Below are 61,871 nucleotides of genomic sequence, written 5' to 3' on the forward strand. Positions count from 1 at the left end.
GGCCCTCAACCTCACATGCTTGCTGCTCCCACATCTGAACCAATTACAGACCATTGTTGCTGTCATTCTTTCATCTTACTTTCATATGGTTTTTTTTTTTTCCAACCATTTGTTTTATTTTATTTTATTTTTTTCGTTGGTTTTTTTTTTTTTTTTTTGTGGGTTCATTTTTGGCCGGGTTTCGAAGCCTTCAGTAAATCATAAAAAAATTTTCAGCGGCGAGCCGGGGTGAAAACGCGGAGCGTAGAACAATTCGCCGTCGAAGAGCCGAAGGAAGGCGGCGTCGTGATTTGCATTTTCTTTTTGTTTCTGAGCGTGAACCGCTGTGTAATCTGCCGGGCTTATGGACACAGCTGAACAATGAAGAAAAAGATGAAGGGAGGACGGAGGAGGGAGGGAGAAAGGGAGAAAGAGGACAGAGATGTTAATCCTGGCTGAAGAACCCTTCCGTGATATTCTCCTTTTCAAGCTTTTATTTGCCTGGGAAAGATTTTCTTCCCAGTTCTTTCCACGGCATTCATTGTAGGCGTTTTCATTTGTGTTCATTACGAGGTGTGTGTGTGTGTGTGCGTGTGTGCGTGTGTGTGCATGTGTGTGTGAATGTGTGTGCCTGTGTTAGCGTGCCTGCTGTCCAGTATAGACTGTAGTCCTCTAATTCTCTCCTGCTGCCCCTCAATCTCCTCTTTTGTGGACTAGGCCTGTAATTAGGACGTGAGAGAAAGATGCGGGTGGTAGGGGGTATAATCTGGGAAGGGAAGGAAAGAGAGATGTAGGGAGAGATGCTATGAGCCTCTCCCCCCCCCCTTCCTTCCCCCATGTTCCAGCTTTTTATCTTCTTCTTCCTCACATCTTGCCTGTCTCTATACCTCCGTTCCAATATTCCTCTCTTTTGGGCATGGAGTGTCAATTAACATTCCTGCGCCCGCCCTGTCACGGCCCTATAAATCTCCCGCGCCTCTCCGTCATACTCCCCCTCTCCCTGCTGTGACCAAAGAACAGAGGAGAGGAGCGACGTGTCTCTGAGGGTCTCAGGCTTCTCCTTTTGAACTTGCTCTCGGGCGCATTTTCTCTTCAGCCAACCTCAGTGTCCTCTCTCGCCTGCATCCAAAGAGAATTCTCTCTCTGTCCCTCTCTCTCTTTCTCACTGGCAGTCTTCCTCTCTCTCTCTCTCTCTCTCACTGGCAGTCTTCCTTTATGTCTCTCTCCCTCTTTCCATCTCTCTCTCTCCCTCTCTCCCTCTCTCGATCTCTCCATCTGTTTTTCTCCAAATGTTCCTACATCCTTGCCCTCATGTTTGGACTCAAATGACATGCTTTCAGGGTGGTGACTAACAATGCAGCACAATGCACCATGTTTGTTTGACACCAAGATATATTTCTAAAGAATAAAAAAAAAAAAAAAAACGTTTGAGTTGAGAGAGACTATGGAAGACTTGCCGGGGATAACCCACTCCCACTCCCACTCCATCTTCTGCTAAACCACTGAGCTTAAAGACATTTGTGAGACGCTCGCACGTAATAACGCAGGGGGAAAAAAAGCTTAAAATCAGGGATAGCCGATGCTGTAATAAGAACAATAAGCCCTTGAACTTGCCGTTGCCTGCAACGGAGTCTAAGAGGATTACTGGAGGAATAGCGAAGCACTCTGTGAGGCTTTTTAATGGAATGTTGCGTCGCCTGATCAGACCCTCTCCGGGGGAGTGGACACGCACAGAGAGCCGCCGTGCGACGAATGAACGGACAGGCAGATGACACCGGCAACCTTTCTCAGACCACCGCTGAGAAAAACAGCATCGTCTTCTGAACGCTTCCCAGGCCGCTCACAGCAGCGTCCTGTGGACACAAACGCCAAAGGCTTCCATTAGAATTCTTTCGGGGGTGGAGGTGCGGGGTGGGGGGTAGGGGGGCAGATGGGGATCTCTGATGCGTGCTCAAATTTACAGCATCGCTTTTCAGGGGGCAGGTTTCAGGTGTCTCGAACCGAGTTCCGCACGGTTGGGCATAAAGCTCTTGAGGCTTTTCTCCCACGTTCCATCAGACGTCAACACTGACCTCAACCCAGAAACCTCAGGGAGGGTCCGGTTCGTTTCAGCTCACTGGCCCAGTATTAGATCAGTCACGGTGTACGTCCACTGGTCATCATTACGGTTTAATTCCTTAATTCTGTGATGAAAACAGCGGCGAATGGCAGTTCTGGTAGTGACACCTACAGCCCTGGATGTCTGATGACTGATCCGTGTTGATGGGCACTGCTTCAGCAGAATAACAAGGACATCCCCACACAAACACTGTTGACTTCTCAGGCTTCCCATTATGCTCTTTGTCCTGCAGACTTTGATGGATGAGCGAATGCCACGCAGCTTAGATTGAATGCGGTTAGACTAAATTGCTGCCGCAGACTCGCAAACATGCACTCACAAGCTAAAGACATAAAGGCAAATACATGCCCTTCACACACAGGTATGCCACACACCCATACGCGGATGTATGCAAACCACCTTTGACTAAGGTAATCCCTCCTCCCCTTTTGTGTAGAGTCTGTTACCCTTACGCTGTCCTGTTCCACGCTACTCTGTCTGACCAACATCAAATGCCGTCACCCTTGGAAGAGTAGGTCTTTTGGAATGTTTCAAAATTCTAATTCACTGTTCCGGAAATCCATTGTTTTTCATTACCGGTAGTGATTGTTACGTGATAGTGGTCATAAAACATCTTAAAAGGTTAAGCAGAGAATTCTCATTCACTTCACCCAATGACATGTGCCACCGCCATCCTTCAAATCAGATCATGATCAGCTCAGTCCATCTGAGGATGAGAATGCACTGATATTTAAAGATACAACAGCAATCCAGATTTATAGGAGTGAGAAGTGCTATAAATCTGGATTGCTGTTGTATCTTTAAATATCAGTGCATTGCCCTCCTCAGATAGAGGGCTCCAAAGTAGGGCTGATTCTGTCTACTGTAGACTAGATTTAATTCAATTTCTTTGTGTAATATAGTGTGTGTGTGTGCGCGCTCAAATACAAATTGACAATAACAATATGTTTATAAATAGATAAATATACAACACAAATCCTGAAAATGTTTTTTTTATTTTATTTTATTTTTTAATCAGCCTAGAGGAATTGCCACTGTACTGACATCTGCTTCTTCAGCAGTTCACGCTTTAAAGGGCCAGTGATCTTTTGGTGTAATTCACAGCAGTCTGTGGGCCTGCCTTTTTCTCACTTGAGTCTTTTTGATTGCCATCTTATGTTGGCTCCCTGAAATGACACAAAGGTGAAAGAAACTAAAACCTGACCCAAACTGTCACGGACAAAACCTGATGGAAAGGTTAGATTAACTCAAAATCCACTGATTTAACAAGACACCAAGTGAACCAGAAAATAGGACGTTGATAGTCATGTATAGGCTGGAATTTATCATAGTTCGTTAAAAAAAACGTATTACCTGCCCGGAAGTGTTCATCAGCAAGCTTTTTCCACCAGAAAGGCAAGTCTAAAATGCTTCTCATATTTGTGAATTTGTGCTGCCTTCTGGTGGTTCAAAAGGGTATAACTGTCTAGTCGAAGCATAGTTTCTCATCAAGAAAATAACTGCCACAAATAAATTGGCATGTTCTAAACAAGAAACTGATGAGAAGAAACAGTATTTATTATTTTTGATGAATCTGAAAGATTTTCAGTTATTTAAAAATGAACAAACAAACAAATGCAGCACAGAGAAATACTGCAAGCAGTTGTGCAAAAATCACATTTTGTGCTTTGCGTGGGATCAAAACCTGTGAAAAGCACTCTTGTTGCATTGGGTAATGTGAATATGTGAAAAATGTGATATGAGATACGTTTCACAAATCTAGGACTACAGCAAACAAGTGTGCCAGATCTGCATAAAATCTGGCAGCGCTATCGCGAGTTACGCAAAACTCTACGATATTCAAATAGAAAAGAGCCTTTTGTTTACCAGGTCCAAGGCCGGGGTACGACTGAACTGCCTCAAAACAACATGAAAAAAACACAACATGAAAAAGGCTAACACTCGTCTGTCTGCAGCACAATCGCTGCCTTCGTGGCAGTCGCTTTGGGCAGCGGTCAGCCGGCTATCTATTCACATCGGCAAACATCCCTTGGAGTCCTGCGAAGTGTTCGAAAGCAGTTTAGAGTCAAGCGTTCAAAGCACAGCACAGCAAGGAAGACTCCCGAGAAAAACGAATGAATGACTTGGCATTGCAGACATGGCTGCAGGGTTTTTATTTTAAATGGGGCTCGGCTGCATGGAGTTTCAGGACTGATTGCATGTCTGCCGGTTAATGGCCAAGCAGGTGAAGAAACCCATCCAGCCGGCATCAGTACCTGTGTACTTGAGAATGGAAAAGCCCCCTTAGCCAGTGTAAGCCGGGACGTAGTGAAGTTTAATTGTCTGCCCAGTGGAAGAGTGGACCTTATAATGGTGCATGGCTGAACTGACATCCCTGGCTAATTATTTTCAAAATCATTTTTGCTTTTATAGGAGGAAAGGGGCTCATAGGGTTGATAAAATCCTGTAAGGTCCATTTAGTGCTGCATGTGACTTCCTGTGAGGGAGTTAAAATCGTAGGCACGCCTGTCGGAGGGGAAGCCCAAGTGCTGTGTCATGGTCTTGGTATATGTACATCTGATGGCTTAATTCTGGCTTAATTTTTGAGGAAAACATGCAGTAAGCGGTCCCTCTGGAGGGATGCTGATACGTAATAAGCTACAGAGTATACGTAAGGCTGAGAAACCAAGGGACACTGCAGAAGCGTAAAGCTGTCGCTGGATGCATTAACGTGGACGCTGCGCGGACCATGAGCTGCTTTGCCGAGCCCAATTCTCACGGACTGAAAAGTGAGTCACACAACGCCAGAGGCAAAAAACACCTCATGTGATTTTTCTGTAAAGCAGGTTGAGTGAGCCAATAGCTCAACAAAAAAAAAGCAAATTCTTAGTGCAAACCTGACTTAACCCCTCATTTCCAAAACCATGGCTGTAAAATGATGGGTATATATTAGAGTAATGCATCAATTGAGCTACATAGAGAGAACAAAAATGATGTGGAAGTGCCCCAGCAGTGATGGATTCTGGTAATCCGGTAATTTAATGGGGTGTATTTTCCTGGCACGGTTTGGGTGCACTCAAACACCGAGTGAGTCACCACATGCTGAAGTGTTCCTTTCCTGCAGAACAGTGTCTTTCAAGGAATCACCCTCATGTCCTATTTTTTTAAGGAGACAGACACAATCCATTTCTAGTGAGCTTCTGGCTCTCCATGTATCAGCGTAATTAAACATTTCATTTATTGCCTGAGATGCAGCAAATTCCTCTTCAACTAATGGTGAGTTGATTAACAGTTTATTGAGAGTTGTGTAGTATTTCTTCTGCAGAATCTAGTAGACTCTATGCCATGGCACATATAAGCCATGCCAGCCACATTAAGTGGACATACCAGTCACATTACCCTAAGTGTCTTTGCACAGGCGTGGTTCAATACCTTGTACAATATGTACTACAGAAATACAACAGAGCGGGTGCCAACTCACTTGCCAACTGTTCTGCAGTAATACTTCAGTACAGCTACCAAGCTACTGGACTACACAGTGCTTTGCAGTGGAATAACACTATAGAGCAGTTACCTATTGAACTTCTGTAATACCGTATCATAGGCTGGGCCTGGAAACAACAAGGTAGCCTGCCAACAATGTTTATCATACATATGAACAAAAGCCTATGGATTTCATTTGCCTTCAAGCTTGTCACTTAACTCCAAGACTGAGGAGGTGGCATGAGAATGCACTGATCAAATCTGCCTCAAGGCATAAAATAATCCACTGAGTTAATGCACAAGAATGCTGGAAGAAATGAACACCATTTCACACCCCAAGGAAGTCACATTTCAAACCCAATATGCAGGTCAAACCAACTTCTAAGCACATCTTCCAACTGCCATCACCTGCAAGTTAAACTGCATGATTTGCTGAAGGCAACTTCCATAGCTTACATTTTTTTAAACACAAAGATAGATGCATATGAGGTCAAGTAGCATGCTTAAGGGTACAACAGCTGTGTCCCACATATGATCTGAAAATGCAGTCAGACCAGCAATGTTTCCTTAACCAATGCGTTGTGCTGGTTTTACCTTCTCATACTACAAAAAGATAATGTTGTTGATGAAATATTGAACCCATTTGAATTAGCCAAACCTGTCCAGCACCATTAATAGAGAGCTGGTCCACCCTTTGCTGCTATAACTCCACTCTTCTAGGAAGGCTTTATGATAAATGTTGGAGCGTTGTTGCAGGGATTTGCTTCCATTCAGCCGGAAGAGCATTAGTGAGGTCGGGCACAGATTGGGCGATTAGGCCTGGCTCACAGTTGGCTTTCCAGATGATCCCAAATGTGTTGGATGGGGTTGAGGTCAGGGCTCTGCGCAGGCCAGTCATATTTTTCCACAAAACTGTTTCTATATGGACCTCACGGTGTGCCCGAGGTCTTAGTCATGCTGAAACGGGCCTTCCCAAACTGCTGGGGAAGCACAGAATCGACTAGAATATGGTTGTATGCTGTAGCATATTTTGCCATCACTGGAACTAAGGGGCCTAACCCAAACCATGAAAAACAGCCAGAGACCAAGGGGTGTCCAGATAGTGGTAATTTAATGTAAATGCAGCTGGGCTTGGTCAGGGTTTGAACAGGGGATCTCCTGAGGAAAAGCAGCATTCTGCTGGAAATGACCAGCAGGGGGCACTCTTACTTCTGGGAACGGGTAGAAAACCAATGCTTGGTCACTCAGGCCATAGGTGCACTAACCCCAAAGTCCTTGTAAAATGGATTCAGTCTTGCTAGTCAATATACCCCTTCAGATTTTAAGTTATTCAGTCAGTTACATTCCCAACTCAATGAGTTACATTGATGGCATTTAACAGATGCTCTTATCCAGGATAACTTGCTCAAATTCAGCATTTTAACGTAGCTACAGCTGGATATATACTAAAGCAATTCAGATTAAGTGCAATGCGTAAAGGTACAACAGCAGTGTTCTACCTGGGAATCAACCTTCAACCTTTAGCCTCAGTGGCCCTCTATGGTTGGACATAAATAAAGCTAGGCATTTTGGATCAACTCTTCATAGACACGAAAAGGTACTGAACTCCAGTGATGCGGTAACGACAGTAGGCTCAATCAATGAAGGGTTAAGCTTCAGCGGATTTATGGGATGAGACCATTTAACACACTGTACACCTCTTCTACACTACATGTACATTTACACCTAAATCCTAAACAAACGTGGCGATTAATTATTCAAACGATGACGATTTATGTAAATCAACATGAATTTATTTTACACACATCGTAAAGTTGCCTCATAGAGGTACAGTAACAAACACATAAAAATTATACATCAGGGTGAGACAGCTCAAAAAGAAAAGGTGGGTTTTTACGGTTTTCTCTCATTTGCTTTCCGTTACTTGTTTTTGAGTATCAAAATTGTAAGTGCCTTCAACATGACCATGAGAGCTGTCGACCAGCAGTCGTACAAATATTTACACCACAAAAGTGAGAAACAGGATTAGCTTTGCGTTTTAGATTACACCTGGTTGGTTTTTTCTGCCTTTTTTTCATCTGTTTTTCTAAATGACTACTATGGAAAAAAAGAAAGTATAATCCAAATGAACAAAATGTCCAAAAATATTATATACAACATTGTTCAAGGTCACGGTCTCACACTACAGTGAGGTAAAGCGGTCACTAAGACGACATTCCTTTTTGAGATTTGGGTTGACACACATTGATTTCAAAAAGAAAATGAAAGACAAGCAGGGAAGAGGGCTCAGCAATATGGAGTGAAGCGCCAAGTTTTTTTTTTTGTTTTTTTTTGGGACCGAAAAACAAATCTTTCATAAATTAACTTCCAAAAACTTCAAATCTCTCAAAATTGAAAGAAAATTACAAGACGAGCCCAAGATGCAATAAAGGGTGAGAAATCAGGCAAAAAGTGGAGTATGAAAATATTTTTTTACATACCATTTTAGTTTTGTTTGTTCATTTTTTTCCTCCGAAAGGCGGTTTTGGCACAATTTTTTAAAAACACTTTGTGAACACGTGAAAAATGCGCCGGTTTGCCTTGCAATTGCGTTTTGCCAGTTAAGTCAAGTCTGTTGTAAGGTTTGGAAGGTTTTCCAACTTCCAGGTGTACATCTTAAATATTTATAATATTTACAGAGTTCTGCTTACTCAAACCTATTCATACGGACAAGGGGAAAACATCCAAAAAAAATGAGTGATCTGCTGCAGAAGCATCAAGTATAAACTGCAACTCCAAAAGCCCCCTGCCGTGTCCTCAACACAGGACTGGGCAGCACAAGTCAAAGTAGAATGACAGAACCAGTAGAAGTAACAATGATTGATTAGGCTGACATGATTTTCTCTTCAAAACTCAGAAAATATTTTTCCTACCAATGTAGTCTCTTCCACTGTACAACTGAGGTTGGTGAGTAAAAGCTGTACACATCACTGACAATTTTCACTATTTGCAGTTTTAGTCCATGGTTCTTTTTTCTTTTCTTTTTTTCTTGTTTTTTTGTTTGCTGTCCCCAACATAGTGCAATAATTGTTTCAGGTTCACTTTGTTAGAAAATTAAAAGATAAATTACAATCATTTTGAAAACAAGTCCCAAATAAAAGGCCACCCAAGTATGACTGTCCTCGTTTATCACCAAGCCCCTGTTAGATCCACCCACACCCCCCACAAAAAAATCCCTACATAAAAAAAAAAATCCCTAAAAAAAGTAAAAAGTTATCAGAGAAACAATCATAAAACAGACCACTGTAAGTCTAGTTCAACCTTTCCCAGTCTTCACAGGGAACAGATAGCATATGGAGGGCTAGTCTGAGACTAGTGAGTGAATGCAAGATTGTAAATGTTCAAATATAAACAATCCTTCAAACTGTGACCCCCCCCCCCCCCCAATGGTTTCTTCGTATCCCGATTAAAGTCACTTCCGGGTGTCAGAAGGCAGGAAGATGGGGTGTGCCAGCCGGGGGTGAAGAGAAGGGGGGACGTTCGCCAGAGGTCTCAAACCGAGGCAATGACGATCATGAGGTGGGGCGAGATGCTGGAGATGCTGTTGAGGAGATCCGGGGCGAGCCGGGACAGGTGGCTCTCCGAAAATTCACACGGCGGAAAAATATGCAACACGTAGGCAGGCTAAGGCACGGGGAGGGAGACAGGGACACAGAGGAGAAAATGCATTCATTAGGGGTATCGTCTGTCACTTGATTTCACGTCTCACTTGCGTATCATTTTCCGTACATTCGGAGACATAATTACAGGTTGCAGTTTCAAGGTTAGTCAAGAGCACCTGCATCCCTCTCAGTTGTGTGTGTGTGTGTGTGTGTGTGTGCGTCTGAGTGCGAGTGCACGCATGTTTGTGTGTGTGTGAGTGCTTGCACGATTGTGTTTGTGTGTGCACGCGTTTGTGTGTGCGTGCGTGTTTGCCTTTGTGTGTGTGTGTGTGTGTGTGAGAAAGCGTGCGAGTGTGTCTGTGTTGAATTTTGTACTTCTTCGAGAGGACACTGACATGCTGGGCACTGTCAGGATAGGTAATGTCGCGCATAGGCAATGCATACCTGGTTGGAGCCAGGGTTGGGGACGTTTATTATGCCTGCAGCTAGCTTGGCCTGCAGATAGGTTATGAAACCACCTGTTAGGGCGTGGGTCTGGCTCAGAACGTCCTCCTGGTCACGCCCGCAAGGCAAAGCCAACAAGAGGCAGTAGTCACTCTCCACCTAAGGAAAAAAAAATCGCAAAAGCTGGATATTGCTCTGATTCAGGCCGCTTTGCTTCAATGTGGCAATTGCAAATCTGTTTTTATTGACATTATAAACTGAGCAAGAAGGCTAAAATGCAGAATGAAAGGATTACAGAAATAAATCTCTGTGCTTAATATCAAAAATTTAAAAAATGGCTTTGCTGAAGATATGCTGCTTGTGACAAATATCCACTAGCATTGTTTCAGTAAAATACCTAGTCGTATAAACAGATTGTATGTTAAGAACTGTTACCTATGTAAGTTGTAGTGGATAATAACATCTGCTTATGGCCGAACTGTAAATGACCTCCTTTCCATTCGGGAGATTAATAAGAAAGCGCATCCATCTTGACTAACGTCTCTTAGGCGTTGCCATATTTAAGTCTTTTTCTCTGCTGATCTGATGAAAAGACATCGGAGGAAAGGAAGATGGGATTGGCTACTCACGGTCATCCTGCGTGCCACGCCCTCCAGCTGTGACCCCTCCAGCCTCATCCTCTGCGCAATGCGGAGCAAGGGCCCCCCCTCGGGCGGCGGCAGCGAGCGATGCGCCAGCACATTGTTGCCCGAGACCAAATGCAGCTGGACGGCAGCCGTGTCGTTCTTCAGTGCCAGATGGCCTTGCCACACGATGGGATACTTCTGCTCGAAAAAAGAACACGGACGAACCAATTACACAAGAGCACAGGCCAGGAAAATGAACAACACCCACAGGTTTTTTTTCCACTAGCCCTCCCCCTGTCCAATGCTCAGTCTGCATCCTCTGCCTGGTCTCTCCACACTGCTCTGACCCTCTCTGCACTCGTTCTCTCCCTCACTCAGTTTCCTTCCCTCGTTCACTTTCTCACCAGAAGAAGCTGCACCATGTCAAGCGGCCGGTGTCCGGTGTGTTCGGCTTTGCCGTCCATCCGGACTTGCGACGGGCCAGAGGCGGAGGGCAGCGGGCTGGACAGGAACGAGGGCGAGCCCTTCTGTCCTGCCGCTGACGGACCCAGCTCCAGCTTGTGGGACACGGCCGTGGGAGACGTGTATGTGGGTGAGCTCGTCTCCCTCGCCAGCCGGGGCAGATGGGGCAGGTCCACGGATCCGGGCTGACCATGAATCAGGCTTTCTGATGGTTTGGCTTCACCCCGCTCTGCTGCAGCCCCCGAAGAAGACAAGGGCGTTTTGCTCCGGTGCCCATGATCCCCGTCCTGAAGACCCTGATAGACAGTAAGGGGTAAAAGTACAGGAAAGAGGGGAGAGAGAGAGAAACCATGAATACACCACTTAGAACAAAGCAGTAACAAAAAAAACAATAAACAGCAGCTAGATTTGTTGTGCATCTGAACACTGGACATCACAAAATTACTGTGCAGAGAAAGTAAAATTACTAGTCACAATACATATCTAAAGCAAACATTTCATGATAAATTACTCATACATTTCTTTAGCTTATGAAGGAGCTGGTTTCAACTCACCTGTGAGGGGGTGATGCTGCGACTAGCCAAGTTTATCCCTAATGGGGAGTGGCCAGGGAACTGGTGGTGGAAGCCCCGCATATCCCGGTACACTGAAGAGTATTCAGAGAAGGAACCTGCAGCCCCTGTCTGCATCATCTGAACCCCCTGAGGAGACACCATGACGGGCACTGAAGGGTGAACTCCCATAATCCTGCTCTCACCATGAGGAGATGATGGCATCTTGGCTTCCAGTGCTTTTGGGGGGTCCCTCCCCAACACTCCTTTCCCAGCTGGAGGGGTTTTGGAAGAGGATGAAGGAATGCCACTGGAGGAGGACGACAAGGGGGCGGCCTCCGGGGTACGAGTCTGTCGGGATTCAGGAGCTGGGTGCTCACCCAGCTGGTGGCGCATAAGGATCCTGGGGGGGAGCCCATATTGTTCCAGCCGCATACCACCGTGATGTAGTGCACGGTAGTCTGGCTGCATCACCATTACTTCCGGCTGCAGCTGTGGCACAGAAGGCCTGCACAGGGACTGGTGATAATGTCTGCTTTCATCATCCCCTGAAACAGAGCTTCCGCTGCCTCCGACCGACCCAGCAGAACCAGGGAGCGACTGCAGGACAAGGTCCCGAATGCCAGCTGGCTGGGGCGTAGTGGAACGCTGCTGAGGCCCGGGGCGCGGGGACGCCAGAGGCTCAGGACGAATCCCATAGCCCATTGCAGAGAGTGGAGGGGTGTTCATGCGCACCTCGCCTTGAGAGAGGTGCCCCATGGCAACGGTCTGGTTGACACTGTGCGGAGGCATAATGACCGACTGCTCCTGGTGATGCACACCAGAGGTGTACTGGGACATACTAGGCTTACCAGGGCCCAGGACCACAGAGGTCCCGACAGGGGAAGTAGAGGTGTTAGGTGGGCATGTTTTGGAAAATGGAGACGGCGAGTGACCTGATGTGCGAGGAGAGTGTGGTTCCTGCTTTATGCCACTTGGGTGTGGGATCGGTCTATCAATTGGGGTGCCAGGGCTGGAACTGACATAATTACCAGCTAGGGAAGGGTGGTGAGGACTCAAACCAGGACTGACGTTAGAGGGCTGAGACGGCTTATTCACATCACCTTTCAATGGCAAGGACTCCGTTCCCATCGCTTTCTTTCCATGCTGCTGTATCATTGCCTGGCTGTAGACTAGGACCTGAGGATTGCTTCCAGCCTGCTGGTTAATTTTCCCCTGAGGCCCAGGGTGGTACTGCATGTCTGTCTTATCTGAACCTGGGCTCTCCTGCTTGATGGAGGAAATGACATGCTGTGTATTATAGGCCTGACTGAGGATTCCCCCAGGGTGCCCATATCCAGTGGGAGTTTGGGAGCCTTTGGGGGTGGTTGGCTGGGAAGGGGTGAATGGCTCCTGCTTAATTTGGGATTTGGACACGGACTGCTGGAACTCTATGTCAACTGCACTAGCTGGTGGGATCTGGCTGATTTTGGCAATTACCCGCTGGGGCCCCTCGGTCTTCTGTCCCGAGCAACTCAGGACAACCACACCCTGTGAAGTATTAACTCTCAGACGTGGGCTGGAGCCAGTGCTATAAGCTGCGCTCTCAACCCCAGGACGTCCCACAGCAGCACCCTCCTCACCCATAGCTAGCCCATGGTACCGGTTAGTCTCATTTCCACTCGGTCGGTATTTCTGCTTCGGCAGCTGCATGCCTGCATTGCGGTCGCTCAACGAGATGCGTGGCGCCTCTTCTGAGTCAAAGGGTACAGGGATGCGGCTGATAACAGAAGTTACAGTGGAGGCAATGACAGAGTTCACCATCTTCTCACTAAAGGTTTGTTGCATCTCAGGAGGAGGCAGAGGTGGTTGCTGGACAGTAGGTTGAGGTGTCGCAGGCGATGGTCTGTCTTCAGGTGGAGAGGGTCTGGCAATCACTGTGTCAGACTGAGTCTTGTTGTCTGACACACGTGGGTCACCGAGGGAGGTAGTGAGCAGTGTGCTGGACAATGAGCTGCTGCCTGAGGCAGGTACATATTGAGGCTCCATGAGGATCTTGCGCAACGTGCTAGAACTAGGATCAACATCAGAGGCTTTGGTGTCCGGGGGCAAGGCGGGGTTTCCTGAAGGAGCTGCCACTGCATTGGCTGCTGCTGCTGCCCCTATAGGTGGTGAGGGCATGCTTGCTTGTGACACAGGGGCAGCGAGCGTTCCACTGTCATTTGATCTATTAATCCAATCAGGCGAAGATGCTGGTTTGCCAGAACCTGATGCCATGGTGTTTAGCCGAGTTGGAGATAATGAGAGGGGAGGGGCTGCAAGTTCAGAGAGTGGCTGTTGTAGTCTGAGGTGAGAGGGACTCTTGCTACCCAAATGAAAGGCAGATTCTTGAGCTGCAGGCTGCTCCACAGGGGGTTGCTCTGCTTCATTGGGGGTGTCCATGGACCCCACGATCACATGCCCCACTTCTTGTTTGAGGGAGGCAGTAGAAGAAGCAACAGCTGTTGCTGCCGTCAAGGAGCCAGCTGCATTGGGCTTTAGTGACGGTATCTCTTCAGGAACAGATTCTGGCATTTTTACAGGGGTAGGTTCAGGTTCAGACACACTCTCTTCTGAGGTCTCCCCCTTTCTGCTGGCACCGCCCTTCCGGGTCCCTAACTTCTTTTGAGCTTTTGATCTAACTTTACTTCCTTTCTTAGGCATCTCCGGTGGGGAAGACTCCTCTTGGGCCAAAGATGAGCTGCCACGAGCTGATTCTGCAGCCTTGGAATCAGGACTTAGAGGCTGCATTTCGGTGTCAACATCCATGATGTTGCTGATAGCCAGGTTCGTCTCTGGCTCCATCGCCTCGCTGGCAGAAGGCAGGACCAGAGGCTCTGCAGTGGGAATAACTGAAGTGTAGGTAGGAGGAGCGGCAAAGCTATCAGCATCAGCAGAAATATCCTCAGCTGTGATAGAGTCGATAGCAGCAGCTAATTCAGTCTCACTTGCAGGATTAGCTGGCTTTTCTTCCTCAATTTCACACGGTGGTTCCTCTACAACAGGAGGCAGCAATACAGGGGGCTCTGCAGGGGCTTCTTTGTAAGGTGGCAGGGTGGGATGTTCAGTCATTTTAGCAATATTCTTCACAGCCAGATCCAGTTCCATCTGCTGGGCAAGCAGAGTGGCAACTGGATCTGCAGGAGGCTCAGTGTCAGACAGTTCGTCCTTAGCCTCAGGGCTGAGCTCAGCTACCTCCTTTTCAAGAGTAGGAGATGACTCATCGTTGATTGACATACTTGGCGACTTTGTCTTCAAAGCAGGCTCATGAGGCTCACATGCTTCCTCACCAGAATGCAGTGCACCTTTCATTTCATCTGCACTCAGGCGGTTCTTCAGGTTTTTCACACTACGAGATTTGTCTTCTTCAGTAGGTTTGGTGTTGCGTGTCAACCTTGGTGCCTTCACTTTCCCACACTTATCCAATGACGGCTTTTTCTCCACCATCAGTGCCGTTTTCTCACTTTTGTCCTCACTAACTTTCCCCTCTGCTGATTCCATTGTTTCCTTCTCTTTCTCAGGTTCTGTCTGACAGGTAAAGTTGTCAAGCTGCTTAGCATCAACCTCTTTTGGCTTCTCACCTTCCTCTAGGGGTTCATCTTTCGGCTTAACAGCTGGATCCTGGGCTGCTGTGGCATCTCCTCCAACGAGCTCCATCTGCTGAGTCATGCTCTGAAGTACTTTCCCTGCTTTCCCCCCTTTCTTATTCTGAGCAGAAGGTGGGGACCCTTGATTTTGCTGTACTTTCTGTGTACGAGGTGAACGCCACCCTTCTACCACCTTGACGACTTCTTCGCTCGAGCCCGCATCTTTGCCGTCAACCTCCTCTGCTTCTGCCGTTTTTGCTGGGTCACCTTTCACAGGAGATGCATCCTCCCCTCGCCGAGTACGAGTCTTGGGGGGGCGTCCTCTCCGCGTGGTGGTTGGGGCGGCCGGGGTATCCTGCTGAGACTGCGGCTGCTGAGTTGTCTCTCTGTCCCCAGCGCGCTTTCGTGTAGAACGGGGTGACTCCACCACATCCTTGCCAGGGTGCTGAGGGGTCTCGTCGCGTAGACTGTCTAGATGCGGAGTGGCGTAGACTGATCGCACATTTCGGCGGCGTGTCCTGCTGGGGGGCAAGCTTTGTTCTGAGCTTTGGTCCGACTCAGAGGCGTGGATGGGTGATTTACTTGTTGCTCTAGAATCTGAGACAGCCTTGGAGTCTCCTCGAGGAGAGGACACCCTCTTTGACTTCTCTCTGTCGATGCGTTCACTCTTGCGGATGGCCTGCTTTTCTGAATTGGCTGTTTGGACCACATCAGACTGTGGTGCTGGTGGAGTCAGCTTGGTCCTCTTGCTCTTAAGCTTCCTAGATGGTAACACCGGCTCTGCCTCCATATCATCACAGGTCTGCATCTGCACCCCAGGGGGGCATTCAGGTTTCTCTGCCTCCTCGCCGTCCTGAGATTTTGCCTTAGCTGGTGGGACTTCCTCTTCCTTTACTGTCAGGGCTTCCTCTTCCCTAACATGCTCCATTGCCTCCTCAGGCTTAGGAGAGACAGAAGAATGAAACTCAGGGGGCTCTGGGTCAGGTTCAAGCGCATGTTCTGATTCTGAACTGATCAGTGAGGCTCCAGGAGTGGGAGGCTTTACATCAAGATCGGAGTGCTCAATATTCAAAGCATTCTCAGCAAGCATCCTGACCTCAGCCACCTCCTCCTTCAGCTCCATTTTCATTTCTGTAGCAGTGGGCTCAGGGGGGGTTATGCAAATAGAGGCAAGAGGTTGGTCCTGTACCAGAGGCAAGGACAGTGATGGGGACACCTTCTCAGCTTCTAAGTGGTCTTCCTTCATCGGCAAGTCTGAATGATCTGGGGACACTGTCTGGACAGCATATTTTCCGTGTGGAGGAGAAACCTCGAAGGGCACTGGGGGAGAAACGACATCTGGAACAACAGGATTAGGGCTGGTTCGTTTCAGGTCAGGCTCAAGAGCCGCCTTTGGATTGCTGGACAACGGCTGCTGTGGCTGCTGTTCTCCTTCATGCTGCTTCTCTCCGACATTTCCATACGCGCTGCTTGCTTTCTCCGTCTCCCGTAAACGCTGTTCCCTCTCCTTCTGTTGTTGCCCTATCACCTCCAGGAAGAGTTCGTGGAAGAGCACCACTGGCTCCTGCTGTAGGTCACCTGCACCCAGACCAGGCTGCCCTTCCATTGTTCCTAGCTTGCCGGACTGGTGGCCGAAGCCCAGCTCAATGTCTTCATCCTTTCGTTCCAGGTGCTGGAGGCGCCTCGAGTCCTGCTCAAAGATCGAGCTGTGAAGAAAACGGGAGGCAAATAACTCCTGTCGCTCGTGTTCCTCTGGTTTTGGCTCTTCTTTCTTATCTTCCAGCTTTCCCTCCGAGTCGGTGCGGATCTTCTTCTTTTTCATGTACCAGGAGGGAATTGGCCGTGGCGTAGACTCCACCTTGTCCTTATCCTTGCTGCTGCGGAAGCTGGAAACGTGCGAATCTCGGTTGAGGATGGGCCAGTTGTCTTCACGGGAGGAGGAAAGTGACTTAGCTCTCTCTAGCAAGGCCTTTGTATCTGGAGTGATAGTCTGTTCTTGTGCAAACGAGTAAAACTTGTTCTTTTCCAGGGAAGTGGGCAGTCTGAGGTCTGAAAACCTCCGGTCCCGGAGAAAATAGCTGAGGGAGGTGGAGGGCTTTGGGGAGTGGTTCTTGCGCTCTCCATCCTCTTCAGAGTCAGACGGCACCTCCCCGGGCTCCAAATCAATCAAGAGACGATGGCGAAGACTCTCGCGTTTCAGTAGGCTGCCAGGGAAGCTCATGTCTGGGAGACGCGGGTCCTGCTTCGCTCGGCTCTCCCAGCGCTGTTGCAATTCCTCTTCACAACCCAGGGATGCTGCCTTCAGCTTAGGCAGCTCTTGATGTGAGGTCCGAGCCTTGCTAATTGTTGAGTCTAAACTGTACTTTAAGAGATCCAAGTGTGGGTAGACTTTATCTTCCATCTTTGGCGATTCTTTAGTTTCCTTAGCTGCACCCTCCTCCTCATGGTAGGCAAAGGGCCGCAGCCCTGGTGGGGAAGCCATATTGCGCTCGGAATCTTCACTCACTTGCCGGGAACTTCGGTAGTTACGTTCTCGCTTGGTGGTCAGATCGTAGTCAAAGGCCTCCACCTTTTTGCGTTTGCTAGGCGGGGAGTCATCTGTGACATCCTGAGGAGGCTTGCCTACCTCATGCACCAGGCTTCGGTGCTCAAAGTCCTCTGTATCGGTACCTCTAGGGCTGCCAGGTTTGTCCGGCTTGTCAGACTGTAGCTGCTGCCGGAGCTTCCGACTCTGCTCCATCTGTTTGCGGTAGCTCTGAGAGTGGTCAATGTCCAGGGACGCGTGCTCCTGCCCCACCCCTGTGCTTTTCTCTTCTACTAAGGCTTGTTCACAGAGCTCTACATAGCTTTGTTGCTCTGGCTGCCTCGTGTCATTATGGTCTAAGCTCCCTTCTTCTGAGAACATCAGCGCAGTATTGGGATGAGATTGGGACTTCGCTACTGTACCAGAAATGTCTGAGAGGTCTGTGGCCTCCTCTGTGGGTTCTCCTAGTCGAGCCTTAAGGTCCATACTCAGCTGTCTTTCTTTGGGACTGCAGACAGTAACCAGCCTTTCTGTTTTAGGCTTCTGGGGTCCCTTTTTATGTGCCTCTTTCCGCACTACTTTCCTGTCAACTTCATTTTCTTTTGCCACTGCATTACTGGCCCCAATGTCTGAAAGTTTCTTAAGCCCAAACCTCCCCTCCTCTTCCTCTTGGCTGATTCTCTTAGGCCGATCAGACTTCCCGCTCGCCTCTCCAAAACGCCGCTTTCTTGCAGCCAGCTTGTCAATATCCAAGGAGGAGTTACTGCTATCAGTTCCAGGTTCAGATTTTAGGTGCTTCTTTAGTTTTGTCTTGCCTTCCTTGTCCACGACCTCCACTTGGCTTGCTACAGCCTTTTCCTTGGCAACCTTCCCCTGCTTTAGGGGCTCCCCTTTTGGGAGCTCCAGCCGGGACAGCACAGCTTTTGAATCAGTTGAGGCAGGCAGGGGCAGCGGCTGGGAACGGGCGCTGTCATTTTCACCTTTCTGTCTCAGCTTCTCTGGGCCAGGCTGATCCAGGAGTTTCCCCTCTTTCTCCTTTACACGTGTGAGCTGCACCACACAAGGAGGCAAATCAAGACGACCCTTGCTAGAGCCGTCCTTGTCCTTAGCTAAAAGCTTGCCACTTTTGGATTGTGCAAGTGCATCTGGGCTTGCCTCCCGGTCTGGTTCAGGATCTGTGTCAGAAGAGGGGATGCTGGGAGATGGCACCTTCACCTTCCTTAACTTGGCTTTCTCCCCTTTCTCCTTGTCAGTCTTCTCCTTGCGGCCAGTTCGTTTGTCCTTCTCACCCGCACTGCCGCGTTCCACTTCAAACAGCGGTCGATCTTTCTCAGGCTTCTCACCCTTGCCATAGCGGTCTGGCCTCATCTTGTCGGACTTCTCGTAACGTGGCGGCGAGACAGAGCTGCAGCTGCCGCTTCCCTCAGAGGAGCGGCTGTAGATGCGCCGGTCTGAGTCGCTGGGCATGCGCTCGGACGGGGACGGGGAGGCAGTGGGCGTGGCCGGGTGTCGAGGGTGAGAGGGGCTCTGGCTCCTTTCAATGGTGCGCCGACCATGTTCACGGTCCGTCTCGAACCGCTCTCTCTCCCTCTCCCGTTCCCGCTGCAGGTAAAATTTGCGGATGTCCTGCTCATAAGGGTCTCGGTAGTCCCTGTATTCCCGTGGGTCATCAAAATAGCGCGGATCATAGTAGTCGCCTTGATAGGGGTCCCATTCTGGATAAAATTCCCTACTGCGGGCAACATACTCGCGCCGAGGATCTTCCACATAGGTGCCCTGCGCCCGCATATTCTCGTAGTATGCTCGATCTGCTGAATAATCATGATATGGTGGTCTGCGTTCATCTCTGCCAAGAAGAAAGGAGAGAAGAAGCAATCACTAACAGACACTGGCAGATCTGACAGAATTTAGTCACGTGACAAACATTAACCTTCAGAAAAGTTAACATTAGAAACACCACTGTCTCCTCGCTGTGCTACTCCTAACCCAGAGGAGGTCCCCATGGGTCCACACATTTCTCTGGCATTTGTCCTCAAGAAATCCGTCCTCACACATCATTCCTTAGTTTCAAGGTTCTGTGCACATCTCATGCACATAGTATGAATACTTATCAAAAGATTCATTCGTAATAAAAAAACTATTAATTCATAATTTATCATTTTCATGTGTTCGTTCATTAAATCTGGAAAAGAACTGTACAAACTATCCTCAACCCCCAGGTAAGTAAGTGAAATGTGAACCTTCGCTCAGGTGGGATTTCATAGAACTCTCTGCCGATGTCCTGCCCAGATGCTTGCATTGAGCGATAGAATGCGACCTGACTCTCCTGGTTGGCAAAGTCCACCTGGAGACAGAAAACAGGTACTTGAAAGCTGCTCCTACTGCCAGGAGACATATTAACAACAGAAAAGGTCATTACAGCAGTTTAAATACACTGTGCAGTTGAACGCAAAAACTAAATTTAAAAAGGAAACGTAACAAATACATTTTCCAGTACTGAAGAACCATACAGAGATAGATGATGGCAGCCAGACAGGATAAGAACAACAACTTTCACGGAAAGTCTTTGTTTAATAATGCCTTCTCACCTTGATTTTGTTGCCCCCAATCTTCCAGCCCTTGGTCTCCTTCACAGCAGCCTGTGCATACTCTATGTTGTTGTACAGGATGAGGGCCATCCCTTTCAGTCTGTCAAAGACAACCTGGGAGGAAGACGACAGAGGGTAGGCAGTGGGAGAACACAGTTTTATCAGTCTTCAGTTTCAGGGTGCAGTGATAGTTTTTCTGTGAAGACACTGAGTGTGTGTGTGTGTGTGTTTTTGTGTGTGAGAGAGAAAGAGAGAGAGAGAGATTTTACGCATGATTCTACCTTTAACACGTGCCCATATCGACAGAAGTGACGAGTGAGGTATTGCTCAGTGATGTTGGAGGCCAAGCCATCAAGCCAAACGCATGTGGTGGGCATGCTCTTTCCAAACCCCAGCTGCAGAGGGAATCACAACCACATCATGTCCTACCAGCGCTACACTGCATTTCCCTCAGAAAACTAAACTGACAACGTTGTCAATGTGGACATTGTGTTCATTGGATGGCGAATTCCGTACCTTTAGCCTATTGTTACCCAGGTACTCCCCATCCATCTTCTTGATGGCCTTGCAGACACTGGCGATGTCGCAGTACTGGAGGAAAGCATACTGAGGGGCCCCATTTACTTTTTTAATGTCAATGTCCTGGAAAGAAGCGGAAAAAGTAATGAGCAGAAAATGGATGGATGACCAAAGTATGCGTTTATATTTCCATAGTGAACAAGCAAAAAAAAATTTCCATAGTAACAGGACATCCTATTTCACAGATCTTAGTTTCACACTCCGGTATTGATCTTAAGAGACCTTTCTTTACCAAGACCAAAAACCAAGCTGCCAGGTATTGGTAACTGCGCCTTCTGTATGAAAACATGCAGAAATCTGCAGTAAATTTTTACTTTCACATCATGGTTGCATATTTTATTCTCAGGTAGCGTCGTTTGCAGTTTACTTTAAAAGCACGCACGTTTACAAAGCCTACTCTTACACAAACAGCATATCGCTCCAACCAGGAAGGCTGAATGATGCCAGTTACAGTCTCGCTCTGTTCCTCTTAACCTACCACAATATCTCCAAAGCGCTGAAAAATGTTGAGAAGGTCGTGGTAGCTGGTGGTCTTCTCCAGGTTCCCAATGAACAGGGTCCGCGTGGCCTTCGGGTGGAACTCGTCTATCCGCTCGTCCAGGGGCCGAAACTCGTTCTCGCTCTCGGTCTCTGCAAGGGGGAGAGACAGAGGCAGAGTGAGGTTTATTCACCGCTGCCCATCTGACGCAGTGAACGAGGCGCCCCCCCCCCCCCGCCCCGTGAACGCAGCTCCTGCCATGCGGAGCCCGACGTCGCCGTCGTACCTGGGCCGTTCCAGGCCGTGACCTCAATCTGCATCCCAAAGAAGAGCTTCCCCTTGGAGGCGCCGAGCGCCTTCTCCTGGTCCTCCTGCTGGCGGAAGAACACCAGGCCGTACCGCTCCTCCAACGCCCCGTGGATCTGCACCGACGTCACCTTCCCATACTTCTTAAACTCGTGGAAAAGGCCGTCCTTCAGGCTCGTGTCTGGAGAGGAAAGAGGAGAACTGCACCGTTTACCACCGAATCTCTCTCTACTCCTCCATTTTTGTTTTACTTTATGATGCATGTGAATATCTAAAAAAATAAAACCACCATTTTAAAACATACCGTAGAGCCGTATTTAACCGGTACTAAGTGTAGCAAAACTCAGTGTGCAAATAAAATTCAGCTGCACGGCATTACTTCACGTGTCAAGGAAATGCAGTTACGATGTAATGAACCTGCTTGCCAAAGTTTCCGAAGAAACCGCACCCAGTGACACGATGGGTGAGAGTGAGGATGTTACCACACTGTGCACATTGATCAAACCAATTCAAAGGGCCATGTCTACAGAATGGTCTAAATTAACCAGGGGCGCAGCTTAAAACCCGGGTCCTTGTAGCTGGTTGGCGTCCCAGGAGCTGCATTCTCACCTGTGGAACGCACGGGCAGGTTCTGGACCTTGATGCCGAAGCTCTTGCGGGGCTCGTCCTTGTCCAGGGCCGGCGGGGGCAGGGAGGGCGGGGCCGGCACCGCCGCGGACTGCACGGAGCGCGCCGGCGACTCGTCGCTGGAGCTGCTGCTGGAGTCGCTGCTGTCAGAGAAAGGGAAACCCCGTTTAGAGGGCAGGGGGCTCGAAAGGCTTCGCTCAGCCACACGCATGCGAGCGGTCTCCCACAGCAGTGCAGGAACCAGGATGACGTGATATGCAATATTCCCCCCCCCCCCCCGCCTCATTTTAGAGTACCCTGCCCTGACACATGCTGTCAAAGATCCCCCCCCCCCCCCCAGTGGCAGGCATCAGAGGTCAGCTAACAGTCACATTATTTATTTTGGGAAGAGGATAGCTTGGAAATGGACAAAATCCAGATCAAATCAACACATTTTCGGACTGCATTGCCATAGATCTTAATGAGATTTGGCGAGCTTGTTATATCTTATTATATAAACCTATATTTCAAAATGGATTTATTTCAAATGCAAAAAACAAAAACGAATGAAAGAAAAAGACTTATGCCATGGCTGCCATTCTTACTGCTGCAGTCTACAACCTCGCACAGGTCCTTTGCATCATCAAACAATCAGCAAAACATCATAATACTATCATACAAGTCAAGTGAAATAGAACTGTACCATGAAATACAGATGGCACTAGCATTCACATCACACACCCTTGAATGGGTCAAACTAACAGTGCCAGGATTATGGCAGGCAAAACCAGGGAAGTGTCAGAAAAAGACCGTCATAACACTATTTTCTCCAGCATTAAAAAAAACCAAGGAAATTTATTTTTTAAAGCACAGCAGCATTAAACACGGTGAACTTTTTTCACCTTGAAACAAAAGAAACATCAAACTGAACCACAAATTTTAAAAAACCCAAGCTCGTTTATTCTGGTCAAAGCACAGCAAGCCTTCCTTCCCGCTCTGTTATAGGGGAAATGGAAGTTCCTCGTTACCGCCCCACTACCAGACAACTGCACACGACGCCGCGCGGCTCTGCTAGCAGACTAACGTTAAAAGAGATCACGCCCAGCTCTACAGCAGAGCAGGTAAAAGAGCAACCTTACAGGTATTTTAATTAAAAACAAGAAAAAAAACATTAGACACACATACATTCGTTAATTTTTTTTTCCTGACGGAGAGGAACTTTCGGGAAATAATAACGAGCAACAAGACGGTATTAATAAATGAATCCAGGTAATCAACCCAGGGATGATTAATCAATGCCAGATTGAGAGCCATTTTTCAAAACAATCATCTCAGAAACCTGGGCACCACTTTACACAAAATACAATAGAAGAGAAGCCTAAAAATACCGGGTAACAGAAGGGCATCTGTAGAAATACTTACAAAACCTTGCCACAAGGTGGCACCCTAACCCCAGTTTACAAACGCCACCATACAAACTCACAGCTCCAGTACATGCATAAGCAAGCCAGAAATGTCCACTAGCATTTGCCTGTCAAAAGGCACACACAGGCTCTTTGAAAAAACTGATCAATCTCTGACAATAACAACCAGAATGACGGTGAGAATTAATACATCTACACACTTCATAATTCTTTGGAAGGGCAATATTATTTACCAGGCTACAAAGTAGCCTAACAGAGAAGAAAGGTGATAAACTATGCAACTGAGGGGAGAACAGAAAGCAGGAAAGAAGAGAGGGATAAGGAAAGGGAAAACCAGGACTACTGGAAGACAGGTTCCCCAAGGACTGCTGGGCTGGGTGGCAGAGTCCATATAACTCATAGAAAGATGTACATTACTGTGGACTTCTCTATTACCAAATACTAAACAGATTAATTTCATGAATGACTGTTGGTGGGGAGGTTTACAATAAGCACACATCTAGACACGCTGAAATGAAGTAGCAGATGGACACAAAAACCGAGACTCATTCCCCTCAGACACACAGGCACGCACACACGCACACAAACACACAAATATGCGCATACATACACACAGGCAAGCAAATGCATGCATGCATGCATGCACGCACGCACACAAACACACAAATATGCGCATACATACACACACAGGCATGCAAACGCATGCATGCACACACGCACGTACACACACACACACACACACACACACTAAATCCCTGGTTCTGGCTCACAGAGCAAGAAGATTAAGATCTGATGGAGAGAATCCTCCTCATCACAGACACCCCTCCCCCGCCCCCCGCCCCCCTCCCTCCACCCCCCGCTGCCCAGACACCTGCCGACACGCGGCACAGATTAACCCTTACAACAGCCCTCTCAGACACAGCTGCTCCCCAGCCCAGAACAGCCCCTCCCCTCCTCGCACACTAATGGAACCAGAGGATAAATGCTTTCATTAAAATGCAATGTATGCACATCCACACTGCTGCTGCAGCATCAATATTTCATCCACCACCCAGCCATGGTGTCTCCATTGCACACAGTCTCCATAGCCTTGATGATGTCATACAAAATATTCTCACTCTCAGGGGATGAAGGGAGATGTTGCTGATCTTTCTGCGTGCAGTTTATATTACACACAGAGTGTGTGCATGTGCACAAGCTCCCTGTTTCTCTTTTTACCTAACACAGAGAAGACCTGCAGTGTGAGGGATTCTATCAGGAAGGGTTCAACACACATGTACACACACACACACACACACACACACACACACACACACTTAACCATCATGCTACACCGCCGCCATTGACAGTCAGTGACACAAAAGGACTTGCATAAAAGGCTGTGTCAGTAGTACTGCATGTGATACCAGGGCATGCGTGGTCAGTGCTGCCCATGAACTGCAGTATAAGGTAGCACTTGGTTAGCACTTATGATTTCTTGCACTTCTCAATAATGGTTTGATTCAGCATCCTAAGGTAGCTTCGGATTGGCATGATAAAATCTATTTTTGCAGGAAGGACACCACTAATCTTACTTTTCACATTCATGGTTAGTACACACTAAAGACTGCTGGCAGTGTGCAGAGTTAGACTGTATTTCCACAATTCTCTCACACCATGTACGTAGAACTTTACTGCAGTCACTAAAGCATGAAGTAGCTATTAGTTCAGTGTTCCGACATAGACTGTGTCTTTAGAACCTCGGCAAAGCTTTCAGGGCCAAAGACCCTTTGTTATGGCAGCCTTTTCTCTCTGCATCTCTCATTTCTCTCTGGCTTCATTACACAGTGTTTGCCTTCAGCTTCTGTCGGATACATCACGCCTCGCGTAAGATACCGTCCGTTTTCGTTCTTTGCCTCATGTTTACATCTTAAGTTGTGCACGTCGGACAGTTTGTTTCCAAATACTAAAAAACCACAGCTATAACGGTGACCCAAAGAAGCTGAACTGCATTGGCAGATGTGTGATTTTCTACTCTCAGATTATTTCTGAGTGCCCTCAAATGAAGACAAAGCTGCACACTGACAGTAAAACCCTGCTGAAACTCATCCCAGGACTGTTTCCCCTGACACAACCCACACAGGCTTCTGCCACATTCGGCTGGGGAAAAACCTGCACTCCAGCAGCCCTGTCAACTGGCCTGCAGTCTCCAGCTTTTTCTTTCCTTCCCACCTTCTCTTTCTCTCCGCTCCGCCTCCCTCCCTCCCTCCCTCCCTCCCAGGAACCGGAAGTTCCTCTATTAAGGGCTAGGCCTGTGGGAGTGGGCAAGGAGCCAGCGGTGACCAGAAAATTCCAGTTCAAACCGGATCTCACAAGGAAGGGGAGGGGTGGGGAAGACTCGCGCGCGCACACACAAACAGAGTGAGAAAACACACCAGCCGTCTCTCCAGTAACCCTGCAGCATTTCTCTCACGAAGCAAAACACACAACAGAGACCGATGCACAGAGGCTACTTTCCACATACACTGCAGTGGGCCAATGTCCCATTCACAATATAAGGCCTCATTGTCAAACCACACAAGAACCATTCACAACTTTCCTAAAAAAAATCACAATTCCACCCATGTACAAAACCCTATCAATGCAATTATCCTGATAGAAAGGGTTTATAGAAAGAGTAAAAACAAATAACAAAAGCCATTTCTTCTCAAAAATGTATTATTAAAAAAATATATATCACAGAGTCCACAGTTCTGGACACAAAATTTAGAGTAAGCCTGCCATTTGTCTACACATGACCAAGAATAAAGTTCATGAGGTGCAGACTTGCAACACAAGCAATAAATTAAACTATGTAATTTGCTGGCAGACATTTAAATTTTTTCTCTGGTCCAAGTGAAGCTGACGCAAAACCTAACCTTCACTGCAACAGCAACAGCAGTCCTCAGCATTACTGTGACTGTGACCTTAAATGGTGGTAAACCAGCAGAACCGAAAGACCGAAAGACCAGAAAATGTGTGCGGTGTTCTCTGTTCCACCATTTCCTTCCCAAAGAAACAGCCCGGTCACCCTTTCCAGCAGCAGGTCTGGGTCTCTCAGGGGCGCCTGAGACTGACGTGTCGGTCCCGCAATCGGCCTGACTCAGTCTCCCAACTGCCACCAAGGCCTCGGGAGCAGCACAATCACCAGAAACCGCAGGGGGGTCGCCGAGGACAGCCGGCACAGGAACACTTCGTCAGTATTAGCAGCGCCGTGCCTGCGCCCCCCCCCGCCCCCGGCCGAAAGCAAAGGGCCCCCGCTTTCAGACGCATGAACAAGCCTGGCGAGCCGGAGCTTTCTACCCCCCCCCCCCCATCTCCCAGTCCAGCATCTCTCACCTGCACTGGACTCCCTGCAAAACCCTACTGCCGCATTTAAAACCGCAGAAACGGTGACACACTCTGCTCCAAGGTTAATGACCAGACACTTTAACGGGAACTTGCAGCGTGAGAACAAAGGAGAATCCTTAACAGGCCATGCTGATCTAATGAGAAAGAGGCTCATTATTTTTACGCAAACAGAAATGTCTTTGTATTAACGACAATGCGCCTGGGAGATTTTTCTCCTTTTTTTTGCAAGCGAGCGTGAATGCAAGAGCCCAGTGTTGCTCTCTCTCTCACTCTCTCACTCTCTAGCTCTCTCGCTCAGCATGGTTTATTTAAGGCCACATAAGCCAGCAGGGATCCAGGAGGAGAAGTGGTCTGTGTGTACGGAGTACATTAACTGGCGTGATCAGACTGCAGTGCTGACAAAATCAAAAGAAAGAAAGCCCACTACACTGAATATAGCATAAAGCAGCAGGACTTCAGCCTCTGGGAAACAGGCTCCTCCGTGCTGACTGACAGTGAAGAGCTCAGCTGTGAGAAAGACGGCAGAAACTTGACTGCACCCTAGGGCTCCCCCCTTTCCTGTTCCGAGTCTGCTCCGTAAAAACATTTTGTGGAAATGACAAAGAATATTTTTGGCAAAACCATTTAGCCAAATAAATCACAAGATCTCATGCCGACAGTTCAGGAAAAAGAAGCAACCGAAGAATGTTTTTGCTGATTTTAAATCAATAAAATAATTTGGAGATATAAACGTTTAATAATTGAAAATGTTATACTTTATGCAAAAGGAATGAGGGTGAAATTTTCTACCCAGAGAAAAACAAGGAGACAAAGAAACTGGGACCAAGGTCTGAGGGACTGAAGAAGAGGTGTTTGTAGGAAGAGAGAAAGAGAAGGATCTGCCCAGAACCCAAATGACCCCCGTGCTCAGTGGCGCCCCCTACCTGCCGCTGCTGCTGCTGCTGGTGCTGCTGACCGAGTCGGAGCTGGAGGAGCGGCTGCGGGAGCCCGAGCCGCTGGGGGAGCGGGGCAGGCGGGACGCCTGGCCGGCCAGCCGCTGCGGCGAGGGGTTGCGGGACTGCGAGGAGTGCGGCGAGCGGCTGCGGCTGTGGTGGTAGGCGCGGTCGGCGCGGCGCCCCCTCTCCTCGCGGTACGGGTCGCGGTGCACCACGCTGGCCAGGGCGAAGGGCTCGCGCGCGCAGGGCTCCCGCCCCCGCGCCTCGTAGCGCCGCTCCGGCGTCTCGAACCGGCTGGGGCTGCGGCTGCGGGACCCGTAGTACCCCGCCCCGACCGAGGAGGGCCCCCCGCCCCCGGCGCCCCCGACCCCTCCCGCCGCTCCGCCCGCGCCCGCCCCCGGCCCTCCGCCGCCGGCGCCGGGACCCCCGACCCCTCCCCCGACCCCCCCGGGGCCCGAGCCCGCCCCGGCGCCCGCCAGCGCTCGCTCCCGCGGCTCCCGGTAATAGTCCGCGTCGTAGTGGCGCTGCCGGTCGAAGCTGCCGCCGCGCTCGTGGTGTCCATAGGCACTGTGATCATACGCACGCTCCCGACCGTCGGAAGCCCTGAGAGAGGGAGAGACAGAAAAGAGGGAAGGAGAGGGGGAGGAGGAGGAGGGAAGAGGGGAACAGAGAGGGGGGGGAAGTGTCAGTTCAACGGAAATTAAATACACAAAATCTTCTCAAAAGCTAAAGGTCACAGGCTGGGTTCATCCCCTCACAACTTGCAGAATAGTTACATTTTCTTGTCAAATGTTCCTTTATTCAAAACATTCATTCATATGCAATATCGCATGAAAACATATTCAACGTGTATGCAACAGCACCGGCTAATAGTCAAAGGCTAGGACGCCATTACAAGAACTGGAAAGCACACAAACTAATATTTTAATTGAGACACAGGATCAAAGTCCAGTAAATTTCCTTTCGCTCTGATCAAAAAGAATTCATGACTAAAAGTTATAAGCTCCAACAATTCAAAGCTACAAGGAATATTTGTTCTGCGGTCATGATAACTGCCATTTTTAGCATGGTCCTCTTATTCAGATGGAAACTGCAGTGTAAGGGAAGTTTTCTGTTGTTAATTATGAATACATTGCACCACTGGCCACACAACCGCCTAGGAAGGAAAAGGTTCCGATGTCCTCCCCACTTTATTACACAGTGAACTGGTCTCCTTCCCCAAATTTAAATGACCAATACGCACCAGAGCACACTTCCTATTAAGAGCGTAGTCAATCGACCTTCTTATAGCAACAGGATGATATTGTAGCCAGGGTAAATTCATTTTCGTACATATATTTGTATTATGTCCCCTTTCAGTTTCCATACGTAGATTCCATATGACTGCAGGCATTTCGATGTCATATTCACATTAACATTTTCCGTGTGACTGCTGGGTGGGGGTCCAATCACGCACTACACTACTGACTTTTAAGCTGTGAAATATATCTTCACAAAGCAACAGACACGCTACGCCACATCATGCTAGACACGCTCTGCCACACAGCTGGCCCTCAGCGGTCAGTTATACGCACAACTCACGCTCATAAAGGGGGGGGGGGGGGGGGGAGCTCCTAGGACAGTGACAGAGACCCATACTGAGACAAACCTCAGGGTCTCACCGGACGCGCAGGCTGCTGCCGGCAGTGCCTCAGCTTAACTGAAGACACGCGCGTCGGGGTTTGCTTACATTTTCTCCCCAGCAAGACGCGCCCTCACACAACCTCTGACGTCGCTCTCGAGTTTGAAAGCAGCTCTAAACCGTACGAAAAAAAGAAGCGCGCGCGGGATGGGCTTCAGAACTGCAGAGAGCACAGTGCTCTTCAGAGCCATTTTAGGAACACCAATCACCTCCTCTGTAGAATAACTGACAACCTGTGGACTATGGCGCTCGTTTGCCTACAAAAAGCCACTAATGAGCGCACATCTCTCGCCTGCTCATTGCATTATTACCACTTCACTGACTGGTCCTAAATGAGAGCACCACGCTTACGTGACTGCGGCAATTCATGGTATTTACACTGCATGTTACATCATTCTGCGTACTGTCCTTCAGGATATGCTTATCTTCGTGTTTCAAATTTTACTTAGCCAACAGAGTGTATATAATTTGGCTTTAAGCATTTCTGGCTTTGGCATTTTTTTTTTTATTTTATTTCTTTTTCGTCATGAAAGCCATTACAAAAAATGATGCATGCATAGTGGAGGAGCAAGTGGAGGAAACTGGCATTTTTTTAATGCTGTCATGAAAGGGTCAATTTGACATATTCAACATATTATGGGTGAAACTATTCTGAAATCGAAACTAATATTCACAAACCCACAGTATTAGTTTATGGTTAGCATATCCTGTAATAATTTCATTGTAAAAATTATTTTTTTATATTTTTAAATTATATATATATTTAGAACAAATCAGCACCATTTCTGAGAGCAACATGGGTATAATAGCTACCTTGGGTAACAGCAGGCTCCTGCACTGGCTGGCTAGCTGTGGCTGCTTCTCTTATCGAGCAGCTGTAGCTGAAGTAGGCCTAGTTTTCAGTCAGTCCTCTGCTAAATTATCAATGTCTTCAGTACTGTTTGCATTTGACTGTACACAGTCTTAATCGGGAGTTCATTTCATGTGCAAGAGGAATTTAAATGAATGTGACATCACTAAAATATTTGAATGAACATATGACGTTATTCAGGGAAAACATTAAGTTCAGAAGATACATTCTCTGAGAAAGTGCTGGCCACGATGCCTTCCTTTCACAAAGATGGGCAATCAAAAAATGACACCAGCAAGGGACAGTGCTGCAGCACAGAGCACAATCCTGTCAGTCAAAAAAGTTTCTGAAAAAGAACGTAAAGCTTAACTGAAGCATTTGCACTAATGTGTAGTTAAAAACGGAACAAACCAACACACCAAACTATTTTTGGTTTTCCACAATCACTTAATTACTGTTTTTATTTAGTTAACTATCGTTCAAAAAGCAAGGTTTAAACCAAAACACAGAGTACCACAACACCAGAAACAGATAAGGCCATTTAGACTGTGTCCTTATTTTAAATGTATCACTCCTTTATATCTGCATGGACCTCACAGAACCATAGCAGTTCAAAATTGTACAGGGAATATTCCATTCTCTCATAACATCATATTAAAATTGTTTAACCATTCCAGTTTCTTATATAAAAAGTTATAAAAATTCAATGACAAAGTGCATATTCCACAGATTGATAAATTCCTCTTACACTGAATAAGCAAACAAACGCTGAGCTGCATCCCCAAAACATGGGATGGACCGCTGCAGCTCATAAAGGGAACATTTTTTGCAGCTGTCCAATGTGGGGACAAAAACCCTTTTTGTTTTGCAAATACGGTAAGGAAACGACTAGCCCGTGCGCTCCAGAGATATGCAAACAGTTTGGTGCATCGGACTCGCAATGGAACTGCAAAACAACAGCAAGACAGATGGCCACAGTCGAACAGAAAATGTTCAAATCGTAAACATCTTGGAAACGTTAAACTTTTTTTCTTTCTTTTGGATAGGAGGTTTCTTTAGGACAATGTCTTTATCAGTGTCCAAAAATTATGTTTAAAAAAAGGTGAAACGCAGTGCTGTCAAATCTTTAAAACGATTTTTAAAATTTCAAATTAAGAATGCAGGTTTAAGTTGTCCTTTCGTTTTGCAAATAAGCTATCGAGCATCCGCCAAGTCCTATGAGAAAGGCCTCAGGGAGCCCTGTGGCCACACTTCTGGTTTCTGTTCTCCAAACAGGTCCTAACAGTTAAAACAAATTCTCGGAATCAAGGTCTTGATCAGCAGCTAAAATACATCTACAGGCTGTCCAGGAAGCGAACCCTCACCGGAGGTTAAGGGCAATGCCCACCTCCTGGCTTTGAAGGCGGAGCCATCAGTGCCAAACCTGAAGCTGACTTTGCTTCACCTGCAAAGACACCTGTAAACACCTGTATCTGTATCTGTTCCTCCGTTTGGCCCTCTTTCATGCTGCTCCTATTTTCATGTTAATTTATTCACATACTAAGCTGCCGTCTACGTCTTGTATTATTTTATTTCTTTTTAAGTGTGTAAAGCACTTTGTAAATTTGTTTTTGAAAAGTGCTATACAAATAAAGTTCATTTTTATTATTATTATAAACAGGTGGAGAAGCCAGCCTGCAAAATGACAGCTGACTCATGTGTGCCTCAAAATCCATTCACAAAAAAGAAATAGTAATTCCTTTCAGAATACTGAAACGGAAGAAAGGGCGCTTCGTCTGCATATGAAGGTGTTTGTGCAAAAATGCATGACCTTTGGCCCCTGGCTGAAGTGCTTCCCTCTCCACGCTATTTAAAAGATTCTGCATTTTCCTAGAAACGTGGCTTTTTGCTAGTAACAGCTCCATAAAGCTGAACAGTGCCGTGGTAGCGTGCATTACCACGTCCTCACACACGACCAACTAGCCTTAACATACGCGTGTATGTTCTCTCATCCCAGACTAATCTTCACCAGATCCCAGGGACAGTTCTCAATTATCAGTCTGAAAACTGACATCTCCACACTGTAATCAAATTCATCTATTTAACTACATATTATTCCATGGAATTGGGTCGTGCAAATATTATCCGCCTTCCCTGAACATTAATTCTGCCAGAGAGCAGTGGTGCAAAATGTAGGATCCTTTTGCATAAATCAACTTAATTTTAAAAAGTTAAAAACACTGGACTGTGCTTGGTTAGTTTTTAAAACCTTGAATCGCACGTTGAATCTGAACATGTTGATCATTAGTGCCTACCCCACCCAACTCAGTCACACTTACACAGAGAAAGAAAGGAGAGACAAAATGAAGTGAGTGAAGTGACTAAAATAATGTACAGCTTTTCATTGGTAAACAATGAGTGAGCTTAATATTTCCCCTCTGACACAAACAATATTTTGCCTAATACAGTCTATCTTAACCTACGAGCTTTGATCAACCGTAGCACAACATGCAACAAAATAAAAGGGGGGAGTAGGTTCAATTCACAAGATCCAAGGTCTTTAAAAAAAGGGTACATATCCTACTGATGTACAGATTTATGACATGAAAGTCTAAACAGGAGGATTGCCTTTCCCACATTCAAGTGAAGCACTGCACCTGATTTTTCTTCACTAGACATGCAGCTGTACAAATAGAGAAACACAAGCTCCAAGTCACCCTAGACACAGGCAACCGCCAATTTGAAACAAAGTAAAAATAATAGTCAATTTGTAAACGAAACAGCTTCCGGCTTTTCCAGAAGCAGAGGTGTTTGTGTTAACACACATACCTTGCGTGTGTCATTGCTGCCATTATGCAACTGATTTGGAAAAATGAAAATTGCATTTTGACTGGGCGTGGCATTCATCACTAGGGCAGTAAAGAGAAACAGGGTTGTGCTGAAAAGCCACGATGTGTCACTGCACTAGGAAAGCCCCATGGTGCAGAAACGCACAGGGTAAGATGGGGCTCATTACATTTACATTACAGGCGTTCGGCAGACGCTCCTATCCAGAGCGACTTACAAAACTTTACATAACTTCAGCTGGATATATGCTGAAGCAGTGCAGGTTAAGTACCGTGCTCAATTTAAGGGTACAACAGCAGGGTACAACAGCAGTGTCCTCCCCGGGAATCGAACCCTCAACCTTTCAGTTACAAGACCTTACCCTTACCACTTATACTACACTGCCGCCCATTCACAGACTCACAGTAGCCCTGCACACTATTCATCAGCTCAGTGTTCCTCTAACTTCAGCTCAACCACTCTCTGAATTTTTTTTTTTTGCTTTCCATCAAATAAGATCTCACTTCAGCTTATTTATCTACCAGAGGGGAAACATTCTGCTGCCTCACAGGTGTGTTCAGGTACTGACCAATTCAATAAAGAGCAGAGAAACATGGACCCAGACAGACAGGCAGACACACACACACACAATGAGAAAGAGAAAGAGAGACAGATAGAGAAACTACTTGAAAAAGACAAGCAATTTGCAGTCTGCAAAGTCCTACAGGCTAATGCAGGAGTATCTTTTTCTACAAGCTACTGCAGTTAGTGGGAAACAGGGAGAGAGACAAGGGTTCGACTCAGGGTTAGAAAGAAGTGCTAAAATACATAGGGCAGAACATACCAACCTTTTCAGACAGCGGTAACGCGACCTACAATCCCAAATACAATCTAGGGAGACAGAATTTTGTGAGCCAAAAAACAAAACTGGTTGAAAAAAATTCGAATGGGTGTAAAAATGGAGCCCAATCAAAACGTTTCAGCTGTTCTCGGTGCGTTAATCCTGGAAACCCAGAAGGGAGGGGCTTGCGTGTAATCCAAACTCAAAATCCTTGGGTCCCAAGTTTTGTACAAGCGCAAAAGAGGAAAAACTTTTCTTTTTTTTTTTAATCATATGAATCTATAGTTCGGCAATTGGTTTCACCACGTTGCTTGGAAATGTGCTTTTAATTAATAATAATAAACAAGCATAAGCAGACTTTTGAAAAGCACATGAAAGTCAGGGGGATAAAAAATAAGAATTAATCCAAACTGGTGCCTACAGTCCTAGAATGTGAATTATGGTCTGGCTTCCCTATAGAGCTGAATGCAATTTCACAAGCCTGCCACAGTATCCAAGTATCAGTCAAAATCCCTGGCATCTTCCGCAGTATTTCCCCACCCCCCACCCCCCCCCCCCCCCCAAAAGTCCTCCACATCCCTCTTCTTCTCCCCCAGTCCAGAGTTCTCCATTTTCAATGTAGATTACGCAAAACCACACCAACTCAGTTTATCCACTATGAGAACTTCTTTCCTTCCCCACAATCCACAAGAACTTCATTCCCCACAATCCACAGACTGGCAGTGACACGGGTGAACGGTGCGGCTGCATTCAGAGCTCTAGCTGTTAAAATAATCCCAGACTATCTCTCAGCAGGTAGTGAGTGCAATTTGTCTCGGTACATTACAAATCCCCAAGAAATGGCTCATACTTCATTAATCCCAGCTTCTTTGGTAGAGATGCCAAAACATCCACTTTGGCAGGTTGCGGCAGCTTGTGAGGTAGACAGGTTGAGTTCAGTTACGTCTCACGGACAGACGGTGTGAAATTCTACTCCTAACTACAGTGGCATCCATGACACCAGTGTGGTATAGCACTAGATCCGGAAAGGGTGGGGGAGGTCAGTAATCCAACAGGGGGAAGCCATAATTCCAGTTTGGGGTTAAGTGTCTCTTCCTCCGTCTTCAGCCCAACCACAAAAACATCATATTTCCATGGAATTTTGGTATTGCGCTGTATGGTCCTCCATCTTCTTCTGGTGCCCATGAACGCCACAGTTAAGTATGTCCATTGAGTTCCAAAATGTAAAAAATGTAAAAATCCACAACAAATTTTGAAAAAAAGTCAAACTGTAATTTTGCTCACCAATGCTATTTTCTCTGCACAGTTGATCAATGAGCAGAGGTCTCCCCAAAATTTAATAGTAGAGCCCCAATATATAATCCCAAAGAGAAACTCAAAAGAAAAAGAAAAAAAAACACACCACCACTTGCAAATATTTGAATATCCTGGAGTTTGGCCAATGGAAATCCAACAACGGGGTAAATATCCTGGGAATATTATCCACAAGGGTCCACACCACGATGAATGAGCAAGTCATAAGCAACACCACAAGTAAGTGAGAAACAGAATCATAAAGACCCGTAATTTGTTCTCCGATTTCTAATTACTTTTGTTTCTTAAAAACGATTACTTTAGTTAATTTGGCTTTTTTCCTGTAATTTCAATAAAAAAAATAAAAGTGAAAGACATTAATCCACCACGTTCGGTTCTGTACTTCCAGACAGGAGCAATCCCGGGCAAGGCAGCTGGAACAGGAATCTCTCCCGCATCCAAATCCCCTGGAAACTTACGATATCCAAGTCTTGCCACGGATTCTCCGAAAATGTGATATCCAACTCTCAAACAGGATAAGGCTCACACTGTGAATCCCCAACAATACATAAATAGGCTACAGACATACTTGCTTCTAGAAGAATAAACGCATAAATTCATTTATAATTCCATGAGTGATGTCGAAGCTTTGGGGACGTTGAAGGGATCCCTAGATTATGTTCTACGTCTGAAACTTCCTGGAATCGCTTTTTTTCTTTCTTTCTTTATTTCTTTCTTTCTTTCTTTCTTTTTAACCACCCAACCATAAAATAATCTCATTCGGAAAAGAAAAAAAGGTTTTAATAAGAAACAAGAGTCCCTCTGCCCTTCAGAGAAACCTTGTCCACTTACCCGTCTAGTCTGCGTTCATAGCGTCCCTCTCTGCTGTGGAGGGACGTGGGGGGCCCATACACAGGCCCCCCCGGCCCCCTTGTGAACCCCGAAACATCCCGCCCGCGATTGCCTAAGGAAAGGCTATCGTCCAGGCCCCGCGCGGCGCTGGGGATCGTGCCCGGCTCATTGTAATCGGTGCGCAGGTCTCTGTCCCCCATTTTGTTGATGGAGTTGTGGGCCTTCTGGGCGCTCTTAATGTCCACGAAATCCACGAAGGCCGCGACTCCGCCCTCTGACCCACGTTTCGGAAGGATTTTGACACTCTCCACCCGTCCATACCTAGGGAGGGATTGGGGGGGGGGGGGGAGACCAGGAACAGAAGGGTGGGTCACAGAGGGAGGAGGGGAGGGATGCAGAATGGAGGAAGGAAGATGGAAGATGAGAAATGGTTAAAGAAGTGATGGGGCCACCAGGTAAAAAAATCAATAAAGCCAAAGCTGAAATTATATCAACAGAAATTAACTTCAAGCATATTTGTTTCCTTACACTTCTAATATCTAAAGAAATTGGCTTAAATAAAACCCAAAGACACGTTTAACTAAATACATCACCAACAACAAAACGGTTATTGTTTATGAGGTATCCAACCTCCGTTACAGCTGGGGCAATTAGGAGGGGGGAAAACTGAACCACTCTCAAGCATTGCTTTAACCAGTGACTGTGGCAATGCGAAACAAGACTGGAACAGCGGAAAAAACACGTCCAGAAAAAGAGCATAACGTGAAGGATGAAACTTAAAGGGAATATTCTCCTTAAAACCGAAACTGCCACAGTAATACTAACGAGAGCAGCAGGTAAACTTCAGAAGCACAAATCAAGATGGCCATAAGGACAAATGAAAGCATAAAAAGGTGCTTAAAACCCGAATTGTTTCGTAGGCAGCCCATCTCAGTCAAACTGGACGGGGCCGATGAATAATGAGGGGATGAATAATGTAAGCAGTACCGTTGTCATTGATTTTTGCCTCATCGATTCTGTCCAGCAGAGAAAGAAAATGTCTGCTGTCTACAAAGGGCATCGGCTTCTCTGTTCCGCTGCTTCAATAAACCGTTCCCTCATCCCTCCAAAATCTCCCTTCCCTCCCTACTCGACCTTTATCAAAATTGGACTTACTTACACAGTACTAAAATGGCTATTTCCACAAGTGCTTTAAAACCTTTAATATAACATCTTTTATTTGGGATTTTTTTATTATTTGTAAAAGTGTTTTGGACAACTAGAAACATTTCACAAGAATCATTCATGATTGTTTTTCCATGCTGATACAAGGCTATAGCCTACCTAAGGTATGTTTTCAGATCTTAACACAGGATTTCAGTTTCTTTTTTTGTTACAGGGGCTAACCTAAATTTAACGTTTAATTTAAATGAGAACTATGTTTTGTACCATACTCAATCATCAGTTTGGTATTTGCAGTGCAGTGCTACTGTTTTTTCTTAGGCTAATTGCCCTCAAATGCCCCAAATAACAACACTTGCTGGAAGCCATTCATTTAAAAGAAACTGTGATGCAATGTAGGGTGGAGCAAACTAGTATACTGGTTATTTCAGTGTTGTGTGTTAGTTCATTTTTGCATAACAGCACCACTTTTACCAAGTATTTACATATATACACTTGTGTACTGTGCTGACAATAGATTAGCGTATTGTCAAAACACAAAGGTCCAGAATCAGTTTTACCCAACATTGTAAATATCAAATATAAAACTGAAATGTCATAATACTGTTTTTAAAGGCTACTCCTTTCTGACTCCAAAGGAAAACGTCTCTGCAGTAATGGTTTTTTGGCAGTGCCAATGCTTGTAAATTGTGCACTAATGGCGGCTTAGATTACACTCAATTTTTTTTGAAAGAGTTGGGAATCGATATGGCTGATCTGGGGAAATGGATGTCTCGTTAAAAAGTGGAACTCAACTGCAAACGAATATTAGAAAACTGATCCTAGTCGTTTCCCACACGTCACCCTCGACGCCATTTTACAAACGCATTCACACGGCATACACTCTCGTTACCCCCCACCCCCACAATCTCTTGACACTATCTTCGACTACCCCCCGCCCACTCTAGAACATAAACAACGATTCCCTTGCGATAAACATTGGATATATTCTCTGAGTTGAGTGGTATCGTGGCCGTATGCGCATGTAACTACACTTCCATGCATTCTCTGCTCTCCTTTTTCATAAACCATGAGCATGTAATGCACCCACCCAATCGTTTCCCACGGCCACGGCCAAATAACCAGCAATTCGCCGAGGTATAGCACACAATAATTCCACACAGCCATTTCAAAAATTTCGTATCAACAATGATTAACTGCACTAGCATTGTCGTAACAGTTGATTGCGCTGACAAATAGGACAGTATCGTAAAGGTTATGTGGACCGACAGAGAACTAAACTAAATTCAAATGCGTCCTTACTAATCGCCACGAACGGATAATGCTGGCTTCACTGTAACCTGTGAGGAAAACAAATTGCTTCACTGTTACACGTTTAAGCAAACATGTACAAAAGTGGTAATTATTTTACCCTTCGTTTAAGAGCACGAGCAATATCGTTAGCGTAATCGCAACTCTGTATCCAAAAAAATATATCATGTCAGACTGCGCGCCACAAAAAGAAAAGATTTTCTACGTGCTAGCCTACACAATATCATTTTCGGTTTTATCGTTACATTGTTGCCACAATGTATTGTGGCGAGTAAGAGGACACAACGGCCATCTACGGAAAACAAACCTATGGTCGATGGAACAGGAATGTGACAGGGAAAAGACAGCCAAGGATACAACATCGCTGTAACCGATGTCCTCTGATAGCAGACGCAAGGGGTTAACTGGTGAATATCTGAACGTTTTAGAGCTTAGTCAATATCCATCAAAACCTAAAACTATACACGGGATACAAGAAACAATTATGTTCACATCGTTTAACTTAAAAAAGTCTGAATTCACAGCAAACCATTCAAAACGCAATCTCCACGATTTTATTTTGTTCGACCGAAGAGATTATTTGCAATGATTTTAACCGTCACTATAGCTGGCCAAGCAGAACAGTTCCACCTTTAAAGTTGGTATTCAACCACAAGGACAATTATGCCAGCAGCTGTCATTCTTAGCCTTTAAAAAATATCTCCCCTTCAATGAATCTTGCATCCCAAATATAAGCTACAACATTTCTACATTCTTGGACATTACAACAAAATGTTATTATATCTTTTAACAATGGTTTGTACAAATGCAAACACCAAAGACCACAAATAGTCGAAACTGTTAGGTTGCCAAATGTATGTAACCGAATAAACAATAGTATCTTAAATTATCTGTAGATGTTATCTTCTTACGTTAACGTCGGCTTTTCCCTACAGAGCTACCTTCTACTAAGACTACAATTACTTTGCGCCAGATCTCTTTAGCTGTCCAAGTCCAGTTGCTCCCTAATTTAACTGGATTCCATCTGTGATCGAGAAATCATGAATATGGTTCATCAAAAAGAAGGCAAAATGCTCGCGTACAAGAAAACTGCAGTTAGATAAATACCCCGCTGGAAAAGCTAAATTACACACAAACTTGGCTCCTAAAGTTACCAGAACACAAATAGTCGTATGTTACCTAAATGAGCACGTCTGCTGTGAACAGAAAGCGGGCTTATTGAACAAATTATTTCAAAATAATTAAATCTAATGCTGGCGACTGTTTTGCATTACATATAATTGTATCGTTAGTCATATTAATGCTGTCAAAACGGCTTCAGCACATAAACAAAACCCTAGCATCTCGCTGCATTTCAGACAGTAACTACTAGTTAGACTGGACACTATCTAATTGGCAAGCCAGTGCGACTAGCTACTGGAACCTAACTTGATAGTTAAATGTCACCCGTGAAAATATTAAGTGTAATGTAAGTTACATGACTCTTTTTTAGATAGCTACGTTGTTTAACTGGCTAACGTTGGTTAATTGAAGCGATATACCAAGACATACGTAGTTAGAGTACAGGCAGCTTTAATGTCACGGAAGCATATACTACTAGCTGGCTTAGCATATTGGAATCAACCGGATTGATGGTACGCTAACGTGTTAGCTAACTAACTAACGTTAGGCTAAGACACTTTAATGATAGCTGCACATGGAATGACTGCTCCAGGTCGCGAGCTGGTTGTATCGTTTCCCTGCTTCATTCAGACTTTATGCCCCCTCGCTTTCATATGTACCGTAGCTACCGAGGTGCAACTAACAACAACCAAGCAATTATGTATCCAATAGCCTACATCTCATAAAACAGTGTGTTACTACTGTGTTACAAATTAGCAAGTTAGCCACTTCGTATATTTAACTAGCAAGCCAGTGAATTAGTTAGCTAGCACGATACTAATGGTAGCTGGCTAACGTTGATTAACTTTTGGCATTAAATATTGTAAATCCAAAATGCACTTTAACCATCTACACACCGAGTTATCCTGCTTGCGAGCTAATCATATTGCTAGCTAGGTAGCTAGCTAGTTTTCCCACGGCGGGGCAAGCGAGCAGTGTGGGATTCTATGACCCATAGCAAACATCGTAGCCTACAACCCCGACTTTCTCCCTTTATGTAACTCACCGTTTGAAATGTTCGACAATTTTTTCCTCTCGTACATTTTCGGGTAAATTCCCAACCCATAGATGTCTGGTTTCCCGGACCATACTGTGCCTTTGTGTCCCCCGTTCATACAGATAATGTTTTATAACGATGTACTCCTAATCGGTTGAGTATGTCCGCGCTGAAAACTGAACGTTGCTGCTGTCCAATTCAGCCATTAGCTCTCGCGCAGGCGTTCTCTACTAACTACTAGCGCGCTCTGTCGACAGAACCGCGCTCTGGCATTCGCGTGACTCGCGCGTCCACGACACCATGCGATGATTGACGGCCTGCTGCTCCTGACGTGCACGTTTGGAACTTCGCATGCGCTCTTTTCAGTTGTTATTTTTTCTTTTGAGTCTCACACAGTGCGCAAGCGTAAAGAATACTTGCAAAGTGAAAAGGTTTGGGGGATGGGTGAAGTTGTGAAATAGCCTGTATTATTGCGCAATGTAAATACTGCCAATTGTTTAAAAAAAAAAATATATATATATATCATTTTTAAAAATACAAAATTATTGCTGTTATCCAACTCAAATACTGCAAATTACTGGCTTCTTTGAAAATGGCCATATTCTGTGATATAATTATTATACAGTATCTGCATGAGAACCTTATTTTTTCATAACTTGGAAGTAGTTGATAAAATACACAGATTGCGTAAAATGAAACTAAAACACAAATATTTATTTAATTAAGTGGCATTTATTTTGCTAAATAAAAAAGTTTCAATTCTACTCACAGAAAAAATTATATTCTTGACAGCATGCATAGGCTGCTTCAGCATAGCCGACTATAGGCATTGTTCACTGTTCAGTGATTTTTTTTTTTGTAATGCCCCTCCAGAAACAAAAAAGAAAAAACACAAACATGTTATTTATGTTTATTTATTGAAAAGATCAGCCTTTTGCAAAATAGGACATTTATTTGGGATGCTTTAGAGTTTTTTTTTTGTTTGTTTGTTTGTTTGTTTGTTTTTTTTAAAGCTGCAAAGATGCTCAAAGACAGTAAGAATACAGATAGTGGGGTCGAAGTGGATAGGTTAACTGTTGAATAAATTGGTATGATTTGTGTGCACCAATCAAAAACCATTTGCTTGGGAGAATAAACTTTTCATGAAGCCAGAAGGCACAATTGGGGAGCATATACAACCATGGCTTTATCTGCAACTTAGTTTGTTCTTGCTAGAAAAACATAAGTCATGGCTAGGTAGTTAAATATGTAGCCTACACAAACTTGCTCATTAGAATTTTATATAGCCTAATAACCTTCCAACTTTACTTTCATGTAGATACAACAATTTTACTGTCCTTGTCACAGACTACTTCCAAAAGTAGTCTGTGACAAGCTAACTAAAATTCATCTTTCAACCGTATTTCTCTAGTTAGCTCTAATGTAATGCATGTGGCTGAGACTGGATTCAACTGATTAAATTTTGGTCATTTGCATGTGAACTGTAAACAAACAATACATGGACAAACTCAATCCAAATTATCATTATGTGTATAATAATTCAAGTTACTGCCCACGCATAAAAGCTAGGGACACTAGAGACAGAATACTAACGTTTTACTCCAAGTCAAAGTTTGACTGCTTCAGCTGCTGTGGTTGATCAGCACTATCAAAGTATCCCTCTGTCTGCACTCTGCAGGCAAAATTAGGCAGCTCGCTGCGGCAAAACAGAGTTGACAGCTGGTTCGTACGCATGCGTTCTGTTTTGTTTTTTTGAAGGTCCGGGTCTGGTCCGGGTACAGTGGTGGTGACGAAATTGTCCTGTGGCTCATGGCTTAAAAGTCAGTTTGTTAAACTACGGTCATCAAACAAAATCAAAGCAGGATTAAAACAGAAAATGTTTTTTTGTCGTTTTTCTTCCACAAATAAACATTAAGGATTTGTAACAACAAACAAACCCGGCATTCGTTTGGACAAATTGGCTACATTTAAAACCGTTTTACCTCTGAGGAATGTATTATGGCTGTTATTTCAGTGTTCAGCACGGGGAGTGGGATCTCCTGGATTTAAACGTTAGCTGTACAAAATAAGTATTGTATCTTACTGAACCTGTGTTTAGCAGTTGTCTATGACAATGAAATGCACTTTTGTACGTCGCTTTGGATAAAAGCGTCTGCCAAATAAATGTAATGTAAGGTTAGGCCTGAATAGTGTTCACTGTGTGAACTAAACTGTGTTCTTGGCTAGAAATAGCTGTACAAAATAAGTATTGTACCCTATCGAAGCTGTGTTTAGTAATTGTCTATGACCGTGAAATGCACTTTTTGTACGTAGCTTTGGATAAAAGCGTCTGCCAAATAAATGTAATGTAATATAATCCTTACAGCTTCGCTAAAGTTAGTCATTGGGTTGCTGTGAGAGGATTAGCAAGTGCGATTAATTTTTTTTAAGGTAGAATGTTCAATCAACGTAAATCCAGTAACGATTCTAGAAGCTCAGTCAGTTATTAGCTATGTAAACGTGCACCTAGTTAGCGGAGAATCTCCGCTTGGCAGTTAGCTGGCTAACGCTAGCTGGCACGTAACGTTCACCTTCTGAAAAACGGCAAACATTGGTGATAACTAACAGCACTAGCTATGCTAGCGATAACATTTGATAATTTTGCTAGTTAACGTAGCTAAACATTTTATATTCCCACAGAACGTGGTGACATAAACAAAAATAACGAGGTTGGATGTTGGAGGGCCGCGGTATTTCCGTGTTTGTCTAATCATTTAAAACTCGTCTTGGTTTAAAAAGTATGTTAGCCCGACGCCATTTCGTGCGGGCGAGTATCCGCCATTTTGGTTAAGCCAGCCTGAAATGTCCTGTGCGTAGAGTGTAGGCAGTTTACACCTCTGGTTTACACCATCAATTCTAGGTTAGTCGTGATTCGGGAAACCAAGGATACAGTCGTGGTCCTACTACGTCAGTTACCAGTGGGCTACTTTAATTTCGTTTTCATTATATCTGGAATCCACTTTTATTAATGAAGTAAGTCAAGTGTCTTGGGCTTTCATAGTATTAATTTTATGTGGTTCCTGCCAAATTAAGTCGTCCTCTTGTTTTCACTGGTGCAAAAAAGTATAAATTCGTCATTAAACCCATGGCTTTGGGTGCAATTTTATGTAGGCTACTTATAGGGCACTTTTTGTACATTTATGTTTATGTTCAGTACCCATATAATTTACACTGACCAAAAATATAAATGCAAAACTTTTAGTTTTGCAGCCGTTTGTAATGCGTTTAAATAATACCTCAGAGATTTGTTTTATGTGCACAATGGTCTTATTTCTCTCAAAATTTGCCCACAAATTTGTTTAAATCACTGTTAGCATTTCTCCTTTGTCAAGATAATCCATCTCTTGCACAGGTGTGGCATATCAAGATGCTGATTCAAAGCCATGATCACTACACGGGTGTTCCTTATGATGGTGTCAATAAAAGGCCACCCTAAAATGTCTTTTGTTGTTCAACATCATGGTAGATGCCTCAAGAGTTAAGAGATCATGCAATTGGCATGCTGACTGCAGGAATGTCCTGTAGAGCTGTTGCCGGAGTAATGGGTGTTAATTTCTTCACCATAAGCCGCCTCCAGCATAATTTAGGAGATTTTGGAAGTTCGTCCAACAGGCCTCACAACTGCAGACCGCAAGAAACCACACCAGCCCAGGATCGCCACATCCAACTTCTTCACCTGCGGGATCGTCCGAGGCCAGATGAAACAGTTGGTTTACACAACCGTAGAAATTCTGCACAAACTGTCAGAAATCGCCTTGGGGAAGCTCGCCTGCGTGCTCGGCATCCTCATCGGGGTCTTGATTTGTCTGCAGTTCGGGTGGGTGAGTGGTTTGTTGATGTCAGTGTTGTGAATAGAGTAGCCCATGGTGGTGGTGGGGTGCTGGTATGGGCAGGAATCCTATGGGCAGGGAACTCAAGTGCATTTTATCCATGGCAAATTGAATGCACAGAGATATCGTGATGAGATCCTGAGGCCCATTGCTGTGCCATTCATCCACCGCCATCACCTCATGTTTCAGCAAGACAACGCACAGCTCCATGTTGCAAGGGTCTGTACACAATTCCTCAAAGCTGAAAATGTCCCAGTTCTTCCATGGCCTGCACAATCACCGGGTATGTCACCCATTGAGCCTGTCTGGGATGCTCTGGACCAGCGCATACAACAGCGTATTCCAGTTTCCACCAATATCCAACAACTTTGTACAGCTATTGAAGAGGAGTGGGACAATATTCCACAGGCCACAATCAACAATTTGATCAATTCAATGCGAAGGAGATATGTTGTGTTGCATGAGGCAAATGGTGGTCACACAAGATACTGATCAGTTTTCTGTTCATTTCATGCGATCTTCTTTTTTGGGGAATCTGTGACTAACAAATGCATATCTGTATCCCCAATCATATGAAATCAGTAGCTTAATGAATCTATTTCAGTTGGCTGAAGTTTTACCTTTGAACTCAAATCTTCGAAATTAAGTGTTGCATTTATATTTTTGTTCAGTGTATTTTGTGGGCCTGGCTTAGCTTTGAAATTTAGAAAATGAAATGTGAGCAAGACTACAGACCTCTTGCTCCACATTTGTAACTGTAAATATAGAAGTATGATTGCACCATGGTTTTCAGCTCAAATATGGCTAAAGATTGTGGCTGTAATTTGTAATCAGAGTTTTGACATTACCTAATAATATCAGTCCTAACACATTGTAGTGGTCTTGTCATAATCATCTGAGGGTAAGCTTGGTTAATTGGATAGATCCCCTGAGGAAATCATTGCACACAAAAGCACAACAGTCTGTTTCTAAAGAGAATGATGGACGATGAGGTCTGCATCTTGTCAAACACGCTTTAAATTTTAATAAGTCTTAACCTCTTGGTGTGTTCTTTCTGAAATTATTTCTGATGCTTAGCCTTTTAAGTGTACACCTGTTGGCTCAGCAGGGGGTTAGCTTTCCCTCCAAATTCAATCAATTCAGTGCAATGATGGGGCATTGCTCTTTAGTAGGTTCTGTCCTTGGGATGATACAATTAACTCAGGTGCTGACTCACAAAATATTTGTTTGCATTTATGAAAAAGTATGGGTGTAAACCAATAGTCCAAGTCAAATTATTTAATTGGCTGTCCTATTGTCATCCACTCACCAACTGTTATGTAACTAAAATTGGCTACACAATCTCTTGTGCACACATTGGGCTTCATTCTCAAAACGTTTCTTAAATTATTCTTACTTTTGGTCTTAAAAATGTTCCTACGAATATGAGATTGATGACACGTGCTGACCTTTGTTTTTGTGCATATCCCAGGTGTATGAGATGATAAATGCTGGCTTTTCATAAATTTTATGCGCAATTCTGTTCGTGTAATTTGCATAAGGAAACAGCCATGAACAAATACAGATAAGAAAAAAAATGATGAATGCCAGAATGTTCTTTGAAACATTCTTACACAATCAAATGTGATCGTGCATGTTTCATGAATGAGGCCCATTGATTCCCCAGGTCATCAATGTAAAATATAAGTACATTTTCAGTTGACTTATTGAATCAAAAATCATTAACACAGTATTATGAACAACATAGTATAGTGCAGTATAAGTGAGCAATATAGTGTATGGAGTTTCAAAATTGCTTCAGGGGAGGTGTTATTTATAAAGTCAATATGTGTAGACTGCCCCCTGGTGGAACAAGGTCTAGCCTGTAACTTCTCTAACAATAAGCAACACTGCAGTGAGCAGGAACAATGTTTTTCTTTTTCTTTTTTGTGGGTGGGTGGAAAGGAAAATACTTTTGTCATGAAGAAAGACAGATAGCATAGGTTTTACCTCAAGTTAAGTAATAGTAATCATAAGGAGAATGAGATGCTGTGTACAACAAATTTTGAAACGGTGTTAATAATGAAACACAAATATCTTAGTCTACCTTAGTCTACATTTAAAATTTCAATCAAAGTAAATTGTACATATTTTAAATGCTCAGTAAGTATAAATTTGCTCTCAATGAACAGCTGGATAGGTGTGCCTGTTTGTTTGGACAAAGACTTGTATCAACACAGCTGGCCACATAACACATATGCAAATGAAAAATTGTCATTTTGCCCATGGTCCACCAAGTGTGCATGCACAATTGTGGACATACAAAAATGTATTCCAGTATTGTCACTGAAGAGATCATGGTGAAAGTGAGGGAAAGAAGAACACTAGCCAGACATACAGCAAATCAGGGGAACGGTTTTCCGCCAGGATACGACAAAATAAGACATGAGATCTGAACGGGTTTACAAGAGCAGGATGAGATGTAGGAGGCATTGTCCACAAGAAAACGCAACATTCAGGAGGGAAACATGAAAGTGAAAACATGCAGTGCCTGCAGTGGAACAGTTCAGAAAATATGAGAAGCCACAGGCCGGGGAAAATGGCCTGGAGGCAAGGTGGACTACACTGAAGCTTGATCTAGAGACCTGATAAAAAAAATGGAAGGGGGACGCCCAAGCGTAGGGAATATTAGAGGGAGTCGAAAAGTGAACAAGGAACCACCAAATCACACAACCCATCAAATGAAGTAGATTCAATATATTAGTTTATTTTTTTCAGTTATTTTTTTGTAAATGGTATAATGGTGATCTAAGTATATAGTGTATGATATAAAAAACAAAACATACATGAAATAACAAAATACTTGAAAACTTAATGAATAAATATCTTTGGTGCATTGAAATTCCTGGTGCATATTGAAAAAGAGTGCACAATACATGAACATTTATCAAGTAAAAGTGGGAAAGATATCAGAAATCAAAGACAAACATACACATTGCTACATATATCACTTATACAATTTTTTTTAATGATGGGGACAGCAATCCTTTTTATGAATACTAAAATATGAAGACATTCAGTGGTCCCATTTTATGCTCAGATATCATACTGAGAAATACAAAAAGCGCAAAGCTCAGCGGTCGAGGGAGTTGTATTTTCGCTGGCACTGTCCACACCCTGCTCTCCGGGCCTGTCCCTCAGCTGCAGTTTGGGGCTCCCTCCCTTTAAGGAGCCTCAGCGGTGGCCTTCCTGGACAAGAGTCAAGTGGCACGGCTTGCAGAGAATCTGCCCATCCAGAGGATAGCAGCCTTGCTCATTTGGCTCAGTTGACAGCAAGATGCTGCAGACCTGTATGAATTAGAAAGGGGGGGGAGGGGGGAGGGGGAGGGAGATACTGTGGTAATGCAGAAACTCAGTTGTTCTTCAATGCGAAAGAGACACGGACATTCTGGAAAATACAATCGTTGCCGGACAATAGTTTCGGACGTGTTTTGCCGTCGTACTTTCACGAGGAGGATGTACTCTCACAGTTTTTACTTCACTGTTTATTCCACCACGCACTGTCACATTCAACGCACGTGGGCACCTCAGATGCGTACCTCACAGCGATAGCAGTCCTCGTGGAAAGAGCGGCCCAGGCACTCCACAGTAAAGCTGTCCCTGCCATCCTCTCCCGGGACAATCAGCTGCTGGCAAACATTGCACTGGGGAGCGTATTTCCTTCAGCACCCATGCACAGAGAGAACACCATGAGTCATCAGAGGCACAGAACACACAGGCAAACGCCATTTATGTTCAGCCATGGTTCTGGACTGGCTATGTGTCCATAATAAAGACATTAATTAATTAAGTTGAAGACAATAACAGTCACCTGCAATTGTGTGTGGGTGTGTTTGTAACATCACTGCTAAATGTTTCTCCATTATTTGAAAAAAAATTTTATTAACATTTGAACTATTGCGTGTGGCACTAAAGTATGTGGTCCTGTTTTTCTTGAACCTACCCAAAAATAAAAAATCTTAGTGGGAAAAGATGGAGTGCAAGACTAAAAGCTGAGAAGCAGGAACAAGCCTGCAGAGAGGGACTGCATGTGCACACGTTTATCTACCTGTAGTAGTCGGGAAGACAGTACACTTCTCCAACCTCCCCCTGAGAAAATTTCTCTTCCCCGATTGGCCGGCTGCACGTTGTGCAAATGAAACAGGGAGGATGGTAAGCTCGTCCTAGTGCTCGGATCACATGGTCCTTGATTACCTCTCCACATGCCCAGCACTGCTCCAGACTAGCCTGCGGGAAAGGCCAAATGGAACAGCATTGAATAAAAACACTAAATTAGCACAATACTCAAATATGGAATGATATAGAATTGATGCACTCGAAAAATATGCAGCTATTATTAATACATTTGTATTTCTAAATACAGTAAGCAGCAAATATATTAAATGTAACACCGTGTCTGTCCTGAGCTGACACTGGTGTTAATACTGCTGCACGTACCAGATAGCAGTCCTCACAGAGCGGGATCCCAGCCTTGTTGTAATACATCTGCCCAGCCAAAGCGGTCTGGCACTGTCTGCACTGGAAGCAGTTAGCGTGATATGTCCTGTTCAGGGCTTCAATTGCAGGCTCGGCGAGAGCCACTGGCTTTCGACAAAAGCCACACACATCTAGGGAACGCAGAGTTCAGGAACACAAGAGTTAATTCACAAGGTAACGGCTGAAATTAGTAAGGCTGGATTAAGTTACAGATTCCAATGCACCTCTCCACCACTTCTAAATTCACCTCTACTCCCTGGACCTATCTCTTCTCCCTGGCTTGGCTGAACCTGCTGAAGCAGCCTGTCCTGATTCCCACCACCAGGGGGTGCTCTCTCTTCCAGCTCCACTGCTTTACTCATCTGTGAACATCACAGGGGACAACATTAGGACAACTGAGTTGATGCACTGGTTACTGTTTGCCTTCCATATGTATAATAAAGGAAGCAGAAGTTCACAGAGATGGACAAAGAGACAAGGAGTTCTTTTTTATTTCCAATGAAAAGTAAAGACAGCTTATGCAGAGGGTCACAAAGATTTACAAGGAATTCTGTGTACAAGACCACTTTCTTTTTGTCTATTCAACATTACAGAGAAAATCAGTCAATAAATATGTTCGTTCTCTGAGCATTCGCAAAACCACCTTATAAAAAGCACAAATTCACATTTCAGCTACCTAGCATGACCACCTCCTTAATATTCTCAATTTCACCTCCATAATAATTTAGATCTGTGGCAGTCACTGTCCTACAAACAGTGGGGCTGAAGATTTTTGTGAAACGGGGAAATTTGTTTTTTAGAGAGAATCACAAAATTGTTTGGAGAACCCATTAAAAGCCAATTGCTTTTTTACCCACAGAGAAAGCATGCACATTTACTTAATAAGGAACCATTACCAGTACAGCCTTCACACTACATCATTTCATATTTAGTACTGAAACACACAGCTAGTAAATTAAAAGGCAATTAACTAAACAAGTGCAACTGGAGAATCCATATCAAACCGTAGATAATCATTATTCACATAAAACAACCAAAAATGGGTGTAGTTATTACATGAAGCTGACTTTGACAATTCGCCAACTACCGCTGAGGCAAGCGCTAACCAAAAGTCACAATTTCAACAGTCACTCTTACCTGGGGAGCAGGCTGGAGAGAACGACCCTGGCTGACCGAGAGGGAGGGATCAGCTGACGGTTCGAGGACAGGTGGGGGAGGCAGCGGGGAGGTGAGTTCTGAGCAGAGCTCCGCATTCTGGGCGGATGGCGGAGGCGGGGACGGAGGTGGAGGTGGAGGTGGAGGTGGAGGAAGATAGTCTGAGAACAGCCAGAGTAAAGGAACAGTCTTGAGTCATGGCAGCAAGATCAGAATCATAAGTCCTCTTTATTTGCATAATATTTTTAACCTTAATTTGTAGATAATATTTATGCTAACAACAGTATCAAATCGTGTGGGTGTCCAGGGATGCATCCCCTGGGCCTCCGCTACGGATCACCTGAAATATTAATACAATATCGGCCATTTTTTTCATCACCTTCACTCTTCCTGTTTCCAGTTGCTGCTGCTGCTGCCTGCTCCGTCCAGGATGGAGGGCTACGCAGGCCGCTGGCGGAGGGAGGGGGAGGTGCCGCCCTGGTGCCCGGAGAAAGGAGAGCCTGCGTGGGGCGGGGGGGCACGGCGCCGGAGGGGGCGGGGGCGGGGGCCCGAGAGGGGGCGGGGGCGAGGGCGGGGGCGGGGGCGGGGGCCTGAGAGGGGGCGGCGGCGGCGGCGGCGGGCGCGTCTCTGGGTGGAGCGGCGTGGGCGTGCCGCGCGTCGCTGCGCGCGCCGTGCGGGACCGCGCTGGGCCCGCTGTCCTCGGGGCTCACGCGCGTGGCGGTGTGCGTGTTGGTGGCGTGTGCGCTCGGCGTGACGGTGGCGCGGTGCGGGGAGGACAGAGTAATGAAGACCGAGGACACCATCCGCTTCTGGGGGGCTGCCGACGCCATGGCAACTGGACTAAAACAAAAAGAAAAATATCACTATATTATTATAGTGTACGGTTATGATGATGATGATGACAGTTCTACTCATTATCGTCATTCAGCAGTCTGTCTCCCATATCATGCCTGCCAGTTTCAAACATAGGCTATAGCATCAGTCCAAATAAATGAACAAATAAAGAATAAAAGTACCATTAGCAAATAAATATCAAGACGAAAAACAATTACACTAAAATTACAACCTGAGAACCTGTAGGTGTCCAGGATTTCCTACACAGTGGTGCATGAAACACAACCTTTGCTTAATTTCTATCTGGTGGGTTAAAACTAGATAGGTAATCGATGCTCAGAACCTATCCAAAGCCTGTACTGAACAGAATAGATTACCAAACAGCTGCAATTACTACTCATATCCCAGTTAACACAGAATGTCCTCACACTGTAAATGGAATGTTTTGTTAGTGTTATAATATTGCCACTACATTGCAGCACCATTGTGAGAGCATCGTCTGCTAGCTGGGATGCGCATTTAGATATTTTTTTATTTATTTAACCTTTATTAAACCAGCCTAGACCTACTGAGACCAAAGTCTCTTTTACAGAGGAGCCCTATATCTGCGACTGACTGGCACACCAACATACAACGCCGGACTGCGCACACACATGCACAAATATGCACATAACCACTCACACAGCTGCTGGCACACATCTATATTAGGGCATTTGGCTTCTGACTGTCCCGGCTATGGGGCAAGCTCCTGCAGCGGGTCTACACCGTGAGACGCGCGGCCTTCAGCAGAACCACCCAAAAAAACACCCATGCAAACTGCTCCATCAAAAACACGGTGTGCTGAAGGAGCCTAGAGCTGCACCTCAGGCAAGGAGGTGACTCCCTCTGTCAACAGGACCGCACTCCCAGATCTTGTGCAGTGTATGTTTTTGAATATGTGTGTGCGTGTGTGTGTGTCATGGCATTACTATGTGTTATCAAGCCTCACCCAGCTACACCTACACTCACATTTTACCTGCATCTAGTTGCGCAATCGTAAAAAAAAAGACGCATTTCCGCGTGTTTTGCTCCTCAGTATTCCTCGCCAGCGAAGTGCTGGACGTGTAAAGCTCCGAAAAGGGACTCTGGACTGTGTCCCGCATCAGCGGGGGACAGACCCTGTCAATGCTGATCCCCTCCACCTCTGCCCTTTGACCTTGTCCCGGGTCACAAGTGCCACCTCAGAAGCCTGGGCTTCGTTCATTGATTAAATGTAACGCAGAGCTCAAGGGGTTGAAGGGGGTGAAGGGGCGGCTCGTGGTCCTGTGAGGCAGCCCGGTGTTGCGATCACAAGCTGCTGACTCACAGGGGACTGTGGACGGGACACTGACTCAGTGTCTCACCGCTGACTCAGCACAATGCAGACACCCCAGAGCAGAGGTGTCCCAGACTGGCCCCCGGCGCTGAGACACACGACGGTGACAGGAACGGGAGAAGATCCCTCTGTGATGTCACAATGCTGACACACCATGAGCATCACATGCACACACCAACAGCCATGTGTCCACAACTACTCTGGAAATGGTAACACCCATACACTGGCTTATTCACGCATTTACCAAGAAAGGGGCATTTTGCAATACTCACAATTACAGAACAAGCCATGAACTTTGTCTGTTTGAGCATTTGCTACACACACATACCTTCACAGATTCACCCATAAACACAGAGATACATGCGACAGTGGCAAATCATTGTTAAATTGTTTGCATTTATTATATTTGCCATTCCGACTATGATCCTGTTCTTCTGCTCTTTTGTTAAGTTTCATTTTCATATTCATTTGGCAAATATATCAAGAGGGTATATCATATTCATGCCAAATGCTATAACTATTGAATTCTTAATTGCACTCTAACCCAATGCTCAATTGCACATTATTTTGTTAACTGCGTTGTTTATTTATTGTATTGTTGTATGTTTTTTGTTGTTGTTGTTGTTGTTCTTTTAGCCAACTTTGTGAAGCCGAAGACAAATTTCTCTGGACAATGAAGTTCTGTTCTGTTCACTTTATCGCCCTCACTAATCGTTTTTAAATCATTATGTAAGAATGAGTGGTTTTGTAATTAGAGCAGCTGTTGTTTTAAAAGTGCCTGACTTCAGCCTATCAGCTTTCTCCATCCTCTCTCATTTCCCCCGCTTCCTTCTTTCTCTCTTTCGGCGCATTCTTACCTGAGGGGAGACCGCGTCTAGGAGTTCTCTGTCTTTCTTCTTTTCGTCTCTCGCTCTCTCTCTCTCTCTCTCTCTCTCTCTCCCCTTCCGCTCTACTGTGTCGGTCCCGAGCCGTCACTGAGGGAGGACTACAGCAGAAAAACGGTGACTATCTAGAAAAAGCCACTCCTTTTCCTTCAACTCATTCACTACCTCCCTCTCCCCCTCCTTCTCCGCTAACCACCCCCCCTACACACGCACACACACACACACACACACACACCCCTGATGGCAACAGCACTTTCCCAACCGTAAAAGGTGAACAGTTAATCACTGACAAAACGCTATAAAATGCGTGCGCTCACATGCGCACAGACTCACACTCGCAAACGTACGTACCCCCCACCCCTCCACCCCTCCACCCCCCCCCCCCCCCGCTTCACCCCCCTTCCCCCCTTTCCCTTTTTTGTTCTGGAAATCAAACAGGATGTGACTCTACCTGCCTGTTCCTTCTCTCTCCCTCTCCGTTTCTCTCCCTATTTTTCACCCTTCTTCACTGTGTCACCTCCAACCTCTCTTTCACTCCACCTCCCTCATTGTGTCTACCCTCACTGTTAGCTATTGCCCCTCTTTTTTCTTCCTCCTCTACCCATCCCCCGCTCCGTTCAATAGAGCACATGGGCTAGTCGCTTCTCAGTCAATATTGACTCAACATTATTTATTCATCGTATTCTAATTTATGGGTCTGGAAAAAGATTCATATTGGCCAGATGTCACTGCTGACACCCAGGGCATTGGGCATTGTGTGGCGCAGGGGCTGAGGACACTGTGGCCCTGCAGCACACGCCATATTTATCAGTCTTCTCTCTTTAATGTGGAAAATTGAGAACGTGAAAGAGAGCTGAGAAGGTGAGGAAAGGGAGGATGAAAAGAGAGGGGGAAATGAGCAGGACCGGAGCGGAGAAGAGGACAGTGAGAGATGTCAGCTGATGTGAAGAACACGTCTTTGTGCTGTGTCCTGCTTCACGCTCCTCCTTCCACCCCACTCTGCCTTTCTGCTGAACTCTATCTGCAAATATTTTGGCCTCAAACCGCCCGAACCTTGTCACGCCAACAGCGCTATTTCTGACTCAGAATTTGGGTGGGGGGGGGGGGGGGGGGGGGGGGGGGAGGGAGAGGCCAGTGATGGAGAACTGGGCAGAAAAGAGAAGTGCAAATATTTTGACAAGCTGAAAAAAATGACTGACAAAAAGAAAAATGGACGCATGAAACAGTACAAATGGAGAAAAAAGGGGGGGGGGGAATCAAGAAAGTTTTGGGAATGCATTTTCAAAAGGGAAGGTTGAAAGCTAAAACGTAGAAAAGAAAGAAAGAATGAAAGAAAGAAAGAAAAAGTGAGGGAGAGGGGGAACTGAGCTGGGTCAGGGGGGGTCTGTGTTGTTCCAGCGTCTGCGGAATGGAATGCCACAGTGATGTCAGAGCTGCAGGAAGGAGCATGCCCCAGGAATGACATCACCGCCCCCATGCACGTGCCCCTCCCCCACTTTTCCCTCTCTCGTCAGTTAGGACCAGGAGCCCCAGTTGGAGGGGGATAACTGACACCCCCTGTAACTCGAACACCCCCACATTGCACCAAACATTGCGCTAACCCTGATTACAGTATCTCTCTGCAGCGAGAGTGAGAGGTTCCCCAGAACGCCACAAATTCAGCCCAAGCACAAGCAACCATGGAAAATAATTTGCACTCTCCCTGCAGTATCAGAAGGGCATCCTGGTGGCAGTTGGCCATTTTATAAGACTATATTATAAGTCGAGTTAAGGAAGTTTCGTTTTATCTGTACAGCTCATGAACATGTTGAATCCATTTTTTTAAAAAGCATGAAGACTCCAGTTGGGAGCATGATAGTGTTCCTGTGTCTGTGAGTGCCTGTGGAAAATGTATGCTACTTACAGGGATGTGTGTGTGTGTGTGTGTGTGTGTGGGGGTGAGTGTGTGAGTGAGTGGGTGAGTGTGTGTGTACACATTACAAAAGTACACGTGTGCCAAAATGCATGCGTCTGAGTGTGAGAGGGATTTCATATGAAACTATAATTACATAATAATTATAATTAAAATAATGACAGCAATTACATTCATGAATAAGAACCTTGCAAATTGGTCCCATCTATTCCCTGCCCAATTTTGCATTCCCAGTTGCATATATGGGTTCCTGTTCAGCCTGCCCTGGCACAGTCTGGTTTCGTTCTAGTCCATAAAATGCCTCACAATGTCATACACAAGAGCAGCAGCCAGGTGTCACTCATGCCAGTTTAAATGCATTTCAATTATTAATGTGAGCTTTACAAAGGGGCACTGCAATGGTACAACTTCAAATGCAATTGAAAGCACACAGGAATCAGTTACTGTTTGGCAGTCCTCACTTCAAATGGCAAGCTTGTTAATCAGGAAAACAATCAAAAACCTTTTTAGGATAGTTTTAAGTTTAAGTTTTCTATTTGTAGCTGGGCGGTGTGTGTGTGTGTGTGTGCAAGTGCTCTGCGTAGTTTGTCCAAATCAGCACATTCTAATGTGACTCACTGATATACTGCATTAAATCCCACTCATTTCCCACAATGCGAATCATGAAGCACACACACACGCGCACGTACACACGCACACGCGCATACATGCACAAATGCACAGACACACACATGTACACAAACTCACACACATGCACAGACACACACGCAGACAAACTCACACACACACAAACTCACCCACACACACACACACAAAATCTCACACACACACACACACACACGGACCACCCTTTTTTATTTCTGGAGATAGACCAGGATGTGACTCTGCATGTACCTGCCTATTCCTCTATGTACAGCAGTAACATGAACAGACAATATCTTGCTGGTCTTTCAGAGGTGAAAATGTAATAAGAACACCATTCTATAAACTAAAGATAAAGGATAAAACAGAGCCCAAATGTATCAATATCTTTATAAAGCAACATTCCTCAAACACTTACGTAATAATTTAATGTCAAACAGAAGGTAGTGGTGGTTTAAGGACAACAACAAATCAAAAAGACATGCCAACTTTATGTGGAATCACCAGCAACATTTTCATCAGGACCTCAAAGTGAACACATCTGAAAGTTAGTGGACACTGTCACTGCAATGGATAACTGGAAAACGTATATATATCCTTTTCAGGTTATGAGGACACCTGCAGAATCGTGTTCTCTAGACTAAATTATAGCGTTGCAAGCTATATTATTTTAACCCCTCCTCACCGAGATTACTCGGTAATTGGGAAAGCCCCGAGTCAGGAGTTTGATCTGCATGTCGGTGGGGGTCTGACTGTCCCAGTTGCCTCATCGTCCTTTGGCCGTAGACACTGCATTGTCTTCCCACCGACCCCAGTTCTGTTTACCCGCCATTCCGGCTCCTGCACTTACTCAGCCCTTTCCACACTCCCTGCTTTACTCTCTTCAGTCTTAAAAGGACAATGCACATTGCATGTGACCGGAAAGAAGATACAAGGCCAAGCCATTCAAATTTGACGAGCAAACAGAACAAGGTCTAAAGCTAAATGCAGAATGGAATTTCTTATGGTTCAAATCAACGGATCATCAGTTTTGTCCAGTTCTGTGCCTGTTGTGATAAAAAGTGACTGGTGGTGGTACAACTGAGAAAACTTGGACCAAGAGACAGTTCTGGGTTGGGTGCACCCAACACATTTTCCCTGTAGGTTAGGTCTCAAATTATAGTCAGCAATTTAAAGCTGTATTTATATGCGCGAGATAAGATATTTTAAAAAATGTTGTTTGCTTTTTTTTTTTAGAAAACAGGCCTGGATGACCTTTGTATTCACCTCTCTGCCCGCTTATCTCCCCTTTGTCTGTGTATTCTAGCTTCAGATTCCAGGATACAGTCTGGCCTTCCACTCTCTGCTCCTCCAGTTCCGCTGATGCAGCAGCTTTTGGTAAATGATTGAAAAGGACATGGAACACAGATATGTAACAGCACACGTCTTTCAGAGAAGATAGTCCCGTCTCACTTTGCTCTGCACCCTGCACCACCTTACAGGGTGCGTATCTGCATGTCCAGTGTATGTTTGTGCTTGTGCTTGTGCACATGCGCGTGTGTACGTGTGTGTTTTGTTTGTGTGTATGCATGTGAGCTTACACACACGTATGCAGGTGCTCCTTGTGTGTGCACACATGCGGGGTGTTTTGTGTGTGCACTGCTTGCATACAATCTGTTTGCTGAGGGAGATAGGGGTCCACAAAATGCTGACAGTTTCTCCTGCCACAGGAGGGAGACTCCTAAAGCTCTTTGCTGGAAGGCAGAGCCAGCTCTGAAGGTGTCACTGGGCTAGAGTCCGTGCTCAATCTTCGTGGGGATTTGTTCACAGCCTCATGACTGTCTTCCTGTTGGGCGACACCAATCACCAGTCATTTACAGTTTACAATGACCACGCCAATGCGTATGATGGTCTGAGATAGTGGACTCCAACACCAGTCCTGGAGAGCTACAGGGTGCTGCTGGTTTTTGTGGTTACTCTGCACCTAAACAATTACAGCAGTTGATTAACACAGTTAACTCACCTCACCTTTCACCTCAATTTAAGGTTAAAACAAAAAGCAGCGCACCCTGTGGCTCTCCAGGACCCGGGTGGGTGACCACTGGTCTGAGGGTTGCACCAGGTAGTACTGAAGCAGACCTGGGTCAAATATGTATTTGTTGTGGATTCAAATACTTTTCTGTGCTCTATTGATCTTGCCTGGTGTAATTGAGCCTGCCAATATGACCAGCAGGCAGGGTTTGAACTTTCTGAGAATATTTCCTTGGTTCCAAAACACCAGACAAGATCAGTAAAGCGTAGAAAAGTATTTAAATCCAAAACAAATATATATTTGACCCAGGACTGTACTGAAGCATTCTGGGAGAGACGCGGATGAGCCACACGGGCCGGAGTCCATGGAGAGGCGCAGGAATCTCACCTCTGTCACGCAGTCCATCAGGTCCTGCGAGGGGATCAGGCAGGCCATCTCTCCCAGGAAGCACAGGAGGATGTGTCCCACGTCCGCCCAGGTCCCCAGCATCAGCATCAGCCCCAGCAGCGCCCCCAGGCGCACCACCGCTGTGTGCAGCAAAACCTCGCCACCAGGGCGGCGATGCTGGTCCTCTGATGTAGTGGAGAGTTTAAGGTGTTATGTACAAATGCAGACGGAGATGGAATCAAATCCTTTGCATTAAGTATGCACACTTCATAGTACAGTACATGTGTCCACAAGCTCTCCCCACCCCGTCCTTCATTCCACTCCAGCTAGCCCGTATGTCCATTACATTACAGTCAGCTGTGTAAGTAACGTAAGTCACTTATCCAGAGCAACATACACAAATATTTAATTTTTGCATAGTATTCATTTATATAGCTGAATACATATCGAAGCAATTCAGGTTATTCAGGTTTAGTACCTTGCGTCCTACCTGGGAATTTAACCTGCAAACTTCAGGATACAAGGCCAATTCCCTAACCACCGTACTACACTGCCACCTCCCCTTTCGCTAGCAGTACCGACGGGGTACACCGTACATCCCAGCACAACTGCCAGCTCTCACTCACCCTGCATGTACACCACCAGCATGGTGTAGCATATAGTCAGCGGCGTCCAGAACCGGAGGGCGTCCGCGGCGGACAGGAAGTGGTGGTTGACTGTGGAGATGGCGGCCACGGCGGCCACGGCGAACGTCACGACCACGGCGCGGCACAGGTGGGGCAGGAGGGCGTGGCCCGACGCCAGGAGCGTCATGCACAGGCCGCAGTACCGCTGGGAGCTGTGCAGCGGGTAGAGCGTCATCGCATGGCGACGCAGCCGCTCGCTCTGGCTGGCCAGCAGCCAGCTCGGCAGCAGCGCCGTCAGCAGGCTGAGCGAGCGGTGCAGCGCCCCCTCCTGGAGGAACTGGAGGCTGCAGCTCAGGGCGCAGCCCAGAGAGAACTGGCACTGCACCAGGTGCGACTGGGCATAATTTGACGTCACATCCTGTTGGAAGGGATGAAGGAAAATAATAGGAATTACAGAAAGTACACAATCAGCGGAAAGAGGATAGGAAGGGTCAGTGCAATATGTCCAAGGGAAGAAGGAGCAGGGTCTCTGCCAGGGCCAGTTAACTAGAAATCTTTTCATAAAATGCAGAATGGCAGTAGAACCAAATTTAGGAAACGGGGTCTTACCGCTCCGGCAGTGATCTTGGCCGACCCAGCTCGGAGACAGAATTCCAGAACCACAAGAGAAGCGACCCGAGGACCGATCAAGCCCAGGAGCCCGGTCAGAATCCAGAACTGGAGAGTCCGGCCCAAACTGCCCACAGCCCCTCCCTTGGTGCCAGATGGCTTTTTACCACACCTTTCCTCCTTGTCGCTACTGGGGGTGAGAAAAAAAAGATTTTGGCATTGAGAATACAGCAACCCTGAAAATTAACAACCATACGGGACTTGAAATATTAGAGAAAATAAAGAGAGCTCGGGAGATGCATGGGCTCCTTCAGAAATACAACAAGTCAGCTGTAAATGGAAAGAACCGCTTTACATGTACTCCTTTCACTTGAAATGAGGCAATGAATCATGTTCACCCACAATGACAGCGCAAACTGAAAAAGTACACATGAATAACTTCAATACCAGGTGTCAGAGCTATCATACATTTACCTTACATCTTATGCAAGCTACAGTACGCTAGGGGAACGCTATGTTTGCTCGGACTGAAACGTGCTCATTGAGCTTGAGACTACAGATCAAGCTGCCCTGCCAAACTCACCTCGTAGCTTTCAGGAACAGGTGAACTCTCATCAAACTGCACAGCACTGAAACACCGCACGCGCCCACGAGCCCTGGGGGAACATGCGAACGGCATTACTGTCATTGTCAGCAGCGTTCCCCTGTACCATGTGGGTAGCTACTAACAATTATACACGTGTGAGCAACAGCTGCTGGTGGTACCAAAACAGCACGTGAAGAACTGAATACAAATAGCCTTCTTTGACACTAACAGCAGCGGCTCACCTTGTAGCAGGCTATCCAGGGGGTTCGCCTCAAATGTCAACCACCCAGGTATACCGGGCAGCCAGGAGCGTATGAAGGACAGCATTTTTCTCGCGACGTTAAGTAACCGCGGTTACAATGAGGTGCAAGTCCAGCCAACCTAAACCACAATTAACAAAGAGCTAATAAATGAAAACCTAACTTAAGTGAATAAGATTCCACGGGTAGTTGTGGCAAGTTGGGAGACGCGCACTGTCCTTACTGTCCGAGGCTAAATGACAAACGAAAAGAGGTTTCGCTGTAATTCCGCTTTCACTTACGCCAATTACTGTCCTTCTCTTTATCCAGTTCTCTTTTCCCTTCGGTTAGTTTGTGTTTCAAAGGTCGCCAGAGATTGCTCCTTTAATAAATCAATTCTTTGAAAAAACTGTCAAACTATCCGCTCGTCAAATTTCTTTGCGCGGCTACACCGAGTAGGCCTATGTTGGAATTAAACACAACGTCTGGAAAGACAGAAAGAGCTATTCAATGCGAGTAATGCGGACTACTCTTTTCATCTGGCATTTAAAAAAGAAAATACTTTAGTAGGTCAATAAATGAATACAAAGATTTACGGAGTAATGCGGAGTATTCTTTTCATCAAGCATGTAATAATATATTTTACTGTACTGCTGCAACTTGCGAATGCGATTTCAAGATCTACCAATTATTCCACACATACACCAAATTTGTGTATTTGTGCAGGCTCAGACTAAGTGCACACCCGACATGAAAATAGTTTACCGCAGTAATTAATATCATAGTTGTATAGCCTATGGGATATATGATAAATACAAAGTATGAGCGTGTGTTAGATAAGACTTTGCCGTAATTTGTCCACAATCTCTTTGGATTTGTGATGACATAGTATACTTAGTAAGAATTTACCATCGAGGCTATGAGACACACACGGGGACAGTGTGTATTTAATCGCACTTTACCCCATCAAAACCGCGGTTATAGAACTGTGTGAGCTATGTACAATGAAACAGATTTAGCAATTTTTCCACGCGTGTCCAGTCAATTGATTTTAATAAATTGCATTGTAGCCAAATAATGCAATTTGCAATCCAATCTTGTCGTGCGTATTTGTTACTTTGAGTGACTTGGTAAAACTGCGCCCCCTTGTGGTTCTCGTGATGCATAGTAGATGAATTGATGCTGATGGGGAACCATTCGTATTATTTGGGTTATTCTGCCTTTGCGGCTAGTTGGACTCCAACCGACAAGTCTTATTGAAACAAGGAATTACATTCAAAATTTATCATACAATTGATTTCCACCAGATACATACATCCGTAATCTACATGGATTTAATATGCTCAGATAGATTTCCAGATAACATATTGTACAATTGCCCTTACTTTTCGATCGTATTGTTTTATCTGGATTCCTTCCAGCTGCGCGCTTTTCTCTACCCTCATCCTTCGAAGTTGCATCGAGCGCCCCGAATCAGTCAGGAAGACAGATTCACAGGCACCCTTCTGCAAAGGTCACACTAATCATCCTTTAAAATGACAACTAAATGTTTTTATTTAATTCAGTTTCTATCTTTGAAAAAAAGCTCACCCATTATC

The 61,871-nt window shown here is 45.6% G+C and overlaps 3 protein-coding genes across 4 annotated transcripts; all 3 read right to left on the reverse strand.

The window, feature by feature from the left end:
• Window positions 1-7,331: 7,331 nt before the first annotated feature.
• Window positions 7,332-40,931, reverse strand: LOC118210530 (msx2-interacting protein-like). 2 transcript variants are annotated; one of them, XM_035386787.1, is made up of 15 exons: window positions 40,660-40,931; window positions 36,021-36,341; window positions 27,687-28,301; window positions 21,974-22,131; window positions 21,345-21,545; window positions 21,059-21,210; window positions 20,518-20,643; window positions 20,283-20,396; window positions 20,002-20,115; window positions 19,654-19,757; window positions 11,288-19,259; window positions 10,676-11,029; window positions 10,275-10,469; window positions 9,646-9,804; window positions 7,332-9,223 (listed from the first exon to the last, which is right to left on the reverse strand). In XM_035386787.1, exons 1-15 carry the CDS (start codon window positions 40,740-40,742, stop codon window positions 9,092-9,094), a joined length of 10,800 nt encoding a protein of 3,599 aa, XP_035242678.1. In that variant the 5' UTR covers window positions 40,743-40,931; the 3' UTR covers window positions 7,332-9,091. The 2 variants fall into 2 exon arrangements, with proteins under 2 accessions (XP_035242678.1, XP_035242677.1); XM_035386786.1 differs by having other exon boundaries at window positions 21,974-22,134.
• Window positions 40,932-47,244: 6,313 nt separating this feature from the next.
• LOC118211418 (filamin-binding LIM protein 1-like) lies at window positions 47,245-53,444 on the reverse strand. The gene is made up of 9 exons (XM_035388611.1): window positions 53,235-53,444; window positions 50,811-51,029; window positions 50,569-50,714; window positions 50,172-50,350; window positions 49,282-49,396; window positions 48,996-49,165; window positions 48,607-48,785; window positions 48,098-48,218; window positions 47,245-47,846 (listed from the first exon to the last, which is right to left on the reverse strand). Exons 2-9 carry the CDS (start codon window positions 51,017-51,019, stop codon window positions 47,733-47,735), a joined length of 1,233 nt encoding a protein of 410 aa, XP_035244502.1. The 5' UTR covers window positions 51,020-51,029; window positions 53,235-53,444; the 3' UTR covers window positions 47,245-47,732.
• Window positions 53,445-56,186: 2,742 nt separating this feature from the next.
• On the reverse strand, window positions 56,187-60,730 carry LOC118211627 (transmembrane protein 82-like). Its single transcript, XM_035388977.1, has 6 exons — window positions 60,277-60,730; window positions 60,032-60,104; window positions 59,449-59,638; window positions 58,840-59,257; window positions 58,214-58,398; window positions 56,187-57,640 (listed from the first exon to the last, which is right to left on the reverse strand). The coding sequence occupies exons 1-6, from the start codon at window positions 60,359-60,361 to the stop codon at window positions 57,536-57,538; spliced, it is 1,056 nt and encodes a 351-aa protein (XP_035244868.1). The 5' UTR covers window positions 60,362-60,730; the 3' UTR covers window positions 56,187-57,535.
• Window positions 60,731-61,871: the final 1,141 nt, after the last annotated feature.

The sequence above is a fragment of the Anguilla anguilla genome, chromosome 13, assembly GCF_013347855.1.
Source record: "Anguilla anguilla isolate fAngAng1 chromosome 13, fAngAng1.pri, whole genome shotgun sequence".
Taxonomy (NCBI): Eukaryota; Metazoa; Chordata; class Actinopteri; order Anguilliformes; family Anguillidae; genus Anguilla; species Anguilla anguilla.

Excerpts from the sequence above, each read along its gene's own strand:
- LOC118210530 (XM_035386786.1), bottom strand. The coding sequence starts at position 40,742 with ATGGTCCGGGAAACCAGACATCTATGGGTTGGGAATTTACCCGAAAAT. Across the intron at positions 11,030-11,287 it reads GCAGCATCACCCCCTCACAG|GGTCTTCAGGACGGGGATCA; the intron begins GTGAGTTGAAAC and ends ACTGTCTATCAG. Across the intron at positions 9,805-10,274 it reads GCGTGGCACGCAGGATGACC|GTGGAGAGTGACTACTGCCT; the intron begins GTGAGTAGCCAA and ends TTTTTTCCTTAG.
- LOC118211418 (XM_035388611.1), bottom strand. The coding sequence starts at position 51,019 with ATGGCGTCGGCAGCCCCCCAGAAGCGGATGGTGTCCTCGGTCTTCATT. Across the intron at positions 50,715-50,810 it reads GCCGCTCCACCCAGAGACGC|CGCCGTGCCCCCCCGCCCCA; the intron begins GCCCGCCGCCGC and ends CGCCCCCTCCGG. Across the intron at positions 49,166-49,281 it reads GATAGGTCCAGGGAGTAGAG|ATGTGTGTGGCTTTTGTCGA; the intron begins GTGAATTTAGAA and ends TGCGTTCCCTAG.
- LOC118211627 (XM_035388977.1), bottom strand. The coding sequence starts at position 60,361 with ATGCTGTCCTTCATACGCTCCTGGCTGCCCGGTATACCTGGGTGGTTG. Across the intron at positions 60,105-60,276 it reads CCTGGATAGCCTGCTACAAG|GGCTCGTGGGCGCGTGCGGT; the intron begins GTGAGCCGCTGC and ends ATGTTCCCCCAG. Across the intron at positions 57,641-58,213 it reads TGATGGACTGCGTGACAGAG|GAAGACAGTCATGAGGCTGT; the intron begins GTGAGATTCCTG and ends GTCGCCCAACAG.